Source organism: Metopolophium dirhodum, chromosome 1 (assembly GCF_019925205.1).
Source record: "Metopolophium dirhodum isolate CAU chromosome 1, ASM1992520v1, whole genome shotgun sequence".
In the NCBI taxonomy this organism is placed as follows: domain Eukaryota; kingdom Metazoa; phylum Arthropoda; class Insecta; order Hemiptera; family Aphididae; genus Metopolophium; species Metopolophium dirhodum.
Window position 1 is genome coordinate 66,961,043 of NC_083560.1, and position 72,089 is coordinate 67,033,131.

Sequence of the window (72,089 nt, forward strand, 5' to 3'; positions counted from 1 at the left end):
AAAATCAGACGCAATTAAAACACACTACACAAAATCAAATAATATTAGGCAATCAACATTCATTAACAATATTACATAATCGTTAAACTACAAAAACAACACACCACTATAGCAAGCCATTAACATACCAAGCCGTCCACGAACTAAAAACATGCCCATATATAGGCATAAAGAAACAATACTATAAGAAGAGATTACGCAACACCTGCATTATTTATTTATATGACTCAATTAGTAACTATTTGTAACACGAACAGCCTACATCCATAAACCAAATACCTATTAAATTATTATTTACTTTAAAACACATAACCTTACAAAATTAATATCAGATATTATGTCAAAAATTGCACCCCATACTAATCGTGTATGATATCATACACATCTTACAAACATTATACATCGCCAAAATGCATATAAACACAACTTAGTAAAGCTTTAGGATTGCCCTGCGGTTAATGTGTTGGATATATTGAACAATAATATAAAAACAAATAAAAGTGTATATTACTTGTTGGATTAGCTTAAGTTATCATTTATAAATGTTTGGAAACAACACAAATTTACAATATTATGCTGTATTTTTGAAAATAAAAGTTGCTTTCGTTCATTCAAAATTCAACTGATTTTAAAATTGTTTTTCCTCCAAATTATAAATATATATTAGTTAACTGTATAAAATGGATGTTTTCAAATTTTTAAAAAATCAAAAAAAGATTTTAAAAATTGTTTAAAAAATATTTTAGACCAAGGGTCTCCAACTTTTTTTTAAAACAGGCCAAAATTGAGATGCACTTTGGCATCGTGGGCCAACATTTTTAGAGGAATAGATCGGTTAAGAAATTGAAGAATAGATAGTCCTACACAGTTAATTTGTCGATAGAGATAAATAATTTAATGATTCAATTTCTAACCTGTCTCGAACCCTGAAACTCTTTTCTTGCTCTGCCACACACCGAAGATGAATATTCTCAGAGCTTAGGAAATGCAGAGAAAATAGGAATCGTATACTTGTAATTAATTAACACTTATTTTTATTTGATAAAAGCTTAAAAGACACACGCGTAGAAACGATTTTAGTTTATAGGCAAAGTATGGCCTATGGAGAAAGTTAAGCCTATATGGTCAAAAATAACGATGTATCCACGAGTGAACACAGGAACGAACACTCTGCTGGCAATGATGTGTTTGGAGGGGCGTTTTATGCTATTTTTTGAAGGTCAAATCGTTCCTAGCGTGTTATGTTTTAATTATATTTAATCTTATAGTTTTACAATCGTTATTATAATTAAAGATTATTTTAATGTAAATAGTACATCCGTGGGAAATAGTACTTTGTACTTTGTAGGTAGGTACATAATGTTAGTGGGTATTTCTAATAAAATAAATAATCTAAGTAAATAATGTAACTGTCAACTGAATAATCAAATAGAATAATAGTTTTGATATATTATAAATTATGTCGATATATTATCATTTAATATATTGGTATCATGACACACTGAATAATGGTAACACTAGACAATGTTGTTTTAATGGGACGAGTAATTGTATTCACATTTCACAAACATGGCACAGAGTAATTTTTTTTATATTTTTAACGTTTATGTAAATGGTTATTGTTAAACAGTACATTTGATATTCCATATTATTTCTTATGATATTGTCTTATACTATATTACGTTTCAATAACAAATATTTTTAGTCACAACGAATGATTGCACTGCGGCGCCTGACCAGAAACCAGAATAGGTGTTATCATATTCTGTTTAATCGTAATTCGTAATGTAATAAGTTTATAAGCCGTCTGATATTACTTTTATAATATTCTGGTTCAATGAAAATTGATTTGTATGATTGACCATAAGTTTGGACCAACACAAAAAGCTCTCCTATATTTTATTTTGAAATGGTTGTATCTCAAAATCGATTGAATTGAAATAAAAAATGTAAGCGCAGAAGTTCTTGAAAAAAAATGTTTTAATGGATCACCCTGTAGAGAAAGGCCTATAGTTCTTCACGTCAGATTTAGCACCTGATTTATGTGTAGGAGTGAAACAACTCATTTTAAATATCGACGGAAAAACTTCTCTGTAGTTACCGTTGGAAGAGTAGGTAGCCATAATAAAGGGAAAGCTAATAGAACATTTAATGTTGTATATTAAGTAGACACCAGATAGCTTGTCAGAACCACTCGATTTGACACTCTTTAACTTATTTAGTTCATTTTCAATATCAAAGCTTTTTTTAACTAATTCAGTACAATAGAGGTATTATGCTATATAGCAACTATATAGAAACTTTTGGATTCAAAGTTAAAACGAGCTCGAAGATGTGAAAAATCTGTGTAATTGTGTTTGCTGCGAATCAATTTGAACTTCGCATCTGCACGCTTTTTGTCAAATACACGTGCTTTTAAGTCTTTAATGAACCAGGCTGGAAAATAAGAAGAAGTATAAGAGACTTTTGGCACCCATTTAGTATATAGTAGTGCAAAGCATCGTAGAAAGCATTTGTGGCCGAATCTTCATCGAAAGACAAGAAAGTATCATACCAATTGAAGGACAGTAAAAATGTATTAATGTCTGAATGCGAAGATTGGCTAAAATTAAAAAAATTGTGGGCATTAACAGAAAGAGGTGCTTCTGTCCCAACTGAAATATTTATACACAGGACTGGTTGTTAGGGATGACAAGGTATAATGGTATCAGCAACACTGCAACAGCTTCCGTTGAGCAAGGATCATTAGGTCAATTCCATGGTGGAGGGAGGGAGGCAAATTTTACTCTTGAATACCACTTTGCTAAACTAAAACTTAAGATCTATTAGCTTATATTGTAATCTATAGGTTTGATGTTTGTATCAGCGGTGTGTATATAATCAGTGTAGAAACAATTACCAACATTTATAAAATTGATGTATCTATTAGTAAAAATAGGACATCAAATTAAGAGAGTGGTCGCCCCCTCCCACTCATGGACACCCCTGCCATTGAGGCCATTTCATTGTTGTAAAAACAAGTTCAGGGAGCTTTCCATACGAGTTTTAGACATAATTTATATGAAGGTACCTAGTTTAAAAATGCAAAATTGTCCGGGAGGTAATTGATTCTGTTAAGAGGACGCTCTACACAGATATTTGTTTTTTCCGTTTTTTAAGCTAATAACATAGCAAATTTCCGCTTAGCAGATCGCGTTTAACTCAGTTAATTTAAAAACTAGAGTGAATCGACTGATTATGAAACTTGATGGTAAGAACATTATCTGTGTTTGTATATGGTTTTTTTACGGTTATTGAGTTTATAAGTGAGTAATGAGCATTTTTAATTTACGCTATATTATATACGCAATACGCATAACTTACTAAAAAATTGAACTATCGTAAAAAAAAGCCGCAGACAATGTAGTAATGTTCCATCAAGTTTCATAATAGGATGATTCACTGTAATTTTTAAACAAATGGAGTCAAGCGCGTTCTCCTGAGTGTAAATTTGCTATATTACGCACTTGTGAGACGAAGACAACAAATGGCCGTGTAGCGTCCTTTTAAACTAAGATTGTTATTTGATCAATTGATGTCAGGCAAATAAAGTCACTAAAGAAAAGGAATATGCAGTTAGGATTTTAATTTATAACGGACTGGATAGCAGACAAGTAAGACTCTTAAATATGTGTAAATCTGTTAGGAGGAATATATGCTGAAGTTACCACGGAACTAGAGCCATTTAAATTTTATTTTACAAAATTTGTAATTTAATACTAACCGACGTTATTGCAGGTACCTAGATGAGATAATGTATAAGACAATTTCGTTGCAAATGGTTATAAGAACACTACCACCTCTACCGCAACAACTAATTAAAGCATTTCTATCACATCTAAATGAAACATAATTATAATATATAAACCTATTACCATTGAGTATAGATAGTATCTAAACTATCTATACTAAATGCTATTACCTAACTCGCAACTCACTAGCTTTAATATTATCACATAGACACGTTTCAGTAAGACATATAAAAATATATCTCGTTGAAATTAGTTACACACTAAAAATATAAACATTCAGTAAAATTTTCATGTATCTACAGTTATTCGTTTTTGAATAACAATAAAATAACAAAACCGCTACATGATAAATCGAGTGAATATTCAATATTGTAAAAATATGAATTTCAAACGCTCATAAAAATTTAATTTGAATTGCTGGTAGACATTTTTTTTTTTTGATAAAGGTAGACTTATGAGGAATCTTGAATTACATTTTCAATCTTAGATTTAAAAAGAAAAATTTTTATGAATTCTCAACTCAAAATATTTTGCTAATTTTCGTAATTTTTCCGTGTTTTATCAAGATTTGAAATTTAAATGCTTATAAATAAAAACTGTGACTAAGGATTTTTAATATTTTTCAAATGTCATTGTAACAATGTAGTAGGAGCCTTGTATTAAATGTTCAAGCTTTTTTACCCAACAAATATGGTTTTATTGACATTCATAGAAAAAAAACTAATAAAATTGGAAACAGAAAATGTTCCCAAACAGTTCAATACAAATCAAAATATTTTGAAAATTTTATAGTGTATAGAAAATGCAAATATAAACGACCGGTGAAAATTACATATACGTTCATTTGTTTTGGAGTAACACCAAAAACCAAAATCGATTTTGTGGAAAACCGATTTTGCGAAAAAACTACCGTTTTTCCTTATTTTTTGTTGTTTTTGAAAACTATTTTGACTTCCTGAATGCATTAACTAGATTCACTTTCCCATCAAACAAGTTACTGAAGTTAAAAATCGAAGCATTATTTTGACTACTTATCGTGTACAGACACAAAAAAAAAATAAAAAAAAAAACCCCATATTATTGCAGAATCAATAATACATTCATCGTCCCACTAAGAATCTAAAATAATGATTATTTCAACATAATAATAATAAGTATATTTTTTTATTTAAATAAGTACCTATTAAATATTATACATATAAATCGTTATTTTATTATATCTGATGATGTTATCCATACATTTTGACTTGTATCAAAACCTAACCAATTAACAGACATTTTATTCCAAACTTTTTTTATTACACGTTCAACGAGAAAGGTGTCTGGAAAATCAGTTAATTTAATTTCCTGTTTATAAAAACCTAAGATTTTTTTGTTTCATCCACCCTTTAGTTAATAAGTTACTGGATTCGACTATATAACTTTTATAACTGTAAATAATTCTGTTGTCCAATTTGGTGTATATAAAATAACAAAATATATATTTATACTTAGATATTATTACTTTGTTATTAATTTTAAATTTTGGCGTATAAAATGTTTTGGTATTCATACGTGTAATGTGTACTAAATTGAATTTTGTTTGTATCCATTCCATATTTCGATATGGGTTACTAATTTGGGGAGGATCGGCAGATTTTTTTTTAAATCAATTACAAAGAAATCAGAATAATATAGTATGACTTTGCTTAAAAAAATACTCTTTATCAGGTTCTACTTCTCATAATATAATAGAGAATTGGGTGTCTTGTCTGTTAAATTTGCCATTCTGTTCACTTTTAAACATTTCAGTAAAGGACTTGATGGTCAAAATCTTGTAGACAAAATGGAAAATAGAAGGTTTAACATAGGTACCTATTGATTACCCGTGCAAATCTTTTGGTCAATCTTTTGTCAACTATCTAGGTCCTGTGTTTTTCAACTCAATGCCATGAAATCTATATAATATCGTATTTGAAATCTATATAAAAAAAATATGCGGCTCTCTCAAAATAATGCTAAGAAATTGGTATATAATTGGTTGTTCTCTCTAATAACTTAAAAATATTTTAATTTTATCTTTTTTTGCTGTATTTAACTTAATATTACTTGTGTTTGTTTATCTGCTATATATACGTGTAAATTGTAGTTAAGTTGTATTACTCTCTATCTCTAATACAAGCTTTTAGCTTAAAAGAGATAGATAATCATGTAAATTTTTATAATTACATTTTTTTAGTAAAAAAAAAACAAAAATTCGATGCACTTGATAAAACTGTAAGAACTGAAATGTTTAATTTTATATTAATTCATTAAATCTTGAAATTTAATATTATAAAATTTTGTGCCAATATCTGTCTGCAACAATTTTAGATTATAATTTTAGCTATAGCTTTTTTCAATATATTAGACATGGCTTCGTCTGATTTATTTTTCAGTTACTCAACCCGTACATATTTAAATATGTGTCTATAACAACTAGAATATATCTAAGCCCATGATATTTTTAGAACAATATTGCATATCCATTAAATCAGCTTGCCTGAGGTCGTCAATAAACGGTGTTACTAGCATCGTCTAGGAAATATTTTTCTCGTTGGTTGATGTAGTTTTTTTAGGTATATTTACTAATGAAGTCATTATACTATAAAATCTCTCTCATATAATGCTTCAAAAATATATATATGATTTTATTATTAAGTATTAACACCAGTATTACCAACACATTGAGATTATGTTGAAATATGTAATTTAGTTACTAGTTCATTTGGATCGTCGTAATAAACTAATTGTGTTTGAGGTATTACATCTTTATATAAACCAGAACAATTCTTAGTCGTGGTGATGCAGTAAAATTAAACATCTTTCCAATTTGAGGATCTCTAGTCATAGAACTGTTTTCTGTAGGATTAAAATAGTTAATTTTTTATTGTTGTATTGTTATGAACATTACTACGTTTAGGACTAGCATTCAAACTAGCTAAATTATCGTTAAATTGTGTCAAGTTTATTAGAGGAGTTTTAGAGTTATTAATTTAAGCTATTTCTTCGATTAACTGTTTTTCCTCAATTTTTTTTCATTCGTTCAGAGGTTTTACAACAGTTGCCCATTTATGGAACTTTGCGGTTTTAGGAATTTCTACAAATGCTGATGTCAATAATATCATCAAATATACTTGGTAATATCATAGGCTGACTGACCGTTTTCGCTCAGAATCGTTTTTCTTATACAATGATATTATATCATTGAATTCAAATTTAACACCATCCATTACAGTGACCCATTTGTAATCTACTGTACAGCAGAGCAATATCCATTTACCCACCTTTATTTGTCATTATTTTTAAATTGTTCACTCTTTCGCATCAATTATATTTTTAATTTCATATTCCGATGCAGAATATTTTTCAGAGTACTTTGATACAAAAAAAAAATCGAACTTAAGACGGAGTGGAGGTGCGTCGTCCTGGCACCTTTAAATCGTCAACCCCCCCCCCTCCCCCTTAACATATCTCATTTTTTTGTACCCGATTTTTACCCATTTGAACTCTCCATAAAAAAATTGTACCCCTCTCTCTTTTACGCAAAACCAAATCCCCCGTCCGGGTGCTGTAACGACGTCGTTACCTGGCACCCGGGTCTACCAAAAGTCAATCGATCGATTTCGTACCTAACTAATTTTTTTGTACCCGATTTGTACCCATTTGAACTTACACTAAAAATGTTTGTACCCCTTTCCCTTTTACATAAAACCAAATCCCGCATCCGGGTGCTGTAAAAATGGCGCCCTGTCACCTGGAACTACCAGGAGTCAACCCAATTTGTACCCATTTGAACCCTCTCTAATAAAATTTGAACTCTCTCCCTTTTACACAAAACCGAATGCCCGTCTGGGTGCTGTAAAACCGTCGTACTGGCACACAGCGTTTTTATTGGATACGCAGTGCTTGGTGTTTTTAAAAATCTTTATTTTTCGATTTACCAAAATGTACCTACTTATCCATCGATGGTAATAGGTAATTACATTATTACTTTTGTATACGAGTATATAATAGTAATATAATTATATTGGTATTTGACAAAATCACTTTGTTGTATTTTACTGAATAAAATGTCTAATTCTAATGTTTTAAAACAAAATCACGTTTTTGGTATAGCATAAACCGCTTATTAAACTCCATAGAGGTATAGAACTACTTTAACTAAAACTACTGACCAAATATGAACATTCGTTTAAATTATTTTATTATTTTTTGTCTGTCATGAGCTCGAGCAAAATAAAACGATATGGTTTTGGGAGAAACAAAATTGACATTAACGTCTTCAAATGTATAGGGAGGTTATTTAAGTGGAATCGAATACATTATGTATTCATGTTAATATACACTTATAAAGAACAATGTCTCCGTTTCATAATAATTTGAAAAGACGTTTAATTGATACTGTTCTTAAAATACAAAATTAGTTTTTTTATTTATTATTTTGGTTCATTTTTTGGTAGTGTTATAAACCCATTTCATTAGTAATATAAGTATTTGTTATATTATAAGGATTTCTTTGACGTATATATGTAACCATGTATCCGCTGTAGGAACGAGCACGGCCGGCGTATATGCGGCATTCCGCTGCATGGGCACTTTTGAGCCACAGCGGGCCCGCCCGACCGCGCTCGTCCCCAAGGCGAGTCAGTCGTGGTCAGTCCAACAGAGCCTCCACAAATCCGTGCATTTTTGTATTAACATAGTGTTCAAATTAAGTATAGTGGTTATCTGCCTCATTGCGTGTTTCATTTATTTAGTTATGTAGACGTACATAACAGTAGGTACCTAGGTTCCTTAGTGTAAGAATTAGTAAAAAATCTGTGACCAAATGATTTAGTTTACAAATAAGTCTTCGTTGATTCCTGAAAAATACTGGAAAGTCCTAATTGGGGCAATAGTTTGTTCTACCTATCGGCTATCATATATTCATGTAAGTCGTAAGTCGCCTTGCCAGTTATTTTATATTTTTGCAGTAAGCAGTAATGTTTATTAGGTAGTAGGTAACTATAATAATCCTTTAATCTTCAACTTTGTGATTTGTGAACCCGGAACGTTAAAAAAAGTAATTATTATTTATCGAGAAAATTGTACTACCTATTTACTAAGCCCTTGTCAAGTACAGCATTATACATTGATTATTGTATTCCTTAATTATTAAACAGTTATTTGGTACCTATTGTTAGATGTTATTAATAATATATGTTCGTGATGTGTAATCGTCACACGTAAACAAATGTACCGACTATACATTTTAATTAATGGCCAAACGATCTATTATTAAACTGGTGGGTTTATTTATACAGATATATAGTATTATAATATTTATAACTATTATAAGTTATCTATGAGTATAGGTAGGTAATATGTTTTAAATGTGATAAATGTTGTCAAAATTTGAACTTTAAATGCTTATGAAAAAAAATAGTGTATGTATTTTTATATTTTTTAACTGCTATTGTAACAATATATCAGGAGCCTTGCACTACATTTTCACGTTTATTTACCCAACAAATAAAGTTTTATTGACATTCATAGAACAAAAACCTAAAAAAAGTTGGAAACTGAGTATATCCATAAACAGCTCAAAACCAGCCAAAATATTTTGAGAATTTTTTCATGTATAGAAAATGCTAATATAAACATTCAGTGAAAATTTCATGTGGGTATTTACGATCATTTGTTTTAGAGTTACACCAAAAGCCAAAATCGATTTTGTCAAAAACCGTTTTGCGTAAAAATTCCCGTTTTTCCTTAAATTGTATTATGTTTTTCCGGGCGCTTTTTAAAACTATTGTGATTTTTAAATTTTGACCTCCCAAAAGTACTGACTAGATTCACATCCCCATCGAACAAGATACTGAAGTTGAAAATAAAAAGCATTATTTCAACTTCTAATCGACAACCGTTTATATAAATAAGAAATTTAAAAATTAAAAATTAAAAAACACATCATTGTAAAACCAATAAATTCATCGCCCCGCTCAGAATCTAAAATGAAATAATAATGGACTAGCATTAAATTGTTTATTGCGTAAATTAAAATTTTATTATTTATTAACATACAAAGAAATATTCCCAACACGAAATATACTGCTCACTGTATACGAAGTTCTTGCTTACCAACTTTTTGAGTAGGTATAACTGATCCCATGGACAATGAACATACTATTAAAGTAACATGTTACTATGTTAGCAACAAATATAATATGCCAGATCCTCAAATATACTATATTCTAATTTCAAATAAATATTGTTACAATGACATTTGAAAAATATTAAAAATCCAATCAGAATTTTTTTTTATAAGCATTTAATGCTCAAATTTTGACAAAAGTCATAAAAATCACAAAAATATGCAAATTATTTTGAGTTAGAAATTATTCCTAAAAATGTTTTTGTTTAAATCTAAGATTTTAAAATGTAATACAAGATTCCTTATAAAGTTATCTAACTTCATCAAAAAAAAATGTGTTTAACGAAGTCAAATTAAATTCTTATGATCGTTTGAAGTTCAAATTTTACAACATTTGATTTTTACAACTCATGACTCATGAGTATTCACTTGATTTCTCATGTAGCGATTTTCTGATTTTGTTGTAATTTAAAAACGAATAACAGTAAACACTTGAGATTTATATCATATGTTTATTTTATCAATTCCTATACTTGATAAAATTTTCAAAATATTTTGATCATGAGCTGTGACAAATTTTGATAATTTCAAATTTCAATTTTTTAACATTTATTTGTTAAGCCAAATGCGACAAATTTTAATACAAGGCTCCTGATATATTGCTTAATAGCAGTTGTAAAATATTAAAAATACATAATCACAATTTTTTTTATAAGACTTTTGAGTTCGATTTTTGACAACATTTTTCAAATTTCAAATTTCAAAATGATTTTGTAGTTAAAAATTTAAAAAATTTTCAACTTTTATAGCTAAGGATTGAAAACTTACAACAAGGTTCCACGTAAGTATAGGTTATTCTGTAACCAAAAAATTTCGACACAATTTTCAAATTTAAGCTTAATAATATATATTATAATATATTAATATAAATTAAGCATATAGTTAGGATTTTCTCTTTACAGTACACAACATGGGCGCATAGTGACATCCAGGAAGTCGTGGACTAGTATGAGTCAGTACTAGTTCAGTTTCACTGTTTATTTATTACTTTTTTTAAATGTATTTTAAATATTTTTTGAATGAATGTTTTATGTGGACATTATAATATTATGTATATATTAACCATTAAGTAAAAACATTTTAAATTTGGTAATTTAACAACAAGTTGTTGAAAACACAACAACCCTGTATTTATGTACTTATTGAAAACTCTGCTTACAAAAAAATAACCAAAAACCGCTTGTCATCAGATATCGCAGATTTTCGGATTATAATGACGTACGTTTCTCTAGCCCAACCCATTCCCAATTTTCCAAACTTTTCTGCGCATATATTTAGCACGTAATTTGCATGAATTTGTACGACAGTTTCCGAAATTCATACGGCACCGGTTCGCCCGGAACAGTCAATTTTCTATGGGTGGGGTGGGTGAAAGGTTTCTAACAATTACCCTTTTTCATGAATTAGACCGATTGTTACCAAATGTATAATAGCTGAATTTTTATTTTGAAAGAAAGAAACTTTGGTATTTTGTTACTTTACCGGACACCCTTTTTTTTGCAATTTTTTTTTTTAGACTTATGTAGTTAACTATAATGAGAACGATGGTGAAGTCAGAATTTGGCGGTCAGAGTTAGTTTCGAAGTTATGGCTTAATGAAGTTCGCTATTTTACGACTTTTGCGCATTCACACGTTACTAGTTAACTGCACCTATTACGAATATTTATTTTTTTTTCGGTCTTACCTGAAAACTTGACAGCAATAAATCTATTTTTAAAATAATTGTAGTATAGGATTAGTGCCATAGTACATTGTACATAAGGTTAATTAGTCATGTTGTGCATCTTTATCTACACAGAAAATATTATTTCATAGATAATATTATCTAATCTGTCATCTGATATCATGCTGAAATAGTTGGTTCGATTTGTTAGAAATATTACGGTATTGAGTACTGAGTAGTGACTAGTGATCACCGATCAGTGGATAGTGTTTGATGTGTTTTAACTACAGTAATGTCAGCACAATTAATTACGAGTAAACGCGAAAAACCACAAATTGTGATTGATAATTTTAAATTTAGTAAGGCATATGAAGGAGTAAATAAAATTCGTTGGAGATGCATTAACAAAGTATGTGATGCAAAAGTATATACTTAATAAGTAATAACTGGAAAAAATATTATTATTTTTTAACTCTATAGTGTGCAATTATTAAACCTTTACGTAAGGGTTCCTAAACTTTAAAATTCTATAATTTATAATTGGCGGAAAAAGGAATGACGTTTTTTCTGTTTTGGCGGAAACCGGTGACACCCGAATATAATATATCAATATGAACGAGAACGACTTATCAGTAAAACGATTCTGAGCGAAAACGGTCAGTCAGCATATGATATTACTAATATGTTTGATGATAATATTGTGAATAAAGTAATTTATATATTATATTTACCTATTTACGTGAACCCTTGTTTTAAATTTTCAATCCTTAGCTATAAAAGTTGAACATTTTATACATTTTTAACTACAAAATAATTATTAAATTTTAAATTTGATAAATGTTGTCAAAATTTGAACTTAAAATGCTTATAAAAAAAATTGTGCCTATATATTTTTAATATTTTTCTACTGCTATTGTGACAATATATCAGGAGCCTTGCATTAAATTTTCACGCTTTTTTACCCAACAAATAAAATTTTATTGATATTTATAGAAAAAAAACTAAAAAATTGAAAACTGACAATGTCCGTAAACAGCACAAAAAGAGTCAAATTATTTGAAAATGCTAATATAAACATTCAGTGAAATTTCCAGGTATCTACAGTCATTCATTTTTTAATTACAATAAAATAAGGAAATCCTTACATGAGAAATCGAGTGAATATCAAATGTTGTAAAAATATAGCTGTGGCGTAGCCATTGGAGGGACTGAGGGGGCTGAAGCCCCCCCCTCCCCCGAAATGTTGCGAAAATTAAAAAATTATTTTAATGGTCTATGATAGTCGCTCAAAAAGTCTTAAATTGTATTTAAAATATTTAAAAATGTACCATAAGTATTAACACTTTTCAGCTATCTATCTGTGCTAGTACGTATTTAATGTGTAAAAGTGTAAAAGTTGATCAGCCCCCGCTTAAAAAAAATCCTGGCTACGCCACTGTATTGTAGGTACTCGTACTTTAATGCCACGATGTAGAGAAGATCGTGTTTAATACTAATCAAATTTTTGGTATCGAGGTAGTGGATAATGGAAGCAGTCGCTTGTCAGTGAAGATGACGTGATCTCCCCTTTCATGTAGACCGGCAAATTATCGCCTTATCAGAAAGTGATAAGCGTCGAATGGTCCGGCGGCGTACGGCCCTAAATATTATAGAATAGGTAGGTAATAGCATTGATTGTGAATACCATGTCAGTGAAATGTAAATGTCGATTGCCGAGTTAATAACTAATGCTACTCACATTAACTATGACTTTTTATTGTTAAATGCTACTTATACACTTAGAGGTACCAGTAACTTGTATGTTTTTGTTCTCCCGTGTCGGGTGGATAATTCGATTTTAGGAAAATGAAAGTGATATTTAGAGTGTTGAGATCATATTATGGATCGAGCATTTTAAACCAATACAAGAGTAGTTCATCATTTATGTTCACAAGTTATCGTCGTTCTTCGGAGAACACTGAAGGAAGAACAGAAGCGACACTCAAGTATCAGAATATACCAAGTGAAAACATTCGCAACTTTAGCATCATAGCCCATGTAGATCATGGAAAGAGCACGTTGGCTGATCGGTTATTGGAATTGACAAATACCATCTGTATTGAGGAAGGCAAAGCACAAGTGCTTGACAGGTAAACATTTTTTTTATTTATGTAAACATTAAATCACGTTTGAATTGAAACTTATATCGAAGAAGGCGTAAATGGTGAATGTAGTGTACCTAGGTATTATTGATTATACTTTAAGAAAAAAAAATGATTAACACATCTAATACCTGAATAATTTAATAATATCAATGATTAAAATTCTTGAGTTTATAGATTATGCAAGATAATAGGTATTTAACTTGAATAATAAACTAAAAAAATGTTTGTACAATAACACAGTTGGTAGATAAGAGATATTTTTTATTCAAACATTAATACAACAATTTATGTGTATAATTTTGAATTGAGTCAAGATACTTAAAAATTAAAACTAATTTATCATAATATATGAATAACATTTTAAATCAATTCATCTTCATTAAATTTTGTAAGAAAATATAATTTATTATTTATATATTTATTCCAGGTTACAAGTAGAAAAAGAAAGAGGTATAACAGTGAAAGCTCAAACAGCTTCATTGTTTTATAAAAGCAGAGTAGACGACCAATTATACCTGTTAAATTTAATTGATACTCCGGGCCATGTTGATTTTTCCAATGAAGTTTCTAGATCGTTATCAGCATGTCAAGGTGTCATACTTTTAGTGGATGCTAACCAAGGTGTTCAAGCTCAGACAGTGGCTAATTTTTACTTGGCCTTTTGCCAGAATCTGATTATTGTACCGGTATTAAATAAAGTTGATTTAAAAAATGCTAATCCAGAAAAAGTAGAAGAACAACTGCGTGTTTTGTTTGACATTGAGCCAGAAACAGTCTTAAGGGTATAATATATATTAATATATTATTAGGTATAAAATAGTTATTTTTTAAATACAAAATTTATATAGATATCAGCCAAGCAAGGAACTGGTGTAGAAGATTTATTAGAATCTATCGTCACACGATTACCTCCTCCAGTTGCTAATCGTCAAGGACCATTCAAAGCTTTGATTTTCGATAGTTGGTTTGATAAATACCGTGGGGCTGTAGTACTAATATATGTTCAAGATGGATGTGTTAAAGAAGGTGATATAATAACAACTGTGTACTCTCAAACAACATATACTGTAAAAAATGTTGGAATACTACGGCCAACAGAATTTAATACGGGAACCTTGTATGAGTATAAATTGTATAAAATATATTTCAAATTAACATTTTGAATTTTATAGAGTAGGTGGTCAAGTTGGATTTCTAACATGTAATATAAGATCAGCAAAAGACGCTCATATTGGAGATACTATACATTTGAAAGATGAACCAGTTGAACCATTTCCTGGGTTCAAACCTGCTCAACCAATGGTATTTGCTGGATTATTCCCTATGGATCAATCATTACACATGGAAATGAAAAGTGCTTTAGAACGATTAACACTCAATGATTCGGCTGTTAGTATTACAACTGAGTCAAGGTAAAAAAAAATTTAAACAAAACAGTAATTTTACTTTTATATAACCTATTTATTTATACCAGTCCAGCACTAGGTCTTGGTTGGAGATTAGGTTTCCTTGGCCTGCTACATTTAGACGTATTTAATCAGAGATTGGAACAGGAATATAATGCTCAAGCTATTATGACAGCACCTAGTGTAACATATAAAGGTTAGTATTTATCCAAAATTTTAAAAATATTGTTTATGTTTTTAATGCATAAAATATTTCAGCTAAAGTTACATCAAAAAAGTTAATTGAAAAGTATGGCAGTGATGAATTTTGTTTTTCTAACCCAATGGATTTCCCTGATCCAACCTTCACTGTAGCACTCTATGAACCGTTTATTCTTGGCACCATTATAACTCCTGGTAAAAATAAATTGTTTAATATTGACTACATAATATTTTATTAATGATACAATTTAATCAACAGATGAATATTTGGGAGGTGTCTTGTCATTATGCATGGAAAAAAGAGGTGTACAAAAGTCATCGACTAATATTGACAACACTAGAATAATGATACAATGCTATTTCCCATTAAACGAAATTGTCATAGACTTTCACGATACTCTTAAATCAATTACATCAGGTTTTGGAAGTTTTAGTTATGAAGATCATGGATATGAACTCTCAAATCTAATAAAAGTATAAAAAAAATAACAAAGTTAATATATAATATTTAAATTGTATAATATACTTAATACACAAGCATATTACATTCAGTGTTGTAAAGTACTAAGGATAGTTATTAAATATTGTCTATCAACAAGTATTTGAGTACATTTTAAATAATATTTTACTGTATTGGATGTATTCCTTAAAATACTTTTTTTACTCAATTAAAAATATATTGAATTCTTCTAAAAACAAACAATCACCACCAAAATCATACTGTTTTACATAATATATTAATGCTAATTATAATAAGCAATGTTATTGAACTGTAACTAACACTAATATTATGATACAATTTAAATAATAATGCATAATAATTAAAATGTTTTTTTAATTATAAAACTTTCATTAGTAAAATCTATTAATCTTGATTATTCTATTAAATTTAAACATATTAATACGTCAGCATCTTGAAAAAATATATATCATTATTGTTGAAAACAGGTTTTATAACAAATTGATTCAAGTTTAATTTTATTAGTATAATTAATAATTTTTTTTAAAAGTTTAACCTTGTGTAATGCATGATGGTTTCCAACTTTTGTATAACCCATAATTTATGTTAATGAGTTTTACTGGAAAAAGTAACAATTATTAGTAACAATATTAAGTAAAAACTCATTGGTGGCTTAATAATATTTTTATTATTATATTTCCATTGTATAACTTAATAATTGATAACACTTTAATACTTAAGTAGAAAATAAAATAATAAATAATAAGATATTAAAACCACAAATTATGTTTCCATACTATAATACTATAAACCTACTATAAACTGTTAATAATTATTTTTAACAACTATTTTGTAAATAATTTTAATTCAAAATTTAGCTGTCAATAACCCAAAACAAAACTTTACTGATATTTAAAATTAGGAAATTTATGGTGAAAAAAATGCATTTGAGTTATTATAGTTCTTAATCGATAAAAAAAATAATAGTTCCTATTTAAAAGTTGTCTCAAATACTTTTTTAAAAGTATTTTTAATAATACTTAAAAACATTACAAAAAAGTGTGTATATAATATGTAATATTTTAAATATAACACTGAAAATATTTAACACTTTCTAATACTAGTTCTTACTTTTTACACTTAAATATTTGCATATTTATTTTTTTTAGTTGAATATTTTGCTTAATGGAAATGTTGTTGAAGAACTTGGAACTATAGTTCATGCAACTAAAGCTGTAAGCCTAGGGCGTAAAATGGTATTGAAATTAGTAGACATGATTCCAAGACAAATGTTTCAGGTAATATTTTGATTACTGATTTATTATTGATATCTACTAACTGAAAATTAAAATAACATAGATTGCAATTCAAGCTTCAGTCAAAGGAAAAATAATTGCAAGAGAAACATTAAAAGCTTATCGCAAAGATGTAACATCAAAACTTGTAAGTGCACAATCATATTTGTACTCTGATAATTATTTCAATACAAATAATAAGCTATAGTTATTATGTATAAATACAAATTATTTTTTGTTTTTTTTTATTTTATATGTTGACATAATTAAGGATAGTATAATTATATAAGAATTCATTATTTAACAATTAAATTTATTATGAAATATTGGTATTAAATACTGACATTGGTTAAATTCACACATTATAACAATATTTATCAACTTATACTTAATTGATCATTAGATCAAATATTATATTATCTAAATATTATATCAAATATTCTAACACAATACTTATATATTTTATACTATTTAACTACATATTAAATTCTAAGCATAATTATTTTTTGTAGTATTCTGATTGGATTTACATTATTAAGTGCCTATAAAATATGTAACTACTGTTTTTGACATTATTTTTATATATATTAATAAGTTATGATATTAATGTCTTACAACAATTTGTTGATTTATTTTATAGTGTGGAAAACGTGGTGGTGATATAACAAGAAAAATGAAACTTTTAAAACAACAGTCGGATGCTAAAAAAAAAATGAAAATGGTTGGAAACATTGAAATTCCCCGAGATACATTCATTAATGTTCTGAAACGTTGACAATTCTATGCAATATTCTATAAACTGTCATTTTTTAATTGATATGAAGTTTTTATTTTTGTTATAATTGTCAGTTATAAATAGTAGTAAATACATTTTGTTAACAAAATTTATTGTATTTTAATTTTTGAGTCTTAGCTGTAATAACATTTAACATGCCAATGTATAGTTATTGGTTCCATAATGTGTTTTGTGGTGTAGTTTTTTATTAGTTTTTGGGATTTAAATTCTAGTGTGCCATTTTAAAAACAGCAATGAGTTGCAACTTAAAAAACTAGGTCATTATTTGTTTTTAATAACAATTGGACCATCTATAACGGCGGTGGTCGTAATAGCATATGGGGTATAATAATGTTGATTTCAAGGCCCCTCCAAAATGTAAATTATGTATGTAAATGTACAAAATCAAATTTTGTTATAATGATATAATTTTACGATCTCCTGACCATTGTCATAGATGATACTGACTGTATTTGAAATTGTTAAAAACATAATTTTTACATTGACATTTGACATGCAAAGGTCTAATACAGTGTTTCTCAACCGGTGTGTCGCTGAGCAAGTCCAAATGTGTCGCGTGAAGTACTAAAATTAAATGACAAAATGTCCAAGTATCATTAACACTATTAATTATTTTCAAAAATTCATAGGTATTTGGTATAATTTCCATGATGAATAAAAATAGATTATCAGCTATCAACATAAAATAAATTTTATTATTATCGTTGGGTTATTATTATTATCGTAATTTTGAATGATTAATCGCGTTCAAATCGCCTATAGTGTGTAATCCCTTCAATCGATAAATGTTGGTTTTTCGATATTTTCGTTTATTTTTAAACAGTGAATACGTATAGTATATTAATTATACTGAAAACATGCACCGTATCTATAACTCACTTTATTTCTATGCTCAGTTGTCATTTATTTCTATAGTCAAATAGACCTATTTTCTTAATTTACCAACAATAATAATTTTTTGCTACTAATTAAAATAAAATGGATACATTTTTGATTAAAAAAATACAAGTAGTAAGAGAGAATACAGATAAAGACAATTTGGAAACAGAAAAAAACTCGTCACCTTCTGTAAATGCATCGTCAAGTTTTAAAGAAAAATCAGAAAATCCTTCTAAAAAATTCAAAGGTAAATATCGTCAATACAATGAAAATTATTTAAAATTAGGATTTTTTTGGGTCGGCGACGAACATTGTCCTATTCCTTATTGTTTCATTTGTGACGAAAAAATAGTTTAGAAACCACACATCTTTCATTAAAAGAGGAAGAAGAACTTGCTGAATTAAAAAACTATCGCACTCTTCAAATGAAATTTAATGAGCTCGAGCCCGAGCTCAATTTTAGATTTACACAAAAAAAGAATATCCGAGTTTAACAAAATTGGCTCATTCCGTAACATCATATTTGTGCGAGGTAGCTTTTTCTGCTTTGAACGAAATTAAAAACAAAAAAAGGGAAAGATTAATTAATGTCGAAGAGGAGCTAAGAGTCGCCTTCTCGAAGATTTCACCACAGATTGATACATTATGTAAGAAATATCAGTCACAAATTTCTCATTAAAATGCCGTTTTATATTATATTTTTCTTTGTTGTTTTTAAGTTTATATATTATGAACTAATTATAAATATTTAATACTACCTATTATTCTTATTTTTTTTACTATGTGTCGCAAAGTATGAAATATTTTAATAGTGTGTCGCCATTATACAAAGGTTGAGAAACACTGGTCTAATATAACAGATTTTTAAATTTTTTTTATATATCAACATTTTAAAATACGTAATAAGTTAAATGTTTATTAATATATTATCCCCTCCCTGTACCTAACCCTTCTGCATTTAATTTTATAAATATAATTAAATACCTATTGACAATGACAAAAATGGGGTTATAGGTATGTATAGTATTATAGTGTTTTAGATTATCATCCCAGTTTCATTTTTCTGTAATCATAAATTATGAATAATGACAATTTTAATTTCTTAAGAATCTTAATGGCATACCAATTTAACAAATTAATAATTTCAGACATATATGAAAAACACACATAAGTTTTAACAGCTGCAATATTCAATGAGTATATTTACTAATACATCAATACAATTGTGTATTAAATATTATAGTAGGTAATTATAATTAAAAGTTATAATAATTTGTATATGATTGAATATTTTTGTACTGTTGTCTTATAAGCTCTTAATTGTCCAAACAATAATATATTTCTTGAGCACAGTACAACAATATATATGGGTACCTATAGACTTTACTCTATACATCAACCAGTGCGACAACCAAGGCAATTCATTGAGATATGATCAAAAACTAATTATTTATATTTTACATGGTATTAATTATTAATATATTATTTTTGATTGGTGATTTTTTTTTCATTTAAAACAATATATGCAATAACTTAATCCAAAATGTTGGCAGCTTGTATATTAATATTTTTAACTAGTCCAGTTGCTACAGTGACAGCGAAGAGGTTTATAACATCACTACATCAGAAATTGTTAAAAAAAAAAAAAAAACTATTTTAGATTCTCTTGGTGTCAAATTGATTTTCAGACATATCTATTTACAATATAGACGAACTTCAGAATTAAATATAAAAGAAATATTTGTCTAGTATAAAAACTAGAAAAATGAAATTTGTTTAATACCTAAGTAGGTATTTTCGATATTTTATGTGACATAGGTACCTATGTTTATAGTTTGTGACATTCACTATTATTATAATAGGTATACCTATATACCTATTTAGTATTTTGTAAAGTTATGTAATAGATAGGTAGGTACATAACTAGGAATGATTCCTGTTTTGGAAGTTTTGTTAAAATAATTAATCATCTATAAATCAATTGGATTGAGTCTCAAACTAAGTGCGAGTATTTTTTTTTTATTTGATAGGTACCTATTAACAAATGCTTTATCTCTCGAAGTATCGACATTTAACTAGCAACTAAGTTAGGTAGGTAATGATGTTGGATACTTCGATGGTTAAATTGCCCTTTTTCGAAAAATCTTAGTTGCGGCACTGGTTCCATTGTTCCAACACATAATTCAACTTAATTTAAACGTAAGTATAATTATTTCTATTACCTATACATTTATTATTACCTAGTTATTTTTTTTTTTATTAGGTACTTTTTGTTATTAATAAAGTAAATTGTAACATCGAAACGAATAAAGAAATTAATTTATAATAAACACGCGCAAATGCACGATTGATAAATGCGTAAACCCTATATAATAATAATTATAATTTATATTAAGTAACGAAAAGTGCGTAGCGCTGCAATCTTCGGTGATGGAATGTTATTGGAGAGAGTTCCGCAGAAATACATCTGAGGCCTCAACTTCTGATCGGAATACAACAAACGTTTTATTCAATAGCGTGAAGTGTAAATAGGCCGACGGGGCTTTCTGTTGGCTGAAAAAATATTGCAAAATTAACGTTAGATAATATCATAAACTATATGTATGTAAAAGCTATAGGTATTAAAAGAAGTATACATTGTTTACACAGGTAAATAATTGATGAATCAACGCAATATCCAATAAGTACCGTTAGTAGGCTATTACACCTGACAAGCATAGGCGCAATTTGGGGGGGTCTAGGGGGAGCTTAGCCCCATCTAGTTTTATTTAAGCCCCCTTACGTTTTTAAATATATTCATTCTTTAATCCAACTAATAGTACGAAGTAACTAGAAGTATGAAATCAGTTTGGTACTGTTCATAAAATCGTAGCCAACGTAAAAAAAATATTTAAAAAAGCACCATCACGTATACTAATTTTCAAAAATTAAGCACCGGAGATCCCTTTACTTCCAGAACCAATTATAACTCGTTGGGGTACCTAGCTGCATCAATGCAGTACTTAATTATTGTAAATACTTGAAAAAATTTGTGATGTTGTATAAGTTGGATAAATACTAATTAACACCTAACATTATTTAATAATCGCTGTATTCGATAAATTCTATTTTTTTTAAATTTAGGATTCTGGTAATAGATTTAGTATAACAGCTCCAAATCATCAAAAAAAAAAAGATATATAAATAAAATATTTATAATTATACCTCAAAATATATATTTTTTATAAAATAATATATGCATATTATACTGCATATTTGCGTTTTTTTAGTGCATACGTATGCACATATTTCATTGTTTTTTAGCGCATAAAGTTCCGAGCCCTGGTGATAAGTAATAAGTAATAATTAATATCAATTTATCGAATATAATATAATCAATTGTTGTTATTAATGTTAGTTTTGATGATATGAATATAATAATATGATACATCGTTGTATACACGATTATAAAGAACTTTATATAAGTTCTTTATAATTGTGTTGTTGAACAGCTTGAGTATATTATTGTTCTATGAGTATAGATAACCTGCTATCATAGTAGTAACACAGGTATAAATATTATTATTGCCTATTAGCTATTTTTAGAATATGTAATTTAGTATTTACGGAGATGTCATCTGTATATTATATAAAACAGTAAACTGACTGACTGATCTATCAACGCACAGCTCAAACCATTGGACGGATTGGGCTGAAATTTGGCATACAGATAGCTATTATGTTGTATGCGTCCGTTAAGAAAGGATTTTTGGAAAATCAACCCCTAATGGGGAAAATAATAAGGGGTCTTTTTCAGCAGTCTTTATGCATCAAGATAGATTTTCAAATGCTTTTGTGATATATATAGAAAAAGACATTTCTGGTAGTATTAAAATTAAGAATATTAAATAAATTCGCTATATACTTAATCACCGTTTAAAATTATAAGATTTAACACTGCGTAACAATGTTATTTTATTTTTAATTACAAATAAATAATTAATTAGCATTGAGTTGTTGAGTACTTGAGATGTATATTATTGTATTTCATTTATCAAGTATTTTATTTTTACTGCTGAGTACCAAATTAAATGTTTTTGTAAATATATTATTACCGTAAAAATTATAATAAGTTGTGAGGGGGTGCGGGGACAGAGCCCTTGCGGGTCTGTATTGATTTTATAAATTTAGTTTTGGTTTTATTGAACTATTTGTATAATTTATAATGTATTATTGTATGTATTTTCAACTATAGAAGCACAATTTTTGAAAACCTTTCTAATTTATTTTCCTAATTATACTACACCACTACATAACGTGTAATCATATTGAGCATCAAAACTGTGGTCACAACTGGTATAAAATTTTTTTTGGAAATTGATGGTAATTTTCCAAATCATACATCTAACAACATAGGTACGAAATTTATTTCAAATACAGCCATATTCGGACACAGAAAATAATAGTAAATTACTATGGTAACAATATTTTCAAGAAAATAATACCTAGTTGTCAAAATATTTAAAAAAAGTTGCTTAAATAATTAGGAAATATTTTAGTTATATTCTTTGGCCAAGAAGTTTTAATTATTATTATTAGTTATTATTTTAATCATATATTTTCAAAAAAAAAATGTTACGGAAACTTTCCAAAAATATTAAGTCAACATTTTTATGCAATCATATAGTACAATGTTTTGTAATCATGAAAATAAAATATTTATAAAATATTATTAGTCAAGTATTCATTATTCAAGCACTTTAAAACATTTACAAAACATTATCATTTCCCAAATTTTGTGTGGGAAAATTTACCACATAAAATGGTAAATTTGATTACCAATTAAATATATGTTTTCGTTTTAAAAACGTACAATAGCAGGTAGGTACCTAAGAAATAGCTGGTAGGTATAAAATATTAAAATATAATATTTTTTAAAAATGTTGTTTTTAAATGAATTACTTCAAATTACTATGTAAAAATAAGGAACTATAGGAACACCCGAACACATGCATTTACCAAGAAAATGACAGCTAGCTAAGTGTTCAAAAATAGGTACCTGTGTACATAATCAACTAGTACATTATGTATAAATATTTAATTTACATTAATAAAATAACCTGCAAAAAATTCGTCGTCCAAATCTTCGAATTCAGCCTCAGACATAATTTTGTTGATTTGCATTTTAATTGTAGCCTGTCGTTTGGCCGTAAATGTGCTCATCGTCTTGGCCCAGGCGAGAAATATGTGCTCCTGCGCACTGAAATCCGACGGTCCTCTCTTGATCACCGGCTTGGGCTGTGGCAGATCAGGTAGAACGTCCGACTGACCATCATCTTCGTCGTCTCCCGTGTGGCTTGTATCACCGTCAGCTCCTGTGCAGCCTTTATCACCTTTGTCGCTGTTTTCGCCGGACTGTTCCTGTCGCCGTATTTTTTTGGCACTGGACGGCCCATCATCTACAGTCGACTCCGCCTCCTCGTCAGTCGCGATCTCGTCATCTTCCGCGCTTTCGTCGTCTTCGTCCTCCTCATCGTCGACATTTTCTTCATCGTCGCCGGGGAACCGGCCGATAGTTATCATCCTTCGAATGTCTTGAATCATGGCGGCTGTGATACTCCTCCCCAGATGGTTGTAACCATCATCGTCGTCAGTGGAACTACGTGCCGACGACGACGGTGACCTGATGCCGTTCATATTTTCCTGTAAAAACCGCGGCAATTGTGACGGTGGTATTGGCCGCAAGATATCGGGACCCATGAACTCAATATTAGACATGACTGGGATTTCCATGATTTCCACCGTACTCGCTTGTGGTATCTCGAGACTAGGCTCCGGTATCGGGTGAGTGAGTTGGGTGACTGCGGGTCTCGGAGTGGCTAGCGTCTCGATTGCATTCGAAAATCCTTCATAGGTCGTCGGCGCCGACAGCGTATGTGCATATTGAACTGCCAGCTCCTGTTCGGCGGGACCGTTACCCTGCACCGGTCCCTGCCCAGTGGGTAGCGGGAACGGAAATTCGGAGCCAGACATCGCGTCCTCACCAGACAGGCTGTTTATAATGGGTATCGTGTGCAAAGGCTGAAGAGTCGATATCGGGATGTGTGGCATGCCCATTTCAGGTATCAGCTGTGTCGCGGATTGGAATTCAGGTATTTGGCTGTAGAAAAACGATTTAAACATTATCATTAGTTAGGTATTTATTCTAAAACAGATATATTGTTTATCAATACTAAAACCATTCACATGAATTATAAGAATTATAACTTGTAAATTATGTAGGTACCTATAAGGCATAGGCCCACTCAAAGCCTATTCATAGTGAAACAATTGCAGTTGGATATGAACTATAATAGAAAAAATTTTCATTTCCAAAGTAATTGCGCAGGTTGCCACAATGCCACATAATATTTTTAAATATATTAGAACATAATTTATAAACAATTAATTAGGGAATTAAACAGTATGAAAAGTTATTTCTGCTACGATTAAACCAAACTTATATTTTAGGACTGTTATTAAATACACTTTTTGAACAGTAAATAAAAATGTTAACCTTTCCATTTTAAACAATAATAATTTATCAACAAATAACACGGGTAAATGCGAAAACAAGTTGAACATATTTAAACAAGTATATTTTGGTACACTTAGGAGGACGCGGTACCCGCATGCCTGTTGTCTCCAACTTACACACGCGTATATATTACATAGAAAATGTTCGTTCGCCAGTTTCAATAGTGTGCTGTTAGTTTTGATATTAGAGTGAATTGAATCGACCTATTATCAAACTTTTAGGTAACAACACTATCTGCGTCCTCTAGTTAGTTTTTTTACAATATTTTAATTTTTAAGTGAATTATGAGTGTTTTAAAATATTAATGTTTTACATAACTCACTTAAAATTAAAATATCGTAAAAAACTAACGAGAGAACACTGATAATGTTCTTACCTACAAGTTTGATCAAAGCGGAGTTTGTCGATTGCGTCCCAGACGCAGGTAAACGATTTTTTGCCCACCTTTTCCGTGTTCCGATTGCGTCCTATTGTATAGTAGGTATGTGACACATAAATTGACATATTAAATCTAATATTTTTGTCATATATATGGTGTGCAGGTATATTTAAACACGAATTGGTTTTTACTTGATGATTTTACGAACATTTTATCTTAAGGCTGGTATACTTTTATCGATTTACGATCACGTAGCGATTTAGTACGACAAGTGCCTTAGAGTCGAGAGATACCTACTTTAAAGTTTATTGTTTATATTGAAAATTAAAAATGAATACTCAAAATATTAGTGAAAGTATAAGTGAAAAAAATAAAGAAATCAAAGTTATTGATAAGTTTAAGTATCGTTTTCACAAAATGTTAGCCAATGATGTCGAGCGTTGGAGTTGCACAAACAAAAAATGCAAATGTTATTTTAAGAGAAGTGGATTACTGTTGTTAGAAAATGAAAGTAAACTAACTAATCATTGTCACGAGCCGGATTCCTCAGAACTATTAAAAAGACAAAATATTCGAAATAATTTAAAACGTAAAGCAACAGAAGATATCACTTTAAGGCCGGCAACGTTGATACATAGTCAAATAAACAGAGACGGTAAGCAGAATAGTAATTTTTAATTCAAATATAAAATTAATTATTTAGCAAATATAGTATACAGGGCGTAACAAAAAGACCTGACAGATGAAACAACTTTTGTTCTAAAAAATATTTTAAAATTATTAATTTATTTAATTTATTTATATTAATGATGAAAATATTTATCTAAGTCAAGTAGTTTATTATTTTAAATTTTTCGAGTAAATTAATTTAGAACGATTTGTTTTTTTTTAAGGAGTCGATGATTTGACAACTGATGATATTTCATGTATATGCAGAAGAATTTATATGGCCAGAAGAAAGATATTACCAACTCTACCAAAAAATATACAAGAAGTACATGAAACAATCGAATTGTTAAACATAACAACTATTCAAGGTGAACCATTTGTACTAATTAATGATAGAATAAATAATATCATCATGTTTTCGTGTACTAGTAACTTACAAGCATTAAACTTAGTCAAAGAAATATTCGTAGATGGTACATTCCGTTGTAGTACAAAATATTACTTACTGCAGTTATTTACTATTCATGGTATGTTGAATGACTATTATATTCCTCTTGCTTTTTTTTACTCAACAGTAAAGAATGTAACGCTTATGAAAATGCATTTAGAGGTTTAATTAACGAATGTTCCAAAATTGATTTAAATTGAAGTAATTCACGTTGATTTTGAATCTTCTATTCATAAAGCAGATAATATAGTTTGGCCATTCATAAAAATACAAGGATGTAATTTTTATTTGGGCTAATCATGGTGGCGTAAAATCCAAGAACTTGGATTGACCTCAGAGTACAATAATAAATCCAGTGAAGTAGGATCATTTTAAAAATATATTTTCGGATTGCCTTATCTAAATCCTGATATGGTAGGGGAATTCTATGCTTATGAGTTATCTTCCATTCAGCCTTTAAATGAAAATCTCAGAAAATTTACTGATTATTTAATTGATTACTATATTGATTCAAATTCACATTTTCCGCCTGAAATGTGGGCTGAAATGAGCAGCAGTATGCAGCGTACTACTAATGCTAGCGAAAGCTTTCATTCGAAATTTAACTCTTTTTTCTACACATGCATCCCACAATATTCATCAATTTCTAAATATTTTAAAACAATGTCAAACAGATACATACATCAAAATAACGTCAAATCATAATTTAATACCTGTTAAACGCAGAGCAAAGTATTTGAAAAAAACAGGAATTTATTGATAAACAAATAAACAATTTAAATAATAAAATTATAACCCCTTTACAGTACCTTAAAACTATTTCACTTAAAAATCCTTTTTTTAAATGACGTATTCACTAACTAGAAATGTATTATTTAAATAATTTATTTCTACATATTTGGACTTAATTTTATTGGTTTTTGTATAATTATTATTTTATAACACTGATTAGAAATGTATTATTTAAATTATTTAATAAATAAAAAATAATTACTAGTTATGACTATTTGTTTTCCAATATATCAATCTTAGAACTACGAATGTATTCAATAGTCATTACTAAAATCATATTGAAATATTGAGTAATTTAATGCTTGTATATTATACAATAGGACGCAATCGGAACATAAAAAGGTAAGAAAAAATAATTTTACCTATCCGACTTGTGGACGCAATCGACATACTGAAAAGGTATAAAAGGTTGAAACGGGACGCAATCGGATGAAGCCCGATCAAAGGTCAGTTTACTCTAATATCAAAACTGAAAGCACACTATTGAAACTGGTGAATGAAAATTTGCTATGCCATATTTACGTGTGCAAGACTGAGACAATATAACATGTGGGTACCACTTGGCACTTCCTCTTAAAAGTCTTAACGTATTAACGTAGTAACATATTTTCACCGTCTAAAAAACTTAAAAGTATGCCAAGTAAAATGTCCTATTTTAATTCACTGTAATTTGAATCGTATCTATTAATATTGTATAATATTACTCTGATATATTGTACTAGGTACCTGCAGCTACTTCCAGTATACGGATGTGCTGAAAGATGAAGTAGCAATAGATAAAAGTAGATATATAACTATAGGTATTATAAGTCCTCAACCCTGATAATTAGGTACCTACATTAAATACGCGTATAATTGGACTATATTTACTAGCACTTTGCGCCGTCTATTTAGCACGCGGTGTCTTAATGATTTGAATGGGTTTTTTTACTAATCGATATGGAACAGCATTTTCCATTAAGTTACGACGAAGATAAAAGAAACATAAAAACTATATTATCGTAATATTATGATACATAATATATTTAAAAATGATCGTTTAAAATAAAATGATCAACAAATAATTGAATTTTATTGTAGTTAACTTTGGGCCTCTGGAGTTGACCTCCGGGTAAAATTCCAACGAAAATGTTTATAACAATGTTTATTTCGAAGTTATTAACTTGTTTTATTTCTGTCTTCTGATCAAAAATTGAAAATAAAATTTAAATCGCACAAAGCTCAAGCAATAATTATCCGCTCCTAAATCAGTTGCTAAGGAAATAAACGTTGATTAAAAAATATACATAATTTCTTCTGCAGACAGTCTGACCCACTCTCTTATGCACGTTTTCCCGGCAAAAACTTTATAGTATACAATGTTGGCATTTACAATCAAAGCACTATATTGTATATTTTCAATATTGTGAATTCGTGTCAGAATTTCGTTTCACTGAGCTTTTGGTCTACCTACTCGATTTGGTAGAATAAATTAAATATCGTAACTTCAGTGAGTTCCCGACGATAATTTTAATTTATTCTTTATTTCTACAGACCAAGGCCAAAACGTTTCAGTACCGACAGTACCTATATTGGTATATCCAAGTATAATGTATTATGTATATAACTAAAAAAGATTATATTTTAAACTTTTGAAGAATATATTAAAACTGTGGCTTCGAATGAGAATAACAAAAATAATCCATACATTCGCATTCACATTTTCAACTATTGATTTTTATAAATAATAGGTAGGTATATGAGTTTTACTATTAGATAAATTAAGTATATTTATTATTATATATTTTGTAGTGTACCTTATTACAATACTTACAATTGTTTGCGAACATACGGTTTAAAGATACGCATAGGCTTCGTCCACGGCCATTTCATGAATCGTTCCAAAACCCTTTCAGACGAATCGTCGTTGCTCAGTTTTCTAATAAAATTAGCATACTTGTTTAATATTTGGTCCCACTTGCGCTGCAGAATTTCGCCTGTAAATGAACATTACTCGTGCAATATATAATATATACATAGTGTTTTGAACTTTTGGAACCGTCTCAAACATTTCTACTGTGTAAAATACTTATCTATCGGTGTATTTTTAAAAACTCACATTTATACTAATGTTAGGTAAGTATATAACCGTATAGGTACTTTAAGTCTTTATATGTAATATAAGATGATCAGATATTCAAAATTATACGCCCATAGATACCTATAGACCATGCAGAAAAAAAAATTGGTAATAAGAGTACAATAATTATTGGTTGTACCTACTCATGTTGCAATATAAAATACCTACCTAAACAATTAAACTGTTTCTCTGCTATAGTTGACTTAATTAAATTATCTCCGAGTTTGGGCTAATATTGAATATATTTAATTTCTAACTAAATATATTTACTCACCATATCTAATAATAAATATTAATGAGTTGTATCTATAATATATTAAATTAATATTATATATAAAAAATAAATACATAATATTGATCTACTGAAGGCTAAAGCCTTATAAAATAGGACAAATATAACATTTTTAAATTAATTAATTAAGCAAAAAAAAATTACCTTAAAATTCAAAGCTTAAACTTTTAAACTTTTAAAATTATAAACTACCTAGGTATAGACACAAATGTCTAAAAATAATTGGTTGATACTAGAAATTGCGTATATACCGAATATATATTATAGTATATATATCTATAACTGCAATAACTTGTCGGAAAGTGGTGAAAGACTGAAAATGAAACTAGCAAATTATAATTGTCTAAATTACAATTTATAAAATTGACAATAATACATTTTGAGCTTGACAATGAATATCATAACTATATAATTGTCTATATATTTTTTTTAATTGATTCAACATTTTAGACTTGGAAAAAAAGATCTTATACATAAGTTATTATTTTAGCTGTTTAAAAATAATTAAAATACATTTATGATAAGCGTTTGAAGTTAACATTTCGAAAAAATTACGAAAATTTGCAAATTTTGTTATTTTTTGGTTAATAATGTATAAAAGGTTTGATTTGTATATTTTAGGCATGGAAATTTAATACAATACTGACATTAGGTGTAAATGATGACAATGTCGTCGAGGTTAAAAGGCAGACATAATAAAACCATTGAGAGATTAGTCATGTTGTATGTATCAAAATGTTGGGTAGTAGGTAGAAAATGAAACAGACAGAGGGTGAAAATAGCAGAAATATTAATTTTAAGGTGGAGTGACTAGGGAGGATATAATAAGAAATTAATTCATTAGAGGAGTAGGACCAACTATAGACAAAATGATGGAGGATATTATATTAAGACGGGTTGAGATTGTTCGGTCGTGTTATGAGGGAGTCACCTCTCTAAGAGGAAGCAGTGAGAGTGGCTATGGAAATAAATCTAGAAGGAAAGAGAAGGAAAGGAAGACCAAATAAGAGATGGACAGTCAGAATAAGGAATGACACGGAATTAAAGTATTAACGAGTTAACGTGTTATTTTCTTAGGTGTGTGGAGTGTCCAAACGTTGTATTAACTTGTGTGTACCAAAACATTTATTTTTATAGTGATAAATCGTGTACCCAAACGGTGCACTTCATTTTCTTCATTTATATTTACCCAAACGCGTTGCATTTAGGGTTATTTGAATTTTGGGCGATTGTAACCTCTCCCGATTTTAATGATCTGTTTAGCGTTTAGCTATACTCTTCCGATGGTAAACTCTCCCGAGTGTATTCCAGTAATACCTGACTCGTACACGTTAACTTTCCTTAGTCCCGAGTCTGTATTCAATAACTTTGTTTAAGCATTATAATTTAATGTTTATAATAATATATACACATTTTAAAATGTATAATAGACATTTGAATTTCATTAAAAAAGTAAATTATTTAAATTATAGAAAAAACATTTCAAATTACGTTTTTAACATTTAAATTTAATTTTTATAATTATATGAACATACAATTTAAAACAACTCTGGAGAGTTTACATATTACTTCCTCCAGGTAAACATAATTGATAATGTTGACCCGGGAGAGTTTACCAACGGGAGTGTTTACCATCGGGAGAGTTTACCACCGCCCGTCTATATATGTATCCGAATATGTTACCGTCATGTAGATGGTGTGAGCAAAGGACGGAGCACTGCAGCTATGGAGGTGTATGATAAGGGTGGCTGACCCCATATAATTGGGAGTGAAGGGTGAAGAAAAATAATAAGAAGAACATAATACATATATTATTTTCATTTTCATTTTAACAATACACAATAATTATATTCTGTACATAATGATATAATATGACGTGTAAGGTAGTAAAAATTCAAAATTATTTAAAAAAAATTGTCAAACATACATTTCTTTTCAGTATATTGCATTCATTTTTATTCTTTTTATAAGTAAATAAAGGTATATTTCAGTATTGAAATTCAACAATTAAAATAAAAAGTAGGTAATATTCTTCGTTAACCGGTACTGACAATACCGGTCTAAATATAAAAATAATATTATAATTGCAAACATGAAACAATTTACGTAGGCACCTAACTTAAAAAAAAATAGGAGACTAATAACAATCTCTAGATTTACCTAAAAACTATAAAATATTATTATACCAAGTAGTGAAAATAAATAAGTTGTTTAAAATGTTTACAAGATTGTCCAAAAAGCATGAATTATTACAAGAAGTACACAACAAAGAAAAAAACACGCGAATAACGCATTACACATTACATTTACACTATTTCAGGTTGCACGTATTATTACCTACCTACACGTCTTCTTGTTCAATTTATTACTCTTTAGTCTTTATAGTGTGTAATGTTCGAACAATTTTAAAAAGATTAAAAAAAATACTACCTCATTAGTACCTGTTTCCCCGTTTAAAGGAAACTTTAAAGAATATTCCAAAGATGGGAAATTATTTTAAAGTTTCTTCAAGTTGTATTCGTTTGTGAAAGTACCCATGTAGAAATAACTATTATTTTTTTCTTAAGAAAAAAGTATTTCTTTTCAAATACATTTTAGTTCAAAAACTGAAACACAAAACTCAAAGTATGTCATATAAAATATGAATATCTATACGACGTAGGTAAGTATTTTGTAATATTATGTGTATGAAGGGAAAAAAGTTGGCCAAAAAATCTCTCTTTGGTCTGGTTGTTAATTATTAACTAATATATTAAGTTATAAAGTTTAATGCGATGATTAATCATCAAATAAATAATATTATAACGACTCTGGGTTGAGCTATGTTTACTTAATATAATAGTATAATTACATAATGGATACTATAGGTACCTAATAACTCGGTAAATAACTACCGCAGGCCGCAGCTTTAAACTACCTATTTAACAATACTTTAAGCAATATTCTAATTGATATGCAAACTCTACATCTTTATAAAACAAATTTGGCTTTCGATTTTTGAGAATTCCGCGCTTTCTATAAAAGTTAAACATCTTGGGGTGTTTTGGTATTTAATAAATTATTATTTTAAGTGCATTCATTGCTGTGGTGTAGATATTCATAGTGGGTATAATGCAGAAAGTTTCAGCAGGGTTTCGATTTTAAATATATAAAAAATGTATAGAATATTAATTTCAAATTATTGTACATATCTTAATATATAATATATATATATATATATATATAGATAGTACTTATACATTAATACATGACATATATACGATACACCTATAAGCTATATACGGTCTAGTAAAGTATTCAAATACGTATTCTGAATATTTTTTTAAGCTGGAAAATAGTCTATAATATTTTGTAACAAACAATTTTTTCCATTACAAATTAGGCACATTATAAGTTAATATAAACATAAACAATAGTTATTCTCTTTGAATGAAACCACCGTTAATATCCAACCATTCCAAAACTGACAAATATAATCGAGGGGGGGAGGAGGATATATTCTAATAGTATTTGAATATGTATTTAGAATATAAAATAAAAGTATTCTTTACAACAGACTGCCTATGTATATTATAGCGTGTATCGAACGATGCGCGCGCACATATTTAACCTACATAATAATATATTCATTCTCCACTGTCGCCAAGTGAAATTGATTAACTTTAAAGTTTAGCCTGGTTGATGTTTTTACGTATGCAAATGGACAAAAATCTATTAATAATCTACTATAGGTATAATAAACCTACTAAATACAATATACTCTAGTTGGGATTACACTAACGTGCAGATCTAACTAACAAAATGTGTAATTGGGTACCTGGTACATAGCTAGTTCTTATTTAAATGTTTTACAGTGAAATCTATATAATATGAAAACTATTATGTGTTTATGATAATATATGGTTGCGTCATATAAATTATGAATAATTTTAATGATTCATCATTTAACATTTTCTTAAAATATTGCATAAATAATTGTGATTATAATAGCTTTGTTAAGTGAATGTTATGAACATCGATAATATTAATGTAATTATATTTAATATGCAGTTAAATATAACCAAACCGAGATTTAAAATATTTTAAATCATGTATTCACTATAATTCAACGTACAGCCTAAGAATAAGATATGTTATTTATTTAATTAAATATTGATATTGATATTCATTTAAAAAAATACATTTTATCTTTGATAACTGAGTTATATGTAATACTTAAGTATATAAAGTAAAACTTAAGCAATTTATATGCCTTACGAGATGGATACAATACCATGAATTAAAGTTATGGAATAATAAATTATAGTCTGCTATTATATGTTCGTAAGAAATTTTATCTGATGATCACGACAAACAAACCTATTCAAAAGCTTACTTAGGCAAAAGTACTTAGGTATAGGTACTCATTGCTGTAAAATATTATCAATTTTTAACCAGACCGCATTTGTAAACAATATTATATTCAGAATTAATTTCTGTGTAATTTCTTTTTCTATCGAATTGAACTAAAAAAGAAGCCAAATTATGCAATAAATCAATCATTCAAGCTTAATAAAATCTGAAATAATGGTAATAATGAATTCGTTACAATTTTTAATCAAATTTTAAGTTTATCTGAGAAATATTATTATAATATTACAGTAAAACCTTCAATATTGTTTAAGAACAGGTACATAGAGATATATATTTGAATATTTCTCACTGTAATGATACTGAAACTTATTGAACAATTGAAATTCTCATTCCATTCTAGTACCTACACATTTCTTCAAAGCATTGAACACCTGTTTTGAAACACCGAACATATTTTTACTGGATTCCAATGTACATTTTGAAGATGAAGTAAAATATAAATGATATTGAAAAACTAATAGATCTGTATAAAGAATATGTGGAAGACATAAGTAAAGTTTATCAAGATATTAAAATATTTAATGCAGCACAAACATTTTAAATAAATTATATTTAATACTATTTTTGAGTGGGTACTTATTTAGATTTCTGTTCATTTTAAATTTTCAAATGTTTAAAAAGTAATAAAAATACTTGAAACTTGTTACCTGTGACATCATGAACATCTGAAAGCTGATTTTCAACTCATTGTACCTAGGTTAAAGACTTATATTTTAGAATCATATTGAGTCAAAATAGACTAATAAATTGGTTTCTTTCAATATTCATCGGAAAATACCAGAAACACCAGAAGAATTTTTAATCGATCTAAAGATATATTCGAATTTATTATTTAATTTTTAAGTAATTCTATTGTAAAGTTTAACTGCTTATTGTAGATTAGGTATAAATTATGATATACGTAATACGCATATTATACCGTAGAGACCCGTTCAGGATCTTTAAATAAAAACATGCTTCTGTTACAGGGCCGGCGGCACAAATTGTGGGGCCCTGTGCAAAATTGTTTGGATAAAATAATATTTTGTTGAATTATACCTACATAAATAAATCATATAATACATTTATGAAAAGTTTAAAACTAAGATTACACTGTAGATATTATATTATGTGTTATGTTTTAAATGCTGCACCTAAACATTTTCAAAGGCACTATTTGTAAATTTCTAATCTATAGAGTGACTGAACATAACTTTTGGACAAAGTTTACAAGCCGAAAATAGTGTCTATGGACAAAAAATAAACTGCACTGTAAAACGAATAGTTCCAATCCTTCGCTTCACTCAGAAATCAGAATCTAAAAAGGATAAGTGGATGTCGCTCTGCTGTACAGTAGGTTACAAGTGGGTCACTGTAATGGATGGTGTTAAATTTGAATTCAATGATATAATATCATTGTATAAGAAAAACGATTCTGAGCGAAAACTGTCAGTCAGCCTATGATATTACCAAGTATATTTGATGATGATATTATTGTGAATAAAGTAATTTATGTATAACCTATTTACGTGGAGCCTTGTTTTAAATTTTCAATCCTTAGCCATAAAAGTTAAACATTTTATACATTTTTAACTACAAAATAATTAATAAATTTTAAATTTGATAAATGTTGTCAACATTTGAACTTTAAATGCTTATAAAAAAAAAATTGTGCCTATGTATTTTTAATATTTTTCAACTGCTATTAGAATGATATATCCGGAGCCTTATATTAAATTTTCACGCTTTTTTACTCAACAGATAAAATTTTATTGATATTTATAGAAAAAAAAACTAAAAAAATTGAAAACAGACAATGTCTGTAAGCAGCTCAAAAAGAGTCAAAATATTTTCAAAATTTTATGGTGTATAGAAAATTCTAATATAAACATTCAGTCAAAATTTCATGTCCCTACGGTCTTTTGTTTTAGAGTTACACCAAAAACCAAAATCGATTTTCTCAAAAACAGATTTTGCGTAAAAATTCCCGTTTTTCCTTAATTTTTCTTTTGTTTTTCACGTCGCTTTTGAAAACTTCTAGGAAATTTTTACTTTTGACCCCCCAAAGTACCAACTAGATTCACTTTCCTATCAGAAAAGTTACTGTTGAAGAAAATCCAAGCACTTTTACTGTCCTAATAGGTGATGACAGACACACAAAAAAAAAAAACACACATCATTGTAAATTCAATACATTCATCGCTTCGCTCTGAATCTAAAATAAATAAAAAGATTTACGAGTGGCTTTGTCAAATACCTACTATAGGTGTAGGTTAAGTGAGTACTATATCAGGTTATTAATTTGGCCGAGACACGATTGAGCATAAAACACCTTTTTTACGACACGATTGAATAACATTTTTGGCATGTCAAAGGAAATCGGAATACAAAAGAAAACCTACACGATTGAGCATAAAAAACTCTGCAACGTTGCCATTTTCCATTTTAATCTATATTATACAAAAATATTTATTTAAATAATTATAAAAATTATATTATATCAAAAAAATAACATGATTTCAAAGTCAATAATATAGTTACATTTAATAAATCTGTTTGATAATAATAATAATAATTATGATAATAATAATAATAATAATAATAATAATAGTTATAAAAATAATAAAATCAAAATATGGTACGAATTAAAAAAAAATACGGCATGGTTTATGAGTCAAGCATACTATAATACTATCGAACACTGATATTATTTCTATAATAATTTTGGAATTGTCTCTTAATTTATCTTATATTTTCCCCCAATTTTAAATTTGTAAAACGTTGGAACTTTATTGGTCCGGAACTAATTTATTAACCGATAACATTGTCGATAAATCTGGGCTCAGCTCACGGTTCGCGTCTGGTATCATAATAATTGGTGTAATAGGTAATAGTGAAAATAATAAATTACAACATTTTGGTTACGTGAATGTGGCAACATCGCATAAAATATTCAATCGTGCTTTACCGATTAATTTAGGTATTATATTGAAATGGACTGAAACTTGGATCTGAAACTTAATTATGCGTACGCCGCACGCCTATGGTTTCATATTAGTTTACTTTTAGACTGTTTAAGTAATTCAGTACCTAATTACGATTTACGTTGTTTATCCTCTTCATTCAATGTATCGTAAATAGTAAATATTTTTAAAAATTGTTGAGATTTTTTTAAATGTTTGTTAATGTATATAAAATGACATTTTAAATAAAATTTAGATTACACATATAACCGAACGGATGTCACAGAATAAATTATTATTTCAACTGTAGTTTGAAAAATATTATCTTTTCTAAAATTATAATATTTTATTAGTGATGATTTGCTTTTCTGGAGTGAGCTCAGCTTCCGCGGGGCCCTACATTTGTGCGGGTTGCACTGCCCTTACAACATGCTAAATTATACTATTATTTTAATATTATGGGTTCAAGATCCAGGGATACGAGTCAAAATATCAAAACACATTTATTAAAAATATTTCATTTAAACTGAGTAACTCTCTAAAATCTAAACTTTTTACTTTTTTGTTCAACTGATTTACGTCCAAATTGAATTGAAGTCTGATTTAAAAAAGGTCCAAAGACTTTTCATTCTGATAAATATATAATGTGCAATAACGTCAAAATTAATTAAAGTCTTTAGAAAAATCCAACTACTGTAATAGAATTCTATTCCCATTAATTCTATCATTTAGTATGCTAGGAAATAGAAATAAAAATGAAATAGACTACCTTTCTTTCCCTATAATATCTATTTATCTATCTAAAATTGAGTGAATTGCCTTTTGGTAGTTGAGTTATACTGACGAGCGATGGTTGATATGAGGAATGAAATTGTTGTGAATTCAATTATATTATTTAAATAATTAAAGAGTTTTATTACCTATATAGATAGGTAGCTAATGCAATACATTTGTAAAATAATAAATGTTAATATAATTTCCAATCTACCTTTGAAATTTTAATGTAGAACCGAATTGTAATGTTCCATGAAAATGAACAAAATTCTGTTATAATAATAATATATAATATCTATATAATCATTATTAAATGAGAAACAATAATTTAATTCAATTTATTAAAATGTAGGTATTAGGTAGGTTAATTTTGTATTCACTATAAAAACGAAATTATAAGGAAGGTAGGTACATACAGTCAAGTGTATATAATATAATAGGTATGTACTTACTTACATACTATAGTTACTACTTAGATTACTAGTAGAAAAAAAATGTCATTAGGTACAATTTAGTAGGTAATTGATTTCGTTTTATTGAAAAATGCATGAATTCATTTTAATATTCAAGGTTCTCAAATTCTCAATACGTTTTAAAATTAAATTAAATGAAGTATTAAGTTTATAAAGCATCTAGTTACTGGAACCTCAAATAATAATATTGTTGGAAACGAAATTTATAATAAACGGTTAAATGCTATTACATTTTCTATATTATTTGTTTGTTCAAATACAAATTAATTTTGTTTGCAATGTAACCAGAATTATAACTATCAAACTGTAGTGTTACTTGAACTACAATGCAGTCAATTTGCGGGCGGGCGCCTGATATTAAAAAATGCTTTTAGATTTTCCTCGTATCTACTTATTTTGTCCAAAAATAGCGTAACACTTGTTTCTTTATGATATACGAGAGAGAAAAAGTTAAAAAATAAACATGTTGTCATTAAAATATCTATAGTTAATACCTAACATGTAAACTGTTTTTGATTCGTGGGTTGTGTGCTCACTGGGTTGTGTGCTGTAACAAAATAATGTTTTACAATTTTATGACGATTCGTTTGTGCACTCAATTATGATGAACAATAGAAAACCCATTTCAACGTAGAGCCATTTTTTTCATATGCACTTCAATAGTTCAATATTATAGTCAATTGCATACACGCCACATCATAATATTTGACTATAGTTATTAAAATAACATTACAAATTTTAATCAAAACAAATATAAACATTAATTTATTAATTCCCTATAGCTGTATTATCCACTATTATTATTATTATTATTATTATTTATTGATATATAGCTTCCAGTATTAAACTATTACAGCTCGACAATTACATAATTATTATTTTTATATTAGTGTAGAAAATGTGCTATTTGCGTAAACGATATAAAACAAACAAAGAACAATTATTATTGTTTTTAAAATTTAATGTAGGTATGTGCAAAAAAGTTGTCTTTTATAGCTAAATGTTCACAAATTCGTTGTAACTGTGTTTATAGAGGGGGATAATGATGATCTTAATATAGATACTGCATATAATTAAATTGTTATGCCTACATTCTATATTTCTATTTATTTTTTTCTTCTAGCCCTGAGTTTGGCCCTTGGGTATTCTATACCTATATAAAATCCAAATACCACTCACTCATTCATCACGTTACATCTCAAAAACTACAAAACGTACGAAATTTGGAATAGTGGTTACTCTAATGCTCTAGAAGTTCAATAAAAAAGGATTTTTCGATTTTTCTAGATATTTCCCAACACTGGCACTGGACCAAACACATTTTACTGAAAACTACACACCTGAAAAATACCTGCATACCCTACAAACGAATATTCACATTATACTCTACATGACCCAGTCGCATTAGTTCTGTACACTCCCACGTAGACTAATTATTTTCAATTGAATCAACACAATTGGCTACTTCAGACATTTTATTTTTTAATAATATTAAAGCCAAACCAGACTACATCAGTGTATAAATATATTAAAAAAGTATTCATTACCTAGTAATTAATTAGTTATTCTTAAATTAAAATAGTGTTGTAATTCTCATTAAATAGGTAAGTCGAATTGAGAGACGACAATTTAATATCACAGATCTTATGTCATATAATTGACGAAGGGACATTTCCCCAGTCCCACCCATTTCAAATTTTTAGTTTATATTTAGCACTTGATTCGCATGTATTTTTACGACTGTTTCCAAAATGTGCACGGCACAATTTACCCAGAAAATTCAATTTTCTTATTTTTTTTATTAGATGTAGCATTTATTTGTGCTTTTTTTACCTATTTTATAAAGGCCAAATCGTTGAAAGTACTGATTTTTTAATATAGATCAATATTATCAATAGTACCTATACTATGATAGGACTTTGTAGTTTTGAGAGCAAAAGCATAACCGAACTATATTCAAGTATTTTAAATTTTAAATTTTTAACATATATTATGATAAAATAAAAATATTTTATGGTTATAAAATCGAATCGTTGTAGGTATAAATGTATAATAATATAGACTGGCAGATCATCTCTACTCAGAATCGTTTTTCGTTGTATAGGTACAATGATTGAAACACAATTGAATTAAAATGTAATATATCTATCAATCATTACAGTGACCTACTCAATGATATGGTACACTCGGAAACCTACTTTTTTTTTTATTGAGCTTGAGCCCGGCAACTTGGGCCATTAGCTATTTTATTTTGTTGGTAGGTTTTAGTAGGGGGAAGAACACGTTTTTGTATGTGTGGGAAGGATTTGTTGCTAAAAATCCCGGGTGGTCACCCATCCGGGAACTAGCAACGCCGGCCGTTACGTACATTCAATGCGTTTCCGCAGTTCCGTGTACGCACTGCGCCACACCAAGCCACAGAAACCTACTGTTAAACAATACTAATACCACAGTTATCTTTTTTACTGAATAACAAAAATAGACTTAAACTTTTTTGATATAATTAACTTAGGTGTATATTTATTTTAAAATATATTTTCATTTTTGAACAGTTGAATAATATTTATTTAGATCAGAACATTTACCATATTTTTCATATGTCTGTGAATATAGTCACTTTTTTGTAGGATCAAAGCCCCCCGCTCACATTGATGTTAATAATGTTAGCCCCCTGCAATTGTAATGGATTTCCGCCTATGTACACTGCATTTATTCATATTCTGATTTTTGGAATTTTTAAAAAAGAATCATATTTATCTCTATTAAAAGAGTCATTATTTATAACGATTCAGCCGTAATCAAAAAAGTAAAAAGAAGCACAAAAGAATGTTATATCTAATGAAAAGTAAGACAATTTTTTCCGGGTAAACCAGTGCCGTACAAATTCATAAAAATGTCTATAAACTATAATAATAGTATACCAAAACTATTTACAAAAACCCAACTACGATTATTATAATCACTGACAACAGATAAATACTGTTAGCCCACCTTAACTATCATATAGGCACTCATCTTGCCCTATGTTGAGTAATAAGCATGTTCACCTATGCTATTTAGTACTTTGATCAAACACAGTGGTGTAATTAGAAATTGGTTCTAAGGTGGGATATACGTTTTTATAATCATAGGCTTGCCCCCCCATAGGTTATGTTACATCCCCCTTTTCATTAACTTTCATAGATCATAATATTATATTAATTTATTATTATACATTAAATTATGGTTTAATCACGGGTTTCAAAGATAATAAAATAAACAATTAAATTAAATTAAATGGATGATTCATAATAATATAAAGGCTATTTTTCTTTTCTTTTTGCTAAATTGTCTAGTAATTATGTCTTCTGGTTTCAATATTATGTCCTGATGGTCTGAAAGCATTGTTAGTCGGTAGTCTAGTCCATTCAATCGTTCCAAATAAGTTACTCATTTTTAGGGTAAATTTTAATTTTTAAGATCATTTTATAGGATTTTTGTGGTTTTTTTTAAAGATTTTGAATTTGAAATTTAATTTTAAGATTTTTACATGCTTTTTTTATGATTTTTATATAAATTGAAAAAACTATAACTATATAAAGGTAAGTAAATATAATATGATCTAAGCCTATATAAAGTTTTAATTAGGTACGTATGGAAATAATTGTGATTCCAGAGTAAAGAAGTCCAAAACGATCAGTTTTGTCTGTAAAACTTTTTACTACCTACATATTCTTTAAAATATATATTATTATTTAGGTATAACAAATTTATTAGAATGTGTATTAAGATTATTGAAATTAATAAAATAATTAGTGCATTTTTTTAGTGCATTATTTAGAACTTTTAGGGAATTTTTTGGGTTTTTAGGGGGGCATAAATCCCAGGCGTTATTATTGTGTAATTTACAAAAATAATATTTATTAACAATGTTAACAATTTTAAATTATTTTGTGTTCATATTATGAAGGTATACTCATGCGGTTAAAAATGATATCAGAAGTCGTAAGTTGTAAGTTTTTATCAGTTTTATCTTTGAACTGTGATAATAGATAACCGCATTGTCCATTAATTTTTATTTAAATATAAAAATATTTTATAGCCAAGGGTTCACGATAATTTAATAACTATTTATAAAAAAAGCTCAGGGGTGGATATTTTTTCTATGAAATAGCAAAAAAAACATGCGAACTCATTTAGTTCACAACTCTGGTAATAAAACTAAAACACAAAATGTAGGATACAAAACATAAATTAGTACATTTTTTATTCAAATACCTACCTACCTATAAGTTTTATAACAAGTATAAAATATGGTAGGTACCTATATCTATAATATGATGATGTATTTTTATAATATTATGCAAAAATATCAATTATTACAGACGTATTGTGAGAAAAAAATCCATATAAGTGCTATTGACATTTTAAAAGTAAAAATACAAATCTTTGATTAAAATGTCAAGGTTTTACTACCTTCATTTTCATTATTATAATTTATTTATTAATTCGTTAGTTTTTTTTGTGTACTTTATGTAAAGTAGTTATTTGTATTTAATGAAAATTGTTCAACTAAAAACGTTAATAAGTATAATTTGCAATAACGTACAATTAGCATTCAGCATTTGAACAATGTGTAAATAATGTTTTATTATTCATCATATTGTATTATACGGAATTCTGCTCAAATCTTTTTTGCTGTAGGTAATTTAAAAAATAATAATAGTAGAAACTTGATACATTCCACTATTACTTAAGTTATTATTTTCTATACAGAGAATGACATTTTTAAAATATTTAAACACATTTTAAGCTATTTATACTTTGAATCTATTTACGCCGATTTGCCTTTTACGGTACCTATATCGGTATTGACTTACAAGTTAATAACAATTATTATCAATTATTTACTATATAAGTTGGTTACCCATATTTTTGTGGCTTGTGTGAATGTGAAAATATGTCATGTAATCACTTTAGAAATTCGATAATAATTTTAGTAGCATGTTAAGTTGGATTGATGTAAATTTTTACCCCGCGTGATAAGTCATGGATTAAAACCAAATACTTATGAACAAAATTATAATGATTACTTTTATGATTTACAATCATGATTCGTTTTTTTATTCTGGAAATATTTTTGATGTAAACACATACGACAACACTATCAATCTTAACGATATTGGATTTACGTCAGCTTTTAAGTTTGAATCTGTCCCTAATTTGTCTGCGTGAACATCAAAAATATGTCCAGAATTATGAATTTCAAAATCATAAAATTAATCATTGCAGTTAAAGTTATTTCTATTTGTATTTAAACTGAAGCAAAATGGAAAATCGAGAGGAAGATAGAATAATTTTACCCTGGCCGGCGAAGTCGGGTAATATTTACATCTATATTAGTATATAAAGTAATAGAATTATACTTATGTATACTTTGTAAAAAATATATAAATCAACAGATGTGACTGTCTATAATAACAAAATATAATTACTGAGTAAAATTGTTATTTCCCGGGAATATTCCTTCCAGAGAATTTCCGGGAGTAGAACTCTCATCAACGTCATTAAAACATAAATGTTAATATAAATAAATTATTTCATACATAGGTATGAACTATAAACTGTATAGTACATAAAGTTACTTCACCGTGATACACTTGCTATCACAATGACCTATGGCTGATGAGATACACACGAGACTTACTATACAGCAGAGCCAGGTTTACTGGTTTTTTTTTACGTACTTACCTACAAATAATACGTAGTTTTAGTAGAAATATATTGTGAGTATTGAACGATTACGATATAGAGTTATCTATAGCTATAATTATTAAGTAAAATTAGGTCTTTATCACCGTAATAAATGTTGTATGGATCTTTTAATATCGGAAATACTACATTGAAAATATTATTATATAGTTGCAATTTATTTTATATGGCATGTAATTATTGTAATTGTAATATGGAGTTTAAGAAAGGTAAGGCAACTATTTTATAGTTTCAAGTTTGGATAATTATAATGCAGCAATGACGATATTATAAGACCCGTACTAAATTAGTTATGATATTCAAAAGGTAATTATAATAATCCAATACTTAATTTTTATCTATTAGAGCTCAGAAATGTAAACATTTGTATAATATATTTACTGAATAGTCTGAAAGAGTCCGACTAGATTAGCAACATATTTAAAGTAATAGCTTATAACTGAACTATAAACTGCAGTAAGTTAGATTTTAATTCTTAAAAATACGTGATTGAAATATTTTGATCAATTGACAATACAACATAATTGTTTAATATTCATCTATTATTTCGTAGCTATAGCTAATACGTATTATTCTATCAGTGTTACAATATAAAATATATTTTAATATGTTCACAATATCAATAAAGTAGGTATTATTGAAAATTGTATTCTAATTCCACAAGCAAAGAACATTAAGAAATAGTTATTAAAATGTTTGAAATAATCGTAAACGACACTATTAATTAAAAGGACAGAATTACTTGCATATTTTGATAGTTTTAATCAAAGTAGTTTTACTCCTGAGCCTTATAATTATGAATAATAGAATTTTCCATAATGTTTAACTTAAAGAATAAAGTATGTTACTCACCGTTTATACCATTCATATCTTTATTGATGACAGTATTAAAAATGTTGTTCCTTATTTCTTTATTAGAAAAATCTTTGTGATCTGGATTGTAGATCTCTGGGTGTTTGCTGATTTCATTTATTAATTTCGCTACATCTATTTTCATGGTTATTTTTTGTTGAAACTTAAATGAGTGAAATAAAAAATTTAAAACTTCAGAGTACGTATTTGTTGTTACGTAATGTTGTTTTTCGTAAATTTAACGTAGACTTTGTGTTCACGGAGGTCTGCCGATCAGCGTGTCTGGGAGTACACTGAGCGCCAAAAATGTGCGAACTTCAGATGAGGTACCTACTACTATAATGTAAACTTTTGGATTTGACGTACGCAGCTACGCATTTTATTGATTATTTTTGTTCTATCTAACGGTAATTTGATGAACTGTTCGAGCAACAAGCTCGTACAAGAAACCTTCCATGAATCATGATTTATACATGAATATATATATATAATATGTGTATAATGATTATTTAAATTATTACTATTAATTAGGTACTATATTGAACCGACATTTAAAATAAATGCAATAAATTAATGTAATTAAATTACAAAAAATTAACCTATATACGTGGAACTTTGTTTTAAATTTCCAATCCTTATAGCTACAAAAATTGAACATTTATAAATTTTCAACAACAAAATAATTATTAAATTTTAAAATTGATAAATTTGGTCAAAATTCGAACTTTAAACTTTGTAACTGCAAAAGTAACAATATATCAAGAGCATTGTATTAAATTAAATTTTTTTTGTTTTTTCCAGCACTTTTAAAAACAAATTGGAAATTTTTTACTTTGTATGCCTTTCCATTGCACCAACTACAATCACTTTCCATCAAAAAAAATACTGAAGTTGAAAATCAAAGCATTATTTCGAATACTTATCGTGTACACATACAAAAAAAATTTAAAAAATACACATCCTTGTAAAATCAATACATTCATCGCTCCGTTCACAATCTAAGACAATCGGGGAAGTCACTCTGCTGTCTAAAAAATTCTAATACCTATAAATATTTGTTGAAAATGTCATGTCTACGGTTTTTTCTTTTTGAATGAACTACAATTTACAACAATAAAACATAATCTTGTCGTTGCGTAAATAATCTTGTTTTTCAATGAGTTGTGTAACTTTTCAAAAATATTTTAATGCTTTGGACCCCCCAAAGCAAAAACTAGATCCAATTTTCTACCTACCAGAAATCACCACGAAAGTTGAAAATTTATATATATAATTATTATTATTTAAGACTCATACATTCAAAATTACGCTTAAAGAATCTAAAAATTCACTTAATTTTTTTAAAAATCAGTTGCATTTATTTGGAATCACAAAAACATATGGATTTCAATTATTTAGGTTTAACGCAAATTACATAAATTAACGATTATTATTTCTGAAGAATTAGAAAATATTATTATTATTATCATACAAATTTTCTGCTATACTGGGTAAATTAGTTAGGTATACCTATTACATTTTTTCAATTATAACTATCATAATATTTTGTTTTAAGAATTTTAAATACAGAACAATATTATATGCTTCAATTATTATTCCAATATTTATGAAGTCATGAGTAAATACATTATTTATTGATCTTAACTTTAGAAGTAAGTTACAATAACACACAATGCTTTAATAATATTTATTATAATTATTATAAATAGTAATTTTCGATTCAAATTATTTTACTCTAATAATAAATATTGAAGAATAACTCTTTATATAACTTAGTATTTAAATAGGTAATTGAAATTTAACCTTTTAACTCGTAAGTAGGTACCCACTTCAACATTTTAATTTAAAATATTTATTACTTACCAACTTAAACTTTTTTTTAAATTAATATTTATTATTTATTTAATAATTTGAATAATGTTTCGAAAATAATTAAAATAATACACTTAAGTAAACAAGAATATGAACCTTGTAATTGGGCGTTATGAAATAGAATAGTTTGATATGATACAAAATAAACATTCGCTTTATTAACATACCTATATAGAAAAGTTATATTAAGTTAGTGATATTACCTATACATTATTATCACACACTAAATGTATATGCATATTATACCTACACGAATATAAATACTAGCTCTATGATTCTATAGCAATTTTAAAATAATTCACTTTGATATGTATCCCATCATATACATGAATCAATAATCATGGAATCACTAGTCTACTTTTTGTCCTTCAGCTAAACCAATACAATGAAAATGTAATTTAAATAGATCTGTGGAAAGGAATAGAGTCGGTACCTAATACCATATAGATTCGCAGAACAAAAGACGATCCGAGAAAGAATTTTCGTTTCGTCTATTTCTACGTTTATATAAATACTGTTGGATAATAAGAAAAATATCATGTGAAAAATATATCCATAAGACCGTATGGATAAACAGTTAAAAAAATACATAATAATTACAATAATATAATGCACGATTCAGAAATTTTATTTTGTAATAGGTTCACCAAAAAAAATCATATGAACTTAATGCTACTAAAGTAGGTAATAATAATATTATTTTCTATTACCTACCTAATTTGCTCATGACCTCAAAAATAGTTTAGCCCTAGGCTGGAAACTGATTTATACTATTAACTTAGTGCAGTGAAATTTAGCTTCCGAGAAAATACGACTTGCTATAATTTCATTAGGTATATTACTTAAAAACATGTAAGATGTACCTATACTTTAAATTTTGAATATGATTTATGTTGTTTTTTTCAATTGAAAAATCTTTTAACGATTTCTACTTTTCTTAATCTAATACAATAATATTATAGGTCAAGAAAACGTATAAATAACGTGTGTTTTTATGGTATTCATAATTTAAATAAGTTAATTATTTTGTAAGTAATAGTTATTAACGTAGGTACTTTCAACAATTCTAACTCAAACAGTCAAACGTATAGAAAAAGAAAGTCCAAATAGAGTGAATGTTTGCGTATATCAAAATATCACACAGAACCAAACCAATAAACTGTAGGTTGTAGGTATACCTACAAATTATAACGCAGTTGTTCATTGATGTGAATTACATTTTAGAACCATCGTTGTCATGCTATTAAGTTTAATCGTCCCTTCGGCTTGGCCGCACAAATCAATTTTAACTCATGAATACACAAACATTCCAAAATCCAAATATTTGATTTTAATTAAATGTCACCGTCCAGTATGAAATATGAAAACGACTATATCACTCCGTGTGCAAGTTGATATCAAATTTATTTTGTTTATACCTAATAAAACGTGTTTCGCTGTGAGCTAAAAAAAAAAAAAAATGGAATTAAGCATGTTGGTTGTATTAACTTTAAAATTCTTAAAATTTATGATATTTAATATTTATAAGAACAATTAAAATTAGTTGATTTAATATAATATTAGGTAGACGTATTATATATAATAAGAATTAATACCTTTTCAACCTAATTGATTTTATTAAATATTGAAAATCTATATTTGACAAATGAAATCATTGGGCACGGATATAGTGTCTAATGTCTATTATTTATAAATTTAAATCATAATATTAAATAAAGTAATAATGTATTATTGTTTAACTAGTAAGTACTTGGGATACATTTATTTATTTATTTTTTTTTTTTATTAGGGTTAAGGCTTCGACTACTAGATCATTAGCCTGTGGTACTGTAGGGGATGGTACTGTTGATTTGTTTACACGTGTGTGTTTGTTTTGGCAGAATTTTTAATTTGGGCACCCGTAGGTATCTACCATGCGCGGGTGGGGGATGGCGGCACTTGTTCTCCGGACACCGCGAATTGCCCGAAGAAAAATGCCGCCCGCGACCGAGGTATCGAACTCGTGTCGGCTGTGTCACAGCCGACGCCTTAGTCCACTCGGCCACTCCGTCCCCCAATACATTTATTATTGCTTTGAGTTTAAGTAATTATTAAACTATAGGGTATAAAAATGTTATGTGTTCATATTTCATAAAAACACTTCACATATTAATATTATATTATGTATCTAGTAAATAAAGAATTTAATAGCTGCGAAAATGATCAAATTATGTCCTTTTACTGAAATTCAGTCATAATCCACTTAGTATATTATGTATCATATTTCTAATCGATTGACAAGTTATTTGAAACGTTAAAAGCACTTTATCATCGCAGTGTTTACCGTAAAAATGCACATTGTAAAAATAAACGTCACCATTTCACTTTTTGATATATTTATAGAAATTTGACATTTTTAATTTAATTTTAGTTTTTAATATACATTTTCAATCGGCCAAAATGTTGAAAATGTAATAAAAGGTCTATTTATTGTTATTCTGGTCATTTAAAATTATTAAAAATACAAGTGATTTTTTTTTTTTTATAAGCATTTAAAACATTAAAATTTGCAAAACTATTTTGTAGTTGATAATGTATTACAAACATAACTTTTTTTCATAGACATTTTAAGTTTGAATTTGGACGAAATTAGATAATATTTAAATTTTAAACGAAGAATATTTCTAACGATTTTACTTATTTTGTTGTAATTCAAAAATATGATTTGTGACCTTATTGTGGGTACCTATTTAAAACTTTTAACGTACGTAATATACGTAGGTACATTTATCGGCTATCCACCAAGTTGAAAAAAAAACGCCATGGATAAAAGTAAAAAGTAAAGATTTTTATTTTTATAGATTAAAATATATTATAATATAATACATTAAGTTCAACATAATATTCGAAGTCTGAGAAAATTATTGAAAACTTAAATTACTGAGTGTTTGAATTGCTTAGAGGTTCTAAATATCGAGAGAGGAGAAAAACTCAAATACCTAGATATCCTACCCCTAGTTATGAAATTTGTAAAAATAAAATATGCATGTATGTATGAAATAAGTCTATATTATTATGTATAATGTTTAATAATAATTAATAATAGTACAATATGTAATTGTAGTACTATACAAATTAAAATATTAAGTATATAATATAATTGAAATTTGAATTATTATTTTTTAAATAAATCTGTAGTTTATTATTTTTTGCAGCATTGAACTTTTTTTTAACTTTGTCAATAATATTTTTGAAAGTAAATAAATCTTCAAAAACCTCGGCACCGACCATTGATTGGAGTATAAATGTACATCATTTTGAAGAATACCTGAATACCTATACTACGTTACACACGCATACAAATTGAGATATCATAAAAAATTATCTGTAAATTCACTGTAATATCGACCTATTAAAGTGTAAATTTATAACAACATAATGTATTAATATGTACAAGACTGGCTTTTCTGAACGCAATAATTGCAAAATTATTTTGCTATGTTACGCGTGGTTCTGACTTTCAGAGATAGAAATTAAAAATTGTGTGTTGACACCTTCTTGTACACTTATTAATGATAAACCTATATAAATAGTTAACAGATAACCGTAATGTGGTTATTTTACAGCAGCTATGGTTGAAATTGGGTCTTGGGTTAGGGTTTAGTGTTATCGATAAAAAAAAATTCTTTTCGATTTTAAAAAATGCATATTGTTATGAATTATAATTTAAGAACTATTAATTATTAAAGATTTTATTTGTTATAAACAAATATGTATATCCCCCTTCCCCTAACTACGCATCTGGATAAGCAAAGAAATAATTTGAAATGTTATGAAGTATTGAGGTTGAGTGTTATTCCCACTCACCTAGACTTTAAATATTTGAAAAAAAGTGTTGGTCGAAAATTGTTAGGAATTATGATAATAATATATAATATTACATCAGAATATGAAAAAAGTAATAATATAATTATAGGTTTCCGTTATAAAAACATAAAAACTTAAAAAAATATCCATAAATACAATAAAAAATATGCTTTAAATAAACAACTGTAAATATCCTAAAAATGTTAACAAACCCAAGCAGATTCTCACTAAAAATGGTACTGTTTATTATAATATTATTTTGTACAATACAAACCAGGTCAAATATGCCCGAGCTACGACTGTGCCGAAATTCTGCGCATGCCTATGTGAATGAGGGGCAACTCGGCAGTGTACGGGCATATTCACGTTTACGGTTTACATAATATTATAATATAATAATATCAACACAGATTAATTTATTATACATCAAAATTGCATCATCTCGTAAAGTATTTGCACATTTAGAGATTAAAATATAAAATCACTAAAAATATTAGATGTATGTTCTAGGTCTTGTTTTATATCTGAAGTATAGTTAATAAATATAAATATAATTAATATTTAAGGGAAACATTTAGTAGATTTGAGCTCTGAAGTCTGAAGCATTATAAATTATAATAATATCACCCACATCTCAAATTCCTAATGAAAAATCCTAATCTCTAATATTTAATTACACAATTAATTATACCTCTTAGTTCAATATTAAAATCCATCTAAATATAATAGTATATAGAGTTAAAATATAATGAAAATTTGTAACTAAGAATGAAATAAATAATTAAAAAAACAAAAACTCATCAATTTTAATCTTAAAAGATTATTTTATATTATAAATATCTAAGCAAAAGATAAATATTTTAAGTAACTTATTTGTATTAAAATGTCACCTAACTAAAATGCGGTTATTGTTATAGCGTGTTACTGTATAGCAGTCGAAAATCGATAACCACCAACATTTTGATTTTAATTCCAATTTCACATATTGATATTTGTTTTTACTGATAAAAATTGAAAATAATATATTACTATTATAATTTTATGATATTTATATTTTTACACAATATTGATTTATTTGTATTATGGTTTTTAATTAGATATTTAATATATTTTTTTTCGATTTAATAACTAATATAAATTTTACATTTTTAAGATTTTAATTTTGATTTGTAACTACGAGGAACCTTTCATAACCCATGTAACTGGCCTAAGAAAACGAAATATTAGTTATTTATTATTACCTACACATGAATCACATTATAGACCTGTTGGTCTATATATTGTTTAATTTCAAATTTCAATTTTTTTTTAAATTCTAAATCGATTTGTATATTGAAAAAAATAAAAAAAAATAATTATATTAGTGTAAATGATCGATTGGAATATACATTTAAAATATAATTAAACAAAATATTATAAAATATATAAATATTGATATCAATTTTGATTTCTTAGATGATTTTTATCAATACTTGAAAACGATTTCAATCCATGTTAATTACTTAATATTATGTTCTATTATTTCAAACATCACACGTCATTTTCCGTAAATATCAATATGTGCAATACAATCATCAGTATTTCATATAGGAGTTTGAATTCTGCAGTTTTTTTTTTTATAATAAGTTATTTTTTATTTTAATTTAAAGACAATATTTTATGTAGAATGCATCTATTACCAATATTAAAACAAATACTTGTAGAATAATATCAGAGAAAAATATAATGTTAAAATATTGTTAAAAGGACGTTATACCCGCATGTGTTGTCTCCGTCTTACAAGTGCGTAACATAACAAATTTTACGCTCAGAAAAACACGTGTAGCTCCGTTAATTTAAAAATTAGAGTCAATTAACCTCTTTTAAAATCTAAAGGTAATATTATTATCTAGGCAACCTAATGGGATTTTTAGTATATTTTGATTTTAAAGCAAGTTATGAGTATTTTAAGATGTATAAAAAATTTACAATTTTAAAATACTCATAACTCGCGTTAAAATTAAAATATAATAAAAAGCCCATGAGGTTGCCTAGATAATAATCTTACCTTTAGATTTTATAAGAGATCATACTAGAGAATACCATTTGCATAAGTTTGTTTTTGAATTTTGTAATTTAATCACATTAATGCCATTGAATATTCAAACGTACTTAAGTCTTAGGTATATATATTATTATTATCCCATATTATATGTATAACCCAATAAAAATGTATCTTGAATCAATTTTTGTTACTTTGTAATTTGTATTAATAAAATATTAATCGTAGAAATCTGAAACAATCTAACACTATACTTAATAACAGTTTCAAAATAATAAACTAATTGGAAGCTATTTATAGTTGTTTAAAATTATATAATTGTATAGTTTATTGTATAAGTGTTGTCGTGTTGATAACAATTTTTATGCTTGATAAAAATCATGGAAATTTAATACATAATCTCTCATAAGTTATTCTTATGGCAATTCAAAAACATCGCAAATAATATTATACATATTATATAGCCACTATTTTTTTTTAAATTGTTTTTTTGATAACAGTGAATACAATTTTGATATTATTTTGCAAATAAAAAAGTAATGCACCACAAGTTTTTTTATAGACATTTCAAGATCAAATATTTAAAAATATTAGTGTATTTAAACGAATAATATAATGATTTTAGCTATTTTGGAGCAATTCAACAAATGTTATTTGTTTAGGGACTTGAAACATTCCACCACTTCGTATATTATACATTTATACAGGGTGTATCTTATGTCATTGTACGCGGGGTTTTTTAACGATTATGGATCAGGTACATTACACTAGCACCACAACCTAAACTATTTTCTTCGAATTTGGTTCCATACTTTAGTAACCGATTAGTAACCATTCGTAACCGAAAATTTGGAATTCGTAACCTAAACCAAGTACCTACCAGGAAAACCGTTTTTCCCAACCGGTTGCTGGCGTAACGTTACACCAGCACCCGCACATTGAAATATTCTACTTAGGAAGTTCAAAACCAAACTAGATTTTAGTAACCGATTAGTAACCATTCGTAACCGAAAATTTGGAATTCGTAACCTAAACCAAGTACCAGGAAAACCGTTTTTCCCAAGCGGGTGCTGATATCATAATCCTTAATATACTCTTTGAATATATTTTTATCAAGTATATACAAGCATAATATCCTTGATCAAAAGTATTTTGGATAGTTTTTTTAACATGAATATATAAAATATTTTTTATTTTTTAGCTTTATTTTTTTCATAATTTTAAATTTGTATATTTTTATATTTTAATTTTCTTACTGAATATAAAACAAAAATATATAAATAAATGTTATTAAGTATTAACATATAGTAATACCTATTTAATTTATTATTGTATTTTATATAAAATAAAGATGTTTTTTATCTAATAAATTATTTTTTATTTTTTATTCAATAAAAAAATTGATTTAAAAAATAATTATTTAAAATAAATGAAAAGTTTATAAAAATATTTAATTTTAAAAAGGAAAAAAAATATTTTATAATTATTTATTTTTAAGTCCTTAACTATTTATATATATATAAATGCTGTTTATTTATTTATGTGATAAAAATTATAATAAATTAAGATAAGATCTTTATTTTTTATCAAACCATGGAAATTAAATTTCTTTTCAAATAGTTTATGTGGTGGAGCCTTAGCGTAAAACACTAATCAAGTGCTACTAAAGAATATTTTATTTTAATGAAACAAGTTAAATTAGTTCTAATTTTCACAATTTAATACAATATATTATTTTATCTTAATTTTTTTTTTTACTTAAACAGAAGGTAAACATCTTATTTTTTATTGTTATTTACACTGTAGAGAACTACTTATTATGATTTTTTATTTCATATAGATAACTTACAAATAAAGATATTTATTATATGGCTTAGGTTAATACTTGATTTTGAACAAACGTTTTCCTATAGCAATTACTAGAAGATCTTATAAAAATAACAACTAAGGTATCTAAGTAAAACAAAAACTATACGAACAAATATATTTTAAATTTAAAGCAAAGCAAGGAATGATTTTGTTTTTAATACGAAATAGATAATTGTGTTATTTGTTGATACATTTTTAGTTGATAGTACAAAAAGTGAATAGGATCATTATGTCTTTTTAAGAAAATCGTTAAAAAGTAAAAAGTAATTAGAAAAATCAAAAAATAATTAGCAAACTACATTACTTAAGTATATTTTCGACACACATAAACTTGTATTTTACTAAAACAAAATAACTTGTTTCATTAAAATAAAATATTGGAAAAGGAATTTAATTCCCATAGTTTGAAATAAAATAAAGATCGTATCTTTATTTATTATAATTTTTATCACATAAATAAATAAATAGTATTTATATCAATATAAATAGTTAAGGACTTAAAAATAAATAATTATAAAATATTAATTAATTTTTTTTCCTTTTAAAAATTAAATATTTTTTTAAACTTTTCATTTATTTTAAATAATTATTTTTTAAATCAATTTTTTTATTGAATAAAAAATAAAAAATAATTTATTAGATAAAAAAACATCTTTATTTTATGTAAAATACAATAATAAATTAAATAGGTATTACTATGTTAATACTTAACAACATTTATTTATATATTTTTGTTTTATATTCAGTAAGAAAATTAAAATATAAGAATATACAAATTTAAAATTATGAAAAAAATAAGGCTAAAAAATAAAAATATTTTATATTATATTCATGTTAAAAAAACTATCAAGGATATGCTTGTATATACTTCATAAAAATATATTCAAAGAGTATATTAAGGATTATAATATCAGCACCCGCTTGGGAAAAACGGTTTTCCTGGTACTTGGTTTAGGTTACGAATTCCAAATTTTCGGTTACGAATGGTTACTAATCGGTTACTAAAGGATGGAACCAAATTTGAAGAAAATATTTTAGATTGTGGTGCTAGTGTAACGAATCTTTATGGATCAATGACAAAGAATTTCGTTAAAACGTAAAAATATGTGTTTCTTTATTTTTAATAGGCAATTTTTTTATAACAATTTCAAAATTTTCAAACACGCAGATGTACCAATAGAAAAATCGACTTTATTTTTTCAAATGGTTACTACTATATTTTTTAATGGATTCCGTTAAAGCTTTTTTTTCTGGAAACGTTGATAGTCAAATCTCATCAACTTTGGTTCGCTAGTTTATTAATCATAGTCCTATAAATTTTAGTAAAATATGCATTAATACTTTTAATTGAAATAATTGGTATAGGTTTAATTTACAAATGCTAAATAATTTTTTCTTATAACTATCTTTTTATACACTTTAGTAGTTTAATCGGTAATATAATGATGACACTCTCTCTCTCAAAAAAAAAAACATAAACAAAATTGATGGCAAACATAGCTCAATATTTTTATTTTAACATACAATCATCAAAATCAGTATTATTGTTTTAATTTGTTATCATAGGTAATCGTAATTAATTACTTCACAATTACTTTTCTTACAAAATCATAAATTTGGATTATTTATTAGGTGGCTAAAGTAATAATGGTATATAGTATTCGAGTGTTGACATTAATGTTTTAGGTATGTATGGGGGTTAGAAAAAATTGTATAATGAAAAAAGTGCAATGTTTTGTGGTGCTCTTTTCGTAGTGGGATAAACTTGAAATTTGAACCATGTAGGTTCCCTTATTCGTAGGTGTCGCATGAAAAGTATGAATCTAGGAGTTGAAATTCATAACCCTTCATATTTTTTAGTTTTTGATATTTACATTTTATTTCGTACTTTTCCTATCATAAATTCCTATCATACTTTTCCTACAATAGCATTGATTTGGATTCTTTATTAGGTGGCTAAGGTAATACCTAATGGTATTTGATTTTCGTTATAATAAATAATAATATTGGAAATCTATAATTAACTCAGATTAAAAGTATGCCTAAGTACAAACCTATACTGAGATTGACTATTTATCTAAATATCTTGCAAATACTTTACTGTGAATCACGATTATTAAATAATTCTTAAAGAATTTCAACTGCTAAATTCATATTTTGCATGCGATATATACCAATACTTATGGAACCAACGAGCTTTTCATTAATTGTATTTTATTGATGAATCCGGTACCTTCTATTTATATTTTAAAAATACATTATTAAAAGCAATACAAATATGTAAATTAATTTCCTTAGAAATAATGGCTGACACTTTCCAACATATACAATAATGTTAGTTTACACTAAATTCAAATTTAACAAATTCATTCATGATGACCTAAATAATGTCGATGTTCACTCAAAAACTATTATTAAAGTTTTAATATACAGGAACTAATTAAAATAACTTCTCAGTTTTTTTTTCATTTTAATGTAAGACCGTTTTTGAATAACTTTTTTAGAATTACTGAGAGATAGGTAAAAAACAAAAAAAAAATAATATACCAATATCATTGTACGAATAATATTGTTCTATGAAGAACAATTATATTTTCAATAGCCAGCAGCTAATCCTCGTGGTACACTTTTTGCCTTTATATTTAATAAGTTACAATAGAATTTATGAAACTTCACATGACATAGTTTTACTTAAATAAAAGTTATAATATTTATTTAGAAATTTGAAAAGTTATTTTTTTTTTTTGGGTCTTTTATGATGGTCCATAATTGTATAATATACATTCCCATAAAGTTTTCTAATATAATAAACAGAAGTGGAGTTGCCAAAATGCAACTTTTAATCTGTGGACTTTGTTGTTAAAATCTTTCAGAATACGTTGTCATAATCTAGAAACCGTTCAAAAAGAAATTGCATTGTATTTGTAATCCCGATAAGTTTGATATTATCGGCTTATGGTTTTGATGTGAAGTGCACAAATATAATATAATAATATATATTTTATGCTCTGTGTTTTATTTTCGTAACTTAAAATCGATATAAGTAGGTATATTATATAGGTACGTACAGTGGTGTCATTTGAGGGTAGCAGGGTGGGAATTTGCTCCCCCCCCTTGTAATTAGTGGGCTGCTGTTGGTCATAGTGTCAATCATAAGTATTTGCTCTTCATATAGTAATAATAAGGGATACGATAGATGCAAAAAAAATGTGTTCTATTTAATCGAGAATAATTCAAATTTATATATCTGACACCACCCCATCAATTTGGACTCAAGGAAAATACATGTAAATGCGTATAAATTCTATCCTTAGTAATAATATAAAACTAGTTACTCAACTTTAAAAAAAAATTAACATCAAAAAAAGTATAAAACAAATTTATTCAACTAAACATTTTTAATAACACTGATAGAAGCGGCAAGTTACTTAACTAATTACCTATGTATGTTGATTTTGCATCAACTATAAGTACTAAAGTTGGCTGGATGCGTTAAAGAAACATTCAAAGTACGACCACATCAAGAACTCGTCAGGGACTCAACCATTAAGTAGGTACCAGTGTGCCCCTTCGACGAACCTCTGGAAGGCGATTGGATAGTAAACGCCAGGACCATTTCCACAAACTCGCCAGTCGTGATCGTCGTCGCCGGGTCAGATGAGTGCAAATTGGCAGCATATCAGAAATGCACCGAATGCAGGGAGATTTAATGTTATTCCGCTCACTCCTAGTGGTTTTAAAAACACAGCTATTAATTCTATCAGATAATGTTGTCCAAGCCATCCCAAGTAATCGGATGTTGGACTAAGAAAGGTCTTTCTGAACGCCTCCTAACTCTCAAGACCGCTTCTTTCCCTACTGTTGAAAAGAAAAAAACAAATAATGTACATGATGACAACTAATGATTATTATTTCTAATTTTCTTATTGATCTGAATCGATGTTTCAAAGACCGGCAGTAATGTAAATTAGAGAAATATAAAGAGATATATAATTATTTTATCATATTAAATGATATCTTTTTTTAGACGATAGAACCTTTCAACAACATAACACTACAACAGTAACGCCATCTGAACAACCATTAAATGGTTTTTTTTTAATTATATTATATTATTTTAGACTCAAGAATCTAGATTAACCAAAAATGGAAAAAAAGAAACGTTTAGCCTGCACACCGTGACAACATTTAACGGTCGGAAGTATAAGATTAACATCAAAGGAATTTTTCATTAATTAGTTTGCGTCTGTCTATTATTATAATATTATGCAACTTTCTTACTCGGTATTTACAATCCTCTTCTTCAACTTTTGCACATTCCGCGTCCATGCATTTAGCTAGAAAGAGAAAACCGTAACCGTAAGACTTAATGTCAACTTAATATAAAATTAAATGTTTAGAGTCCATACCGTTTTCTTCGGCACAGTCCATTTTTCTAACGAGTCCTTCTAATAATTCAGGTCTTGCCAACAGACGGAAATTGTGTGGGTACAGTTTATCAAACGACCTAATCATTTCCTCATCTATGTCCAATTGTGTTCTTTCGTGTTCGTGAATAAACCTGCAGAAACCAAATGAATCTTATTCATCATATGTACGACGCGGTGCATCCGAGTTTTTCCTTAACACTCGGAGTTAATTACAGATAGTATGCTATTTGGATCCCAAATTAGTATAGGTAAGTACTACACTAGTTGGATCACTGATTATATTATATATTACACTAGTTGGGTCTCAGGTTATTTTAGGTAAGTAATACAAAAGAATCAAAATATAAAATACGATTAAAAAATATAACTTTTGTGTAATTCAAAATTAATTTAATTAGGTATTCTCTCAATTATGGGTGTATAATCTTAACATTTCACTTTGTATCGCATATAAATCTCTGCAAAAGAAATAATTAGTTGATTTGATTTTGAAAAATGTATATCTTATACGTTTTTACCAACACAAAAGTGATTTTTAACATTTTTGTGTAGTACATACCAAAAAGTAGGACCCAACTAGTGAAGTAGGAACCTAAAATAATTCGGAGCCCAAGTAGTTTAGGAATTTTAATTTCGGGACCCATCTCGAATGCAGATGGTGTACAAAACTATGTAGGTAATCTCATTAGTCATTATTATTGCTCGACTTATTAATCAATATCTTAAAGTTACGTTAAATCAATGCACCAATCTTATTCGAATTTCATTACAGTTATTTAACTTAAAAAATTGTGAGACATTTTTTTCAAGACTACACGCCATGAACAACGAGCGTTGACAATAAATTATAATTACCAATCGATACACAAATCAGAACCAGGTATTGTGTCGCCCGTTAATAAACTTTTTTCGTTCCATTTGAAGTGCGTCGTTATGTTAACCATTTCTTGATACGTGGTAAGTATTTTGCAAAAGTCCCTTTTCTCTTCGAATTTGCTGCAGGTTAATAAATTTAAAAAATATTAATATTGAACGAAATATTATATTATTTGTGTACCTAATCGTTTATTTACCTTCCTATAACGCTCAACGATGACGGTCTTTGAATCGGCGACGAGCTTGTCTTCCTTCTGCGAAATCAAAGGTCACAAACAACAATATTATTAATATCGAGGTACGATAAATAGGTATAACAATATTATTAACGTAAACGGTTATCATACTTGGAAGGGATTTTAGGAGGGGCCACGTGAATTCCGGCCAGAGACCTTTCCCAGTCTAACGGGATGGCTTGGACAGGATTTTCTGGTGGAATTGATAACGAGTCGTGTTTGAAAAACCACTCATACAGTGGTTCGTCGGACTGAGCGTAATAACACTGAAGCCCCGCATTCGGTATTTCCTGATAGGCGGCGAATTGACGTTTATCGTCCGACACGGCCGTCATGATTGGCGGGTTGAGAATGATCGGTCGGCAAGACGGGTCACCGTTGTAAAAAATGTTCCTAGCGTTTACGATCCATTCACCTTCCAGAGGTTCGATGACGTCTGGTGGATACTCGTTGAAGGGGCACACCGGTACCGGATGGTTGAGTCCCATGACGAGTAACTTGACGTAGTCGTACTTGAGCGTCTCGTTCGGATGTTTTCTTAACTTGTTCAGCCAAGTCGAGTACTTTGATACGACTGTCGATGGAAACACGTTCCACACGGCAGGCATTAAAAAAAAAGATAACGATCAAATATTATAATAATGATATTATGTCTAAATATATCAAAAAATTATTATTATTATTATTATTATAATTCCGCAGAATATTAATTTGTATTAATATTAATAAATTTGTCCTGGGTAATCGCGTTTGACTAAATTAACTGAATTTTAAAACTATCATAGCATAGGTACTTAAGTTAAACGTAATTTAGTTGAAAATAATTATTTATTTTTCAATTCGCTTACCATCCGTGTCATCTTTTCTGAGTATTACTAACTTGACTATTCGGGCATAAAATTCAAACCTATCAGATAAATTACTTTTGGAGTTTCCCTTTGACGTCGAACTGTCTTTTTTGATCGAATTACTTCTTGTATTTTTTGACATTTTTAAAAGTTAATTGTGTGTGTGTATATTAAGCTTAATATATTATAATTTTGTATAAATCTCAGAATAAAATTGAATTTTATGACTGTTTATGAATAACGTAAATCAACATCCGTTACCTTAGCAATTCATCACACCGTTGGCAATTCAATTTCATTTTTTAGTGTAATTTTTTGTGTTAAGTTTCCACTTTAGCTATATTTGAAAACTTAGCATCATTTTAAATTATGAATTCCATATAAAGTCGGATATACAAAGCTGGTTGAAAAGTAAATAAATTGTTTTTCATTTTGTTATGTACACTCATTCGAGAAAATTGAAATGTCACCAAATAAATATCAAACCTCACGGAACCTGCTGCGTTCGTTTAGCATAACTGTTTTTCAACTATATATATTATAGAGGATTATTCAAATTTTAAATCATATTCTAAATGTAAACGTGGAACGCATGGGTGGATAGGTTTACAGGGAAATCAGGAATTTCCCTTTTTGAATACTCCGTATTTGGGCATTTTTTCATCGTTTGACCGAATAATGCATTGCTGGTAGAATGCATGGACATATGAAGTATGAATCATAGTAACTACGAAGCCTATACGGCTAAACGAGAATATTATATTATTATGATCAAATGTATTGATATTATACAATAGAAATTATAAAAGAGATTTAATTCACTTTAATAATAGTAAGGTACTTCCCCTGTGTAATTTGCACCAAAATCAAAAAACAAAATTCACGCCTCTTTTTAAAGTTGTAATTTTTAACACATAAAACTAGTTAAAAATATGTTTTGCCATCGTATTATAATTTACGCAATCTTGTAACTACAAAAATTGTAATTTGTGCCAATTTAAAATAATAAATAATAATTATTTTTTAAACTTATTCATATTTATTTTATTCATAAATCAAGTTCATTTTAACAGGTACATACATTTCAAGAAAAATATTAAAATCTACATGAAGTAAAATAAAAAATGTTATTTAACTGTGATTTTAGACCTACGTACTTTTTGTATGAATTAGTAATTTTAGTTAATAATAAAATATGTATACAAATCAGGAATATTATAATCAATTGTGCTTTGTGCATGTTATTAATTCACGTTTTATGTGCTGTAACTGATGTCAGCTCGGTTCATTTATCAGGTAAATATTAAATTCCAATAATTGAAATTTAATGTGCGGTACAAATGGATGATACCGTATCGGCTCCCGCTGGACGTTAATGAGTCCGTATCGGCTCCGGGTCGATATTCCTTGCCGTCCGTTGAATGCCGTATTGCGTCCGGTTTCGATAACGAATTTTTTGATAGCTAGGTAGTTAATCACATATGTATAGTTATATGAAATTACAAAATATTATTTAGTTTAGTTTTATTGCGTAGTGTACTGCGTCTAAGCATATTATTGTATATAAAAAAAAATTTTAAGTCAACACAATTTTTTTAAGTCTATAAAACTTTTTTTTAAAAGTCAACACAATTTTTTATTTTAAACGCCAACAACATTTTTAACCATGTCTAGAGAGAATTTCTTCTCGCTGTAGCCAGTCCTCAGCCTGTAAATGGGAAGGAAAATGTTGTTGATTGGGAGCCGATACGTCCATACCACTGGCATCGGGTCGGAGCCGATACGGCCACCTTCAAATGAAAGGAAGGAGCCGAAACGGACAAACGGGAGCCGATGTGGATACTTCCAAGGAAATTACCAAAATTAATATTATTTACTATATAGATGTGGCGTAAATTGCATGGTTTTTTTAAAAAAAATGCGTTATTTATTATTTGTGTTACAAAATAGGTTCTCAAGAAAAAATAAATTAATAAAATAATATCTAAGAGTTAATTGCTGATTAAAAAGTTAAAACTTAAAAAAAATTTATGTTTATATGAAAATTGTTGTGTTATATTCAATATAATACACTCTATTTTGAGTTTAAAAAGTAATACAATAAGACGTACTGGCTTAAAAATATGGTGAAGTCGATAAATTCGAATCGATCATAAACAGAATAGCATAGCAACCAAATAATTGTATGAAATACAAATAAATGTAAAATAAATTGTTTACTAATTAAAACAGACGACGATACACCAGCGGACTAATGGAAAATATGTCTTACACGTGCAATGTATGTGACAAGTCGTTCTCTGTAAGTGGCAATTTGACAAGACATGTACGCATACACACTGGCGAAAAACCGTACACATGCAATGTATGCGACAAGTCATTCTCTCAAAGCAGCAATTTGACGTTACATCGACGCACACACACTGGCGATAAACCGTACGCGTGCGATGTATGCGACAAGTCGTTCTCTGTAAGTAGCCATTTGACAACACATCGACGCACACACACTGGCGAAAAACCATACGTGTGCGATGTATGCGACAAGTCATTCTCTCAAAACAGCAATTTGACGTTACATCGACGCACACACACTGGCGAAAAACCATATGCGTGCGATGTATGCGACAAGTGGTTCTCAGAAAATAACAGTTTGACCAAACATCGACGCACACACACTGGCGAAAAACCATACGCGTGCGATGTATGCGTCAAGTCGTTCTCTCAAAGCAGCAGTTTGACGTTACATCGACGCACACACACTGGCGAAAAACTGTACGCGTGTGATGTATGCGACAAGTCGTTCAGCCAAAGTGGCCATTTGACAGCACATCGACGTATACACACTGGCGATAAACCGTACGCGTGCGATGTATGCGACAAGTCGTTCTCTGTAAGTGGCCATTTGACAACACATCGACGCACACACACTGGCGAAAAACCATACGCGTGCGATGTATGCGACAAGTCGTTCTCTCAAAGCAGCAATTTGACGTTACATCGACGCACACACACTGGCAAAAAATCGTACGCGTGCGATGTATGCGGCAAGTTGTTCTCTATAAATAGTAATTTGACAGTACACAAGCAGACGCACATGGCACCTTAATGAGATTGATTAAAGATCTATGATTCCATGTTAAAATAGGATAAATCATGTTAACATATTATTATGTAGCACTGTGAAAGTGTTCAATTTTAGTCATTTCTTAATACTAATTTGCTAACTTGTCATATGCATAAATAAATACTACATTTCGTATTTTTGAATGTTTTGTTGCCAACATTTTGTAATTTATTATTTTCACGTATTATTACACCGCAATTATTATGATATCTGACGCGAGCCGTGAGCCGAGCGCCCAGTCCCCGAGCCCCCAGCTCTATCGAAAATGTTATCGATTAATAAATTAGCTCCGGAGCAATAAATTTCCACGGCGTTTTAAAAATTTAGTATTGGTGGAAAATATAAGATGATTAAGATACAATTCCAAAATTATAATAGAAATAATATCAGTATTTGATCACCCATATAGTCGTGTCACATAAAGTGCGTTTCATGTAAGTGCGTATACCTAGTTTCTATTTTTTTTTAATAAGGATATAACAATTATTTTATCAGAAAGAGGCAAAGAATTGACCCTAGTGAATTCATACAAATATAAATTAATTGGAGAACGAAGAAAAGATAATCTTTTAAGATGGACTAGATGGAGGTGAACCAATAATAAATGTTCAGTTCAAAATGTAAAATGGCAACGTTGTAGTGTTTTTTATGCTCAATCTTGTAGGTTATCTTTTATGTTTCAATTTTCTTTGATACGCTGACAATTTTGCTCAATCGTGTCGTAAAAAAAGTGTTTTATGCTCAATCGTGTGTCAGCTGATTATTCTAATTAGATTTTTTTTATTAAAATATAGATTTTTTATTCAACTACCTAGGCTTTTTATTTAACTAGGTTTTTATTATTCTAATTAGATATACTTATTAAATTAGATTTTTTTTTATTTATTATATATTTTTAATTCAACTTGGCTTTTTTATAAAAATAGATTTCTTATTCAAGTAATTTTTTTAACCATATTAGATTTTTTATACAGCTGTTTTTTTATTCAAATAGGTTTTTGTTTATTAAACTTATATATTATTTTTAAAAAATGGACTTCTTATTCAACTGAGATTCATCCAATTTAGATTTCAGATCTTCAGGAAAAGATTTTTTTATTCTATTTAGACTTCAAAAATAAATAAATTTTTTTTTAAATTTTTGATACATTTTTATTTTTTTTTCATATTTTTATTTTGTGTCTTTCTAATAAAATAAAAATCTAATTTTAATAAGAAATCTAAATTTGACATAAAGTCTTATTCAATGAGTAGATCTAATTTAAAAAAAAAATGGCCTAGTTGTATTGCTTAAGCTGATTTTGATAATTTAAAGAATAAAAACTGTGATAATAACTAAAAGCAATGTTTAAAGTAGGTCTCAACCAACTTTAATTTAAGTAATACTTTTTATTTTCAGCCAAAGTCTCGTTATGAATCTGAGTTATAAATCTCGTTATGAAACATTTGAGTCACTAATTCTTAAGCATCGACTATAAATACGGGCCTTTATCAGTATCTGTGAGTGTAGTTTCTGGTAGTAAATATTTATCTAGTTGGTTTTTCATAGATTTGAATCTTATTTAGCATTCAGATGTTTCCGTTTGGGCAGTGAAATTTTTTTATAATATATACGCAATGGTGATCGCAATGATATACATTCAATGACTAGGTAGGTAATGACTCCAAATACCTAGTCGAAAAAACGAAAACCGAAATCCATTATACCATAAAAGTGACGAGCCCCTAGGCTTGTATTTTCAATGTAAGCTTAAAAGTGAATTTATATAATTTATTAAAATATTTGTTAATGTTTAGTTAATATATAATATGGTTTCTTTTATACACTACCTATAACTATATTATATTTGTATTGGTATAGCTTAATGTATATGTTTAGTAGTGTATTAGTAGAATACAAAGGCGGGCAAGTTAATGAAAATAATTAACTCAAGTCAAGTACATTTTATTCGTTTCTATGGTGATAAACAAAGCGTTAGAAAAAATCGGTTAGAAAATAAAATATCGGCAGTTTTTCCCGTTGCATTAAAAAACTATTGAAAAAATCGAAAGTGACCTTTTTAATGTACCATCTTGATCCATATTGCTAAAATATAAGATATTATATGTTGAAATCGAAGTACTCCTTCCGATAGAAATGTTGTCAACAGGATAAAAAAAATAAACATCATCGTAAGACCACTTCAACCAATACAATCAATTACTTTTTTTAAATTTATATGTGGATCACATAAATAGGGACTGTATTCTTAGAACAAATTTATTGAATTTTCAACGTAATGTACAATATGTATGTACCTATTTTACTTTACATGATCATCAAAATATTTAAACTATATCAATACATCCCAATTATAATTTAACAATTTTTTTTGTATAAAGAACAATTTAGGTCATATACTTACTATTATGCCTATCTAATCTACTAAAATATATCTATTTACAAAATTATTTTATCAAGAAAAGTTACAAAAATGTTTGTATTATTATGGTATTGGATTATTTTTATTTTTATTTTAGTAAAAGTATTTTACGTATAAATCCATAAAAACGAAAAATTTAAAAACATTTTAACTTGATGGATTATTTTCAAATTAACTGAGGAAAGTTAAGTTGCTTCAACTGTTAATTAAACAGTTTAAAAAATATATAACTTTTTAACTTACTTTTACTTTATAACTAGTTAATGCTCACCTTCGGTATAATATTATATAGGTACTAAACTACCTAATACTATACTACCATAGAAACTAGTTATTTAGAATATATTAAGTATAGATGTAAAGCATTTTATTTTTACATTTATATTGTATTCTGTATACCTAATAACAGAACTGTATACATTAATTTTATATATTTATGTATAATATACATAATATATGTATCTAATTTATGTACAATACGTGTATATGAAAACGCAGAGGACTGAGGTGCTCTATAATATAAAACTCATTAGTTGTGTACCATCACGCGCCTGCTCTGATGCGGTGAATATACGCCGGTTCAAAAGGACGGAGTCGGTAGAGCGATCCCATTAAAACCCCGTCGTCGGAGATACTATAAAGATATATTCTTATGTTTTAAGATCCCTGCAAGCCCCACGACCACCCGTGTCCCTAGGCATCCCTGGGCGACCTTTTCCACGGCTGCAGAACATGGCCGAATTTATAAGCAGCTCCCTTTATATTTTAGTTTTTCCTTCCCCTCTACTCCACCCGTCCGCGCCTAGCTGCTCCTACACATTGCATGTCCACCCTACCACCCACCGACTATCTACCCCGATGATTCAGCGCTCTCCCGCAACCCTGTTTGCCCGGACTTGTCGTTTTTTCCCGGGCGCGCGCGTACCTACAAAATAATAATATAAAACTCCAGTCAGGGCGGACCCTAAAAACATATACAGGATGATTCTAGATTCTCTGTTTACAGAAGAGATTTACTGTTTGAGTATGATAATATCTAATTATGTTAGTGACTGAAAATATAATACTATTTTACATTTTGAGAGTACCTACGGGATTTGAAGTGTAGTTTTAATTACCTACTATATTGATTAGTACTTAAATTTATATTTTATTGAAAAGTGGGTACCCGCATACGAGGCTTTTTTGTCCGTTCGTCATCAGAAAGTGTCAATAATCGTGTCACATATAAAAATAGTGGGTTGGAGGTCAACCTATATCAATATCAATATAATATCAACAATATTATTAGTATAATATTATAATAAAGCAGTATTATGTTTAAGGACAGTTGGCAATTGGGCACATTTTATCTTCCTGCTTCGTATACAATATTTATTATTACCTGGGTATTTTTGCAAAGAAAGAAAATATAAAATTTTCAATATTTCCTATAAACGAAACAACTATCTTAAGTTCCTTGAAAAACCTCGCATTCGCAAGACACAAAATAATATGTTTTCAATTACACTCACTAACACTCAACCTTACATGAGCTCATTCCAAAAGTATATACGGGAAACTAAAACACCCTGTATATGTTATCCTAGTCGTGCAGTAACAGGGTATGGATAAATAAAAAAAACAGATGGAAAAAAACTTTTTATAAAAAATAAAGCACGCTCGTACACGCACACACACATTGGCACGTCATATAAAACATAATACAGATGTAAGTGTATTATACGGGTGATGGGTTTACTGTTCATGTAAACATATAGACATATTATATAGTAGGTACAAACACAATACAATGTATATTAGAGGTGGTACGTGCCACGAACAAAATAAATATTGTACGGCTTTGTGCGATGGCAGGAAGACGAAACGTTGCATTTATTACATCCTTGGTGTTGCATATATTAATACAATTGTAATTTGTAGTAAATACCTGTGTAAAGCGAATTTTGTTATTTAATTATATATATTTAAAAGGGATTTATAAAAGCCTAAGGGCTCGAAAAAAGGCAGTTATCAATTAATAAATGAAATAAAATAAAAATCGAATTTTTGTTTTCATTGTCTATAATTTTCTTTTTTTAAAATTTAAAACAAAATAATGTAAGTACATAGGTACCACGCATTATAATATTATAGTATACAGGTTAAAATTAAGCGTACTTCTATATTTAATATTATATAGTATTTAGCTAATATTAATTAAATATCAGAACAATAGACAATAGTACATAAATACATAATATAATGTCACAATTCTTGACACATAATATGATGTTCGACATCTTTTAGCTTCTTTGATAGATTATTATATTTTTATGTTGTATATTAATATATTATAATACTCTCAACTCTGCTTTTATTATAAGTAAAACAAATAAAGTCAATGGTGGAAAAAGCATGGATTCCTTGCAAGGGGTTGCCATCTTCGGCTACGTGCTATACAGCTGTATGTATATTATACAATTTATATAATACAAACAACCTATTTATACCCTACCAAACGTACGATGCAGAAAAATAGTTTAATAAAAATTCACTTAGGTACTGTGGCTATCAGCTATTTTTAGTAAAACACCACCAATAAACCTTCAAACAGTTTTCATTATTTAATTTAGGAGGTAAAGGTATAGAATGTGTCTGATTTTCTCGTCAGAGGAATATTATAATATAAACAAATAAGGTACCTAAACTGTTAGGTATGTAATTTGTCCCTACACAAACAACTCGTCTCCATAGATATTTGGACTATACATTTGTATGCAGTTATATCTTATACAGTAGTCAGAATTTTTAAATGTCATAAATTTTATGTGTACCAACGTGTATATTAGATTGGAATAGTTGCAAATAAAAAAAAAATCATTTTCAATAACCGACAAAATAAAATTGTATCTACATGGTAAATCAAAAAAAGTATATGATTTTGTGTATATTTTTAAACTGCGTATAATATATTTGGATATAATATAATATGACGTGCTCATCATACTATGCAATATGATTATAATGTTTGAATACGATTTAATTATTTTCATATTTTTTTGAGCATTTCACAATACGTTCGTTATAGCTATAGTCTTATAGACTATATGTATACAGTTTCACCCTTTTATTGTCCCTGAAAATGTACTCGACAATATAATATAATACGCGTATATAGTGTCGGGTACCGGATGCGTAATGTATAGTGTATACAACTAAACTATTTGACAGTATATCGCATATAATATTAAATAAACAACGAACCCACTGACAGAAATCGTTTATTTTTTATAGGTTTTTCTGAAATTCGATACCAATATATTTTTATTGTATACATGTATCTATAGGTTCGTTTTTGTGTAGAATCATCTGAAATGTTTGAGAATTTATTTTATACGACCGTACGTCTGTACACTATAGCTAGTCTGTGGGACTAGGTCGGAATAGGTACGGAATAGGTCACAAATACTTTTTGGCAATATTATATAATATGTGTTACTGAATTGAATATCATAATTCATATTACCTAGCTATAGATATTATACGTAATAAAAATAATGTGAGACATTCGATTTTGTTTCTCTTTCACTTCAACGATTCGATTCGTGTTATATTAGTTATATATATATGGATGCATGTCAATTGATAGCAATAAGTAATAACAACAACAAATTGTTACTTGTTAGTTAAAGGTTATTATGAATACCTAACAGCTATAAATTATAATACATTAGTTTGATTAGTAGTTGATACTATATATACCTATCAGTTCTCCATTATAAAGTACCCATAACAAGCCTTTATTTGATTTAAATAATGAACAATAATATTAAGAATGTTACTAGCTTTAGCGTTTATACCTAACACCTAAGAATGATTTTGTTATTAATTTGTATAATCTTTTAATAGAAAATAATAATAGAAATTAAAGGAATATTAGAACTCTAGTTAGATTATTTTGAAAATATATGATAATAGGTAAATTAGACAGACAAAGAAAAATAAAAGTATAAAATAACTAAAAATTTTAATCTGTTTTTTTTTTAAGAATATATCAAAATTTTTTTTTAATAACAAATTATTCAGTCAAAGGTTTGCTCAGCTGTTTTACGCCAATTTTAGGTGGTCTTATAATAATATCTGCCTCAATATGTCATTTCATTTGAGCTTTAAAGAAAGAACAAAATACAAATCGACTCAAAATTAAGCAATTTAATTTGGTAATGGACTTCCTAATAATGAAAATTAGGTACTGGGATGGAGTTATGAAAATATAAAATGTGATCTTTACCTAAATATAATGATTAAAGGATTATTCTTATGATTGTCTTCGTAGAATAATCTAAACTCTATAATTATTAATTTTCAACTGCATATTTAATTTTTACTCAATTATTATTTTTTTTGAATTATATTGGTTTAAATTGATTATGTATTTTTTTTAATTTGTAGGTATACCTTCGTATTTTGTCTATTTGACATCTAAATAATAATATTATGCATTTTTTTAGCCATTATAGTTTTAAGATCAAATGTTATTTCGATAAATTGTCGTTTTCGAGTACCTAATTGACAGGGGGTACCGTTATATATCTATACCTGTATAGGTAATCCATTTATAATATTATGTATAATAAATTATTACATTATTTATGGATTTATAATTTTATTTAACTATATGTTTTGTCGTTATAACCAGTTTATTTTTTAAAAATATTATTCTTGGGTACCTATATTATTACATTTTATACATATAATGACATTTTGAAATACATTGTTTTCCGCAAAAATAATTCAACTTACCGTGTGACTTACATTAAAAACAATGTGAATATATGATTAAATAATTTAAAGCCATAATTTTGTTACAACACAAATACAATGTAGATACACATACTTCGATTATTTAAATACCAAAAACATTGCATTTATAATTAATAGTAATGCCCAGTAGTAGGCCCCCGCTGGATCCATCCCTGAATCCGTCCCTGGGTACAAACGGCACCTATAGGTACAATACTGCCGAGCGGTTACCTACTTTCCCACCTTTTTACTTCATATTTGGGCCGGTCTATAGGAACTTCAGAGACTGGAACCAAACCTAAAAGAACCGGTTCTGAAAGTTGGACCTAGAACCTTTAAAAATATCAAGATCCGGAAACGGAACCAAAACCTTTATTTTAATAAACAAAGTAGGTACCGGAATCGAACCGGAATTTTTAAATTAAATTG

General features: G+C 28.0%; 4 protein-coding genes across 4 annotated transcripts; 2 read left to right on the top strand and 2 right to left on the bottom strand.

Annotated features, from left to right (window-relative positions):
- Positions 1-13,293: 13,293 nt before the first annotated feature.
- LOC132934646 (translation factor GUF1 homolog, mitochondrial) lies at positions 13,294-17,950 on the top strand. Its single transcript, XM_061000974.1, has 10 exons — positions 13,294-13,798; positions 14,241-14,595; positions 14,662-14,930; positions 14,986-15,225; positions 15,288-15,415; positions 15,478-15,615; positions 15,680-15,894; positions 17,050-17,178; positions 17,240-17,323; positions 17,816-17,950. The coding sequence occupies exons 1-10, from the start codon at positions 13,515-13,517 to the stop codon at positions 17,948-17,950; spliced, it is 1,977 nt and encodes a 658-aa protein (XP_060856957.1). The 5' UTR covers positions 13,294-13,514.
- A 149-nt stretch (positions 17,951-18,099) lies between these two features.
- On the bottom strand, positions 18,100-45,583 carry LOC132934647 (uncharacterized). The gene is made up of 4 exons (XM_061000975.1): positions 45,311-45,583; positions 29,508-29,670; positions 23,950-24,989; positions 18,100-21,403 (listed from the first exon to the last, which is right to left on the bottom strand). Exons 1-4 carry the CDS (start codon positions 45,453-45,455, stop codon positions 21,360-21,362), a joined length of 1,392 nt encoding a protein of 463 aa, XP_060856958.1. The 5' UTR covers positions 45,456-45,583; the 3' UTR covers positions 18,100-21,359.
- Positions 45,584-58,431: 12,848 nt separating this feature from the next.
- Positions 58,432-61,470, bottom strand: LOC132953788 (uncharacterized). The gene is made up of 7 exons (XM_061026129.1): positions 61,329-61,470; positions 60,592-61,054; positions 60,442-60,498; positions 60,224-60,364; positions 59,348-59,499; positions 59,220-59,275; positions 58,432-58,665 (listed from the first exon to the last, which is right to left on the bottom strand). The coding sequence occupies exons 1-7, from the start codon at positions 61,468-61,470 to the stop codon at positions 58,660-58,662; spliced, it is 1,017 nt and encodes a 338-aa protein (XP_060882112.1). The 3' UTR covers positions 58,432-58,659.
- Positions 61,471-63,582: 2,112 nt separating this feature from the next.
- Positions 63,583-66,381, top strand: LOC132935462 (zinc finger protein ZFP2-like; the record flags this gene model as incomplete). The annotated part of the gene is made up of 2 exons (XM_061002023.1): positions 63,583-64,342; positions 66,347-66,381. Coding segments are annotated over exons 1-2 (795 nt in total), but the record flags the coding sequence as incomplete, so codon positions are not given.
- Between the last annotated feature and the right edge of the window lie 5,708 nt (positions 66,382-72,089).

Coding starts and splice junctions, on each gene's coding strand:
- LOC132934646 (XM_061000974.1), top strand. CDS start 13,515: ATGAAAGTGATATTTAGAGTGTTGAGATCATATTATGGATCGAGCATT. Junction 15,616..15,679: donor TGGCACCATTATAACTCCTG/GTAAAAATAAAT, acceptor TTTAATCAACAG/ATGAATATTTGGGAGGTGTC. Junction 17,324..17,815: donor AAGATGTAACATCAAAACTT/GTAAGTGCACAA, acceptor TTTATTTTATAG/TGTGGAAAACGTGGTGGTGA.
- LOC132934647 (XM_061000975.1), bottom strand. CDS start 45,455: ATGAAAATAGATGTAGCGAAATTAATAAATGAAATCAGCAAACACCCA. Junction 29,671..45,310: donor AGATATGAATGGTATAAACG/GTGAGTAACATA, acceptor GTTCATTTACAG/GCGAAATTCTGCAGCGCAAG. Junction 24,990..29,507: donor CCGTATGTTCGCAAACAATT/GTAAGTATTGTA, acceptor GTTTTTCTACAG/CCAAATACCTGAATTCCAAT.
- LOC132953788 (XM_061026129.1), bottom strand. CDS start 61,470: ATGTCAAAAAATACAAGAAGTAATTCGATCAAAAAAGACAGTTCGACG. Junction 60,365..60,441: donor TCGTTGAGCGTTATAGGAAG/GTAAATAAACGA, acceptor ATTAACCTGCAG/CAAATTCGAAGAGAAAAGGG. Junction 59,276..59,347: donor GGACTGTGCCGAAGAAAACG/GTATGGACTCTA, acceptor TTCTCTTTCTAG/CTAAATGCATGGACGCGGAA.